This window comes from Triticum urartu, chromosome 3A (genome assembly GCF_056163025.1).
Source record: "Triticum urartu cultivar PI428250 chromosome 3A, HENAU_Tu73, whole genome shotgun sequence".
NCBI lineage: Eukaryota > Viridiplantae > Streptophyta > Magnoliopsida > Poales > Poaceae > Triticum > Triticum urartu.
The window spans coordinates 522,587,007-522,657,866 of NC_141875.1; the positions used below are offsets into that span (position 1 = coordinate 522,587,007).

At 47.2% G+C, this 70,860-nt stretch overlaps 3 protein-coding genes across 3 annotated transcripts; 1 reads left to right on the forward strand and 2 right to left on the reverse strand.

Annotated features, from left to right (window-relative positions):
- Window positions 1-31,168: 31,168 nt before the first annotated feature.
- LOC125544780 (uncharacterized) lies at window positions 31,169-38,140 on the forward strand. The gene is made up of 12 exons (XM_048708532.2): window positions 31,169-31,437; window positions 31,555-31,686; window positions 31,799-31,854; window positions 32,688-32,753; window positions 32,829-32,936; window positions 33,596-33,662; window positions 35,918-36,002; window positions 36,216-36,376; window positions 36,516-36,617; window positions 37,179-37,401; window positions 37,537-37,695; window positions 37,804-38,140. The coding sequence occupies exons 1-11, from the start codon at window positions 31,435-31,437 to the stop codon at window positions 37,668-37,670; spliced, it is 1,137 nt and encodes a 378-aa protein (XP_048564489.1). The 5' UTR covers window positions 31,169-31,434; the 3' UTR covers window positions 37,671-37,695; window positions 37,804-38,140.
- Window positions 38,141-39,459: 1,319 nt separating this feature from the next.
- On the reverse strand, window positions 39,460-42,754 carry LOC125544781 (uncharacterized). Its single transcript, XM_048708533.2, has 5 exons — window positions 42,506-42,754; window positions 42,255-42,392; window positions 41,219-41,458; window positions 39,909-39,968; window positions 39,460-39,818 (listed from the first exon to the last, which is right to left on the reverse strand). Exons 1-5 carry the CDS (start codon window positions 42,620-42,622, stop codon window positions 39,714-39,716), a joined length of 660 nt encoding a protein of 219 aa, XP_048564490.1. The 5' UTR covers window positions 42,623-42,754; the 3' UTR covers window positions 39,460-39,713.
- A 9,950-nt stretch (window positions 42,755-52,704) lies between these two features.
- On the reverse strand, window positions 52,705-54,792 carry LOC125544782 (interactor of constitutive active ROPs 4). Its single transcript, XM_048708535.2, has 3 exons — window positions 54,407-54,792; window positions 54,154-54,310; window positions 52,705-54,071 (listed from the first exon to the last, which is right to left on the reverse strand). Exons 1-3 carry the CDS (start codon window positions 54,418-54,420, stop codon window positions 53,070-53,072), a joined length of 1,173 nt encoding a protein of 390 aa, XP_048564492.1. The 5' UTR covers window positions 54,421-54,792; the 3' UTR covers window positions 52,705-53,069.
- Window positions 54,793-70,860: the final 16,068 nt, after the last annotated feature.

Genomic DNA, 70,860 nt, shown 5'->3' on the forward strand with positions numbered 1-70,860 from the left:
AAGTTTCTACCGGAGAATCACGACGAAAACGTGTGCCAACCCCTATGCACAGGTTCATGGGCGGAACCCGCAAGTTGATCACCAAAACATACATCAAGTGAATCACGTGATATCCCATTGTCACCACAGATACACACGGCAAGACATACATCAAGTGTTCTCAAATATTTAAAGACTCAATCCGATAAGATAACTTCAAAGGGGAAACTCAATCCATTACAAGAGAGTAGAGGGGGGAGAAAACATCATAAGATCCAACTATAATAGCAAAGTTCGCGATACATCAAGATCGTATCACCTCAAGAACACGAGAGAGAGAGAGAGATCAAACACATAGCTACTGGTACATACCCTCAGCCCCGAGGGAGAACTACTCCCTCCTCGTCATGGAGAGCACCGGGATGATGAAGATGGCCACCGGAGAGGGATTGCCCCCTCCGGCAGGGTGCGGGAACGGGTCTAGATTGGTTTTCGGTGGCTACGGAGGCTTTTGGCGTGGAACTCCGGATCTATTGTGCTCCCGGATGTTTTTAGGGTATATGGAGATATATAGGCGAAAGAAGTACGTCAGGGGGGCCACGAGGGGGCCACGAGGGTGGAGGGCGCGCCCCCCTACTGCTTGGCCTCCTCAAAGCTTCCTTGACGTAGACTCCAAGTCTCTCGGGTTGCTTTCCTTCCAAAAATGAGTTCCGTGAAGTTTCAGGTCAATTGGACTCCGTTTGATTTTCCTTTTCTTCGAAACCCTAAAACAGGCAAAAACAGCAATTCTAGGCTGGGCCTCCGGTTAATAGGTTAGTAGCAAAAATAATATAAAAGTGGATAATAAAGCCCAATAATGTCCAAAACAGTAGATAATATAGCATGGAGCAATCAAAAATTATAGATACGTTGGAGACGTGTCAAGCATCCCCAAGCTTAATTCCTGCTCGTCCTCGAGTAGGTAAATGATAAAAACAGAATTTTTTATGCGGAGTGCTACTTGGCATAATTTTAATGTAATTCTTCTTAATTGTGGTATGAATATTCAGATCCGAAAGATTCAAGACAAAAGTTCATATTCACATAAAAATAATAATACTTCAAGCATACTAACAAAGCAATTATGTCTTCTCAAAATAACATGGCTAAAGAAAGTTATCCCTACAAAATCATATAGTCTGGCTATGCTCCATCTTCACCACACAAAGTATTTAAATCATGCACAACCCCGATGACAAGCCAAACAATTGTTTCATACTTTTGATGTTCTCAAACTTTTTCAATCTTCACGCAATATATGAGCGTGAGCCATGGACATAGCACTATAGGTGGAATAGAATGGTGGTTGTGGAGAAGACAAAAAGGAGAAGATAGTCTCACATCAACTAGGCGTATCAACGGGCTATGGAGATGCCCATCAATAGATATCAATGTGAGTGAGTAGGGATTGCCATGCAACAGATGCACTAGAGCTATAAATGTATGAAAGCTCAACAAAAGAAACTAGTGGGTGTGCATCCAACTCACTTGCTCACGAAGACCTAGGGCATTTTGGGGAAGCCCATCATTGGAATATACAATCCGAGTTCTATAATGAAAGATTCCCACTAGTATATGAAAGTGACAACATAGGAGACTCTCTATCATGAAGATCATGGTGCTACTTTGAAGCACAAGTGTGGTAAAAGGATAGTAGCATTGCCCCTTCTCTCTTTTTCTCTCATTTTTTATTTTTTTTTATTTGGGCCTTTTCCCCTTTTTTATGGCCTCTTTTTTTCCTTTTTTTATTTGGGCTTCTTTGGCCTCTTTTATTTATTTATTTATTTTCGTCCGGAGTCTCACCCCGACTTGTGGGGGAATCATAGTCTCCATCATCCTTTCCTCACTAGGACAATGCTCTAATAATGATGATCATCACACTTTTATTTACTTACAACTCAAGAATTACAACTCGATACTTAGAACAAGATATGACTCTATATGAATGCCTCCGACGGTGTACCAGGATGTGCAATGACTCATGAGTGACATGTATGAAAGAATTATGAACGGTGGCTTTGCCACAAATATGATGTCAACTACATGATCATGCAAAGCAATATGACAATGATGAAGCGTATCATAATAACGAAACAGTGGAGAGTTGCATGGCAATATATCTCGGAATGGCTATGGAAATGCCATAATAGGTAGGTATGGTGGCTGTTTTGAGGAAGGTATATGGTGGGTTTATGATACCGGCGAAAGGTGCGCGGTATCAGAGAGGCTAGCAATGGTGGAAGGGTGAGAGTGCGTATAATCCATGGACTCAACATTAGTCATAAAGAACTCACATACTTATTGCAAAAATCTATTAGTTATCGAAACAAAGTACTACGCGCATGCTCCTAGGGGGATAGATTGGTAGGAAAAGACCATCGCTTGTCCCCGACCGCCACTCATAAGGAAGACAATCAATAAATAAATCATGCTCCGACTTCGTCACATAACGGTTCACCATACGTGCATGCTACGGGAATCACCAACTTCAACACAAGCATTTCTCAAATTCACAACTACTCAACTAGCATGACTCTAATATCACCATCTTCATATCTCAAAACAATCATCAAGTATCAAACTTCTCATAGTATTCAATGCACTCTATATGAAAGTTTTTATTATATCCCTCTTGGATGCCCATCATATTAGGACTAGTTTCATAACCAAAGTAAACTACCATGTTGTTCTAAAGACTCTCAAAATGATATAAGTGAAGCATGAGAGTTCATTAATTCTTATAAAATAAAACCACCACCGTGCTCTAAAAAGATATAAGTGAAGCACTAGAGCAGATGACAAACTACTCCAAAAGATATAAGTGAAGATCAATGAGTAGTCGAATAATTATGAAACTATGTGAAGACTCTCTAACATTTAATAATTTCAGATCTTGATACTTTATTCAAACATCAATCAAAACTAAATAAAATAAAATGACGCTCCAAGCAAAACACATATCATGTGGCGAATAAAAATATAGCTCCAAGTAAATTTACCGATGAAGGAAGACGAAAGAGGGGATGCCTTCCGGGGCATCCCCAAGCTTAGGCTTTTGGGTATCCTTGTATATTACCTTGCGGTGCCTTGGGAATCCCCAAGCTTAGGCTCTTGCCACTCCTTATTCCATAGTCCATCGAATCTTTACCCAAAACTTGAAAACTTCACAACACAAAACTTAACAGAAAACTCGTAAGCTTCGTTAGCGAAAGAAAACAAAACACCACTTCAAGGTACTGTAATGAACTCATTATTTATTTATATTGGTGTTAAACCTACTGTATTCCAACTTGTCTATGGTTTATAAAATCTTTTACTAGCCATAGATTCATCAAAATAAGCAAACAACACACGAAAAACAGAATCTGTCAAAAACAGAACAGACTGTAGTAATATGTAACTAACGCAAACTTCTGGACCCACAAAAATTCTAAAATAAATTTCTGGACCTGAGGAATTTATATATTAATCATCTTAAAAAATAATTAACTAAATATCACTTTCCAAATAAAAATGGCTGCAATTATCGTGAGCGCTAAAGTTTCTGTTTTTTACAGCATGATCATAAAGACTTCACCCAAGTCTTCCCAAAGGTTCTACTTGGCACAAACACTAATTAAAACATAAAAACTCAATCATAAAAGAGGATAGATAAATTATTTATTACTAAACAGGAGCAAAAAGCAAGGAAAAAATTAAAATTGGGTTGCCTCCCAACAAGCGCTATCGTTTAACGCCCCTAGCTAGGCATGATGATTTCAATGATGCTCACATAAAAGATAAGAATTGAACATAAAGAGAGCATCATGAAGAATATGAATAGCACATTTAAGTCTAACCCACTTCCTATGCATAGGGATTTTGTGAGCAAACAACTTATGGAAACAAGGATCAACTTCCATAGGAAGGTAAAACAAGCATAACTTCAAAACTTTAAGCACATAGAGAGGAAACTTGATATTATTGCAATTCCTACAAGCATATATTCCTCCCTAATAATAATTTTTAGTAGCATCATGAATGAATTCAACAATATAACCAGCACCTAAAGCATTCTTTTCATGATCTACAAGCATAGAAATTTTATTACTCTCCACATATGCAAAATTCTTCTCATTCGGAATAGTGGGAGTATCATAAGAAACTCGAATACTATAAATTGTTTCCACATTAAAAGAGTAATGTTCATAAAAGGGGTAACCATAATCATGACAAGTTTTATAAATATAATCACTACTTTTTATAGCATAAGTATCATCACAATAATCATCATAAGTAGGAGGCATGCTATCATCATTATAAATTTGCATATCGAAACTTGGGAGACTAAAAATATCATATAGTAATAGGAGCAGCATTATTTGGGAGAGATATCTTTTTACTTCTCTTCCTTTTTTTCTTCTTCTTCACCACATCATGTGTGGGTTCAATCCTCTTTTTGGAGCTCCTTATTAATGAGATTGGTTGAATAGGAGGGTCCTCCTCGTTACCTAATTCATCATAAGAAATAATAGGAGGGTATTGGGAGGTCTCTTCCCTTTCATTAGTATTCTCTTCATCCTCTATTATTTTTCTTTTCTTTATGTAGTTGGCAATATAAGGATTTTCAATGCAATTCACCGCACAATACATATAAATTTCCTCTAGATCAAAATGAAGAACTCTATCAAGGGCAAATTTTGTAATATCCTTAGTTATACGTTTCATTTCTTCATAACCCAAGAGCAAAGTAAGTTCATTATGATGTGCAAGGGAAATCAAGTCATCACAATTTTTGGACACGATACGATCATGAGACAATTTGCATTGGGTACTGAAATGATCATGTTCATTGCAAAGTTCACGAGTATGGCTAAGAAAAATTAAATTTTCAGCACAAACATCTAGCCTTTCTTGCAACCATTTAGTTTCTAAACGCTTATGCCTCTTGCAATATCTATCTTCCCTATTTGGTGTGTACTTGAAAATACAATGTACTCCACAAAAATTGACATGCTTATAGGAGACATTTTCATCATAACTAGTGCAATCATCATTAGTACTATGGATATTCAAGGAGTTCATACTAACAACATTGCAATCATGTTCATCATTCAAAGATTTAGTGCCAAACATTTTAATGCATTCTTCTTCTAACACTTTGGCACAATTTTCTTTTCCATCATACTCATGAAAGATATTAAAAAGATGAAGCGTATGAGGCAAATTCAATTCCATTTTTTGTAGTTTTCTTTTATAAACTAAACTAGTGATAAAACAAGAAACTAAAACACTCGATTGCAAGATCTAAAGATATACCTTCAAGCACTCACCTCCCCGGCAACGGCGCCAGAAAAGAGCTTGATGTCTACTACACAACCTTCTTCTTGTAGACGTTGTTGGGCCTCCAAGTGCAGAGGTTTGTAGGACAGTAGCAAATTTCCCTCAAGTGGATGACCTAAGGTTTATCAAGCCGTAGGAGGCGTAGGATGAAGATGGTCTCTCTCAAGCAACCCTGCAACCAAATAACAAAGAGTCTCTTGTGTCCCCAACACACCCAATACAATGGTAAATTCTATAGGTGCACTAGTTCGGCGAAGAGATGGTGATACAAGTGGTATATGGATGGTAGATAATAGTTTTTGTAATCTGAAAATATAAAAACAGCAAGGTAACTAATGATAAAAGAGAGCGTAAACGGTATTGCTATGATAGTAAACAAGGCCTAGGGTTCATACTTTCGCTAGTGTAAGTTCCCTCAACAAAAATAACATAATTGGATCACATAACTATCGCTCAACATGCAACAAAGAGTCACTCCAAAGTCACTAATAGCGGAGAGCAAACGAAGAGATTATGGTAGGGTACGAAACCACCTCAAAGTTATTCTTTCCAATCAATCTGTTGGGCTATTCCTATAAGTGCCACAAACAGACCTAGAGTTCGTACTAGAATAACACCTTAAGACACAAATCAACCAAAACCCTAATGTCATCTAGATACTCCAGTGTCACCTCAAGTATCCGTGGGTATGATTATACGATATGCATCACACAATCTCATATTCATCTATTCAACCAACACATAGAACCTCAAAGAGTGCCCCAAAGTTTCTACCGGAGAATCACGACGAAAACGTGTGCCAACCCCTATGCATAGGTTCATGGGCGGAACCCGCAAGTTGATCACCAAAACATACATCAACTGAATCACGTGATATCCCATTGTCACCACAGATATGCACGGCAAGACATACATCAAGTGTTCTCAAATCTTTAAAGACTCAATCCGATAAGATAACTTCAAAGGGGAAACTCAATCCATTACAAGAGAGTAGAGGGGGGAGAAAACATCATAAGATCCAACTATAATAGCAAAGCTCGCGATACATCAAGATCGTATCACCTCAAGAACACGAGAGAGAGAGAGAGAGATCAAACACATAGCTACTGGTACATACCCTCGGCCCCAAGGGAGAACTAGTCCCTCCTCGTCATGGAGAGCACCGGGATGATGAAGGTGGCCACCGAAGAGGGATTGCCCCCTCCGGCAGGGTGCCGTAACGGGTCTAGATTGGTTTTCGGTGGCTACGGAGGCTTCTGGCGGCGGAACTCCTGATCTATTGTGCTCCCGGATGTTTTTAGGGTATATGGAGATATATTGGCGGAAGAAGTACGTCAGGGGGGCCACAAGGGTGGAGGGCGCGCCCTAGGGGGGTGGGCGCGCCCCCCTACCTCATGGCCTCATCGAAGCTTCCTTGACGTAGACTCCAAGTCTCCCGGGTTGCTTTCCTTCCAAAAATGAGTTCCGTGAAGTTTCAGGTCAATTGGACTCTGTTTGATTTTCCTTTTCTTCGAAACCCTAAAACAAGCAAAAACAACAATTCTGGGTTGGGCCTCCGGTTAATAGGTTAGTCCCAAAAATAATATGAAAGTGGATAATAAAGCCCAATAATGTCCAAAACAGTAGATAATATAGCATGGAGCAATCAAAAATTATAGATACGTTGGAGACGTATCACTCCCAGTCCGCGGGGCGACGCACTTTCGCGCATGCGTCCGTGGTGTCCTTCTCCGGCAACCGTCGACCCAGTATCGGTCGGCTCCTATGGTGTCCTCATCCCCCACTGTTCGCCGGCGCAAGCGTTCCGGTCGGTCGCGGCCTCAGCGGTGGGTGAGACACACGGTGACCCTCCAGTCGGCCACCTCACAAGTCGCGGCAATCGAGCCCGAAGAAACTCTCTACGGCCTGTTCGACTTGTCGACTAGCTCCATCGAGACCGCATTCGAGTGCGACAGCAGCAATCCCGCGGTGGAAGTCTTGATGGTCAATGGACCACCCAGTCCTCCTGGCTTCCCCCGCGACGATGGTGGTGATGGCGGCGGTGATCCGTCACGCGTTCATGAGGAGTACCGCCCCGAGCCCCTTTCTTCACAACGGAGGGAAGAGCTTCGCCGCCGCAATATGGATGCACTTCACACTCCTATCATTGGAGAAACCCCCGAGGCCCGGGCCTTGGAGGAAGCATGCCTGGACAACTTGGCTGAGCGCACTCAACTGGAGAACCTACAGCATGCACTCGACGAGCGTGCTCGGGAGAGGATCCCTGAATCCAGTTGACGACAGCTTTTTCCACCTCAAACTCAGGTATATCGCACTCCGACTCAAAATCTCACAGCTGCAGCCCGAATAGCAGAGTCAATCCAGCCTTCCCAGTCAGAGGCTGGCAGAGGTTTGATGCAGATCCGGGCCTTGCTTCGAGCAGCTGGAGAGCAGAACACAACAATGTCTCAATCGCGGAATAGGATTCATAGCAGGTCTATGGTGGTGGATACAGTACAATCGGCCCACAACCCAAGATCGCCCCCGCGGCGTGAAGGGCGTGGGCACAGGCAAGATAAGTACAGAAACCACAAGCAATATGATCACCGCCTCGGCCACAATGACCGTCGTCGAGTGCCCACGCCTCCTCCAAGGAGTGGATCATATGTGCCTTGGCGGCATGATGACAGACGCCCTCACAGCGGCGAGCGAAGAATACCAGTCGACCCAAGGGAGCCAGGCTTTGATGCGAGATCTATTCTCGTTCAAGGTCTGGTTGACAGGAACAGAGCACACAAAGAAGGCATGACAGAGATTATTCGACTGGCGGCAGAGTGCACGTTTCAGGTCCCGAGTGTTTCAGCAGAGCCATCAGAGCCGCAGTGATTCCTCCCAATTTCAGGTTGGCGACTGGAGTCAGCAAGTTTATGGGTGAGTCTAAGCCTGACACTTGGCTTGAAGACTACCGAGTGGCTGTACAAATTGGTGGTGGCAATGATGAAGTCGCCATGAAGCACCTTCCTCTGATGTTGGAAGGCTCGGCCAGGGCATGGTTGAACCAGTTAGCACCCGGCAGTATATTCAGTTGGGAGGAACTCGCCCGAGTGTTTGTTAGGACTTTTGAAGGTACTTGCAAGCGACTAGCGGGGTTGACTGAATTGCAGCATTTTGTGCAAAAACCGAATGAAACCCTAAGAGACTATATCCATAGATGGATCACGTTACACCATACAGTGGAGAATGTGTCAGATCACCAAGCAGTTTGTGCCTTCAAGGAAGGAGTTAAGTATCGGGAGTTGAATCTGAAATTCGGTCCGATAGGAGATATGTCCCTGACTCGGATGATGGAGATTGCCACCAAACACGCTAACGGCGAAGAAGAAGAAGACCGACTCCGGAGCGGCAAGCACAAAACAGTCGCCCAGGACACCGGTGGAGGTACTTCCAATTGGAAACAGAAGCGTAAGGCCGAGCCAGCTGCTCCTGGTGAGGCTTTAGTTGTGGCTCAAGGAAAGTTCAAGGGGAAGCCCATAGGGCCCTGGAACCCCAAGAAAGTGAAAGATCAAGGCGGAAATGATGTGTTGAATTTACCATGCCACATTCACACCAAGAAAGACGAAGAGGGTAATCTGATTTATCCTAAGCACACCACTCGGTTGTGTCGACTCTTAATCCAGCAGTTCCGAGAGAAACAGCCCAAGGAGAAGGAAAAAGAGTCGGACAAGGGTGAGGGTAAGGAAGAGGGTGATGATGGTTTTCCCAACGTCAACTCCACTTTGATGATTTTTGCTCATGTTGAGAGCAAAAGTCGATTGAAAGTTATCAATAGAGAAATGAACATGGTTGCTCCGGCAACACCAAGTTATTTGAAGTGGTCTCAGACCGCCATCACGTTCGACCAATCTGACCATCCAGCATGTGTAGCCACCCCTGGGAGGCAAGCGTTGGTGGCCGGCCCAGTTGTTGGAGGCACTCGACTGACTAAAATGCTGATGGATTGTGGTAGCGGCCTAAATATCCTTTATGCTGAAACCTTGAAGGGAATGGGGATTCTGATGTCCAAGCTCAGCGAAAGTAATATGAGTTTCCATGGCGTTATACCTGGCAAGAAGGCTGAATCACTCGGCCAGATCGCCCTTGATGTGGTTTTCGGTGATTCCAATAATTACCGCATGGAAAAGTTGACATTTGAAGTAGTGGATTTCCAGAGTGCTTATCATGATATTCTGGGAAGGCCTGCCTATGCACGTTTCATGGCTCGACCATGTTACGTGTACCTCAAATTGAAAATGCCTGGTCCTAGAGGAGTGATCACTATCACTGGCAATCGGCAAAAGGCAGAAGAGTGCTTCCAGAAGGGCTCAAAAATCGCCAATGCACAAATGGCAGCAGTCAAAATGCAAGAATACCAGAAAAATGCAGATCCAAGTGATTTGTTGCGCTCCAAGAAGCCTGCCACAGATTCTGCATTTTAGCCGTCCGGTGAAACCAATCCAATTCATATTCACCCGACCGATCCTAATGCTGCACCTACTCATATCTCAACATCACTCGACAGCAAATAGGAAGAAGCGCCCATCCAGTTCCTCTGTGAGAACTGGGACATCTTTGCATGGAAACCTTCTGACATGCCGGGTGTACCCAGGGGACTGGCGGAGCATCGTTTGTGAGTTGACCCGAAAGTAAAACCAGTCAAGGAACATCTTCAACGGTCCGCCGTACAGAAGAGAAAAGCAATTGGTGAGGAAGTGGCTCGGCTCCTGGCAGCTGAGTTCATCCGAGAGATTTACCACTCCGAGTGGCTCGCCAATGTTGTCATGGTCCCAAAGAAGGACGACTCACTTCGCATGTGCATTGACTTCAATCATATCAATCATGCTTGCCCAAAAGATCATTTTCCTCTCCCCCACATCGACCAGATTGTCGACTCGACTGCGGGGTGTGAGCGTTTGTCTTTTCTAGACGCCTATTCCGGGTACCATCTTATCCGACCGTATGGACCCGATGAGATAAAAACAGCTTTCATCACACCATTCGGGTGTTTTTGTTATGTCACCATGCCATTCAGTCTCAAGAACACTGGAGCTACATTCATGAGGATGATTCAGAAGTGTATGCTCACTCAAATCAGTCGGAATGTAGAAGCATACATGGATGACATTGTAGTCAAGTCGCGTAAAGGTTCTGACCTGCTGGCTGACCTTGCTGAAACCTTTGCCAACCTGATAAGATATGATATCAAGCTTAACCCATCAAAGTGCACATTCGGAGTTCCTGGCGGAAAGTTACTCGGCTTCCTCGTTTTCGAACGAGGGATCGACGTGAACCCAGAGAAAGTTGGTGTCATACTCCGGATGAAGCGCCCTGTGCGTGTGCATGATGTCCAGAAGCTTACTGGTTGTTTGGCTGCCTTGAGTCGATTTATTTCTCGCCTCGGTGAAAAGGCATTGCCTCTTTACCAACTAATGAAGAAATCTGACAAGTTCAAGTGGACTCCTGAAGCTGATGCAGCGTTTGCAGAACTCAAAGCCCTGCTTTCCACCTAGCCGATGCTCGCTGCCCCAATCAACAAAGAGCCTTTACTGCTTTATATTGCAGCCACTGGACAAGTTGTCAGTACAGTACTCACGGTCGAGCGGGAAGAAGAAGGAAAAGCCTATAAAGTTCAGTGCCCAGTATACTATGTTTCTGAAGTTCTGACTCCATCCAAGCAAAGATATCCACATTATCAGAAGCTTGTTTATGGGATTTACATGACCACAAAGAAGGTTGCACATTATTTCTCTGATCACTCCATTACAGTCGTCAGCGACGCACCATTGTCAGAAATTCTGAACAACAGAGATGCAACTGGTCGAGTGGCAAAGTGGGTGATTAAACTCCTTCCCTTGGATATCAAGTTTGAGGCAAAGAAGGCTATCAAATCCCAGGAAATAGCAGATTTCCTCGCCGAGTGGATCGAACAACAACTGCCGACTCAGATTCACTCGGACCATTGGACCGTGTTCTTTGATGGATCTAAGATGTTGAATGGTTCTGGTGCTGGGGTAGTATTGGTATCCCCCCGAGGTGACAAGCTCCGCTATGTTCTCCAGATTCATTTTGATTCCTCCAATAATGAAGTTGAATATGAGGCACTTTTGTACGGGTTGCGTATGGCCATTTCACTCGGCGTCCGTCGCCTCATGGTCTACGGCGACTCAGATTTGGTGGTGAATCAAGTAATGAAGGAGTGGGATGTCAGAAGCCCGGCTATGACTGGCTATTGTAATGCAGTGAGAAAGTTAGAGAAGAAGTTTGAGGGTTTAGAGCTCCATCACATACCCCGACTGAAAAATCAAGCAGCGGGTGATTTGGCGAAGATAGGTTCCAAGAGAGAAGCCATTCCCAGTAATGTGTTTTTGGAACATACTCATACACCTTCAGTCCAGGAAGATCCTTTGAATGAAGAGCCCCCACAACCAAAGAGCGCCAGTGATCCGACTGAAGTCGAAGTCCCAGTCGTGGTCGACTTGATCATGGAGGTTTTGGTCATCACTCCAGACTGGACAGTGCCGTACATCGCGTACATCCCTAGGAAGGAAATCCCAGAGGACGAAGAAGAGGCCCGACAGATCGTCCCCCAATCCAAAGCTTCTACTGTGATAAGAGGGCAGCTGTTTAGAGAAAGTGTAACTGGAGTCAGCCAGAAATGCATAACACCAGAAGAAGGTCGAGTGATCCTTAACGATATCCACTCGAGGACCTGTGGTCACCATGCGTCCTCTCGAACCATTGTGGCCAAAGCATACCGAGCGGGATTTTATTGGCCACGGGCAAACGAGATGGCACAAGAAATAGTCGATAGATGTGAAGGTTGCCAGTTTTACTCCAACATGTATCACAAGCCTGCGTCAGCCCTGAAGACCATTCCACTCGTCTGGCCCTTCGCTGTTTGGGGTTTGGACATGGTTGGACCTCTGAGAACGGGTAGGAGCGGCTTCACTCATGTACTCGTGGCAGTCGACAAGTTCACCAAATGGATTGAAGCCAACCCTATCAAAAGTCTTGAAGCCAGTACTGCGGTCAGTTTCATTAGAGAGTTAACATTCAGATATGGTGTTCCGCACAGCATCATCACTGAAAATGGGTCGAACTTTGATTCTGATGAGTTCAGATCCTTCTACGCTTCCCAAGGCACTCGAGTCGACTATGCTTCAGTCGCCCATCCCCAGTCGAATGGACAAACTGAAAGAGCAAACAGATTGATTCTCAAAGGACTGAAATCCCGACTGATGCATGATCTCAAGCACGCGGCAGGCGCTGGGTCGATGAACTTCCATTAGTGCTTTGGGGTTTGAGGACAACTCCTAATCGGTCGACTGGCCGAACTCCATTCTTCTTGGTCTATGGAGCTGAAGCTGTTCTTCTGAGTGACTTGCTTCACAATGAACCTAGAGTTGAGCTTTTCTCAGAAGATGAAGCAGAACAGGCTCGGCAAGACACAGTTGATCTCCTGGAAGAGGAAAGAGAGATGGCCCTGATCCGGTCGACCATTTATCAGCAAGATCTGCGTCCATTCCACGCCAAAAATGTGAGGGGTCAAGCATTTCAAGAAGGAGAGTTGGTTCTTCGAGTGGATCAGCAGAAACCACACAAGCTCGCCCCTACTTGGGAAGGTCCCTTCATTATCACCAGAGTGCTCCACAACGGAGCATACCACTTATACAATGTCGAGCACAAGAAAGATGAGCCATGCGCTTGGAATGCGGAGCTGCTCCACCCCTTTTACACTTAAGCATTCAGACTGTTGAGATGTAATAAGAAATACCATTTAGTTTGATTATCAAAGACACAGTTTTACAGTCTCTTAAATGATTGTTGTTCTTTTTTGTATGTTCTAAATCCCTGAGTGGGTGCCTTAGATGAGAATCCATTTCGCCTAAGTTTTTAAAACAAAATCATACCGAGTGATGAGCAAGCCTCTCACTCAGAGGCTTAGCTGCGAATCTGTTTCGCCTAAGTTTGAGAAATCCTACCGAGTGATGAGCAAGCCTCTCACTCGGGGGGCTTAGCTGCAGTCCAGTACTCGCCTAAGTTAAAAAAATCCTACCGAGTGGTGAGCAACCCTCACACTCAAGGGCTTAGCTGCAGTCCAGTACTCACCTAAGTTTTAAAAAAATCCTACCGAGTGGTGAGCAACCCTCACACTCCGGGGCTTAGCTGCAGTCCAGCTCTCGCCTAAGTTTGAAACACATCCCTATCCGCAAGGACGACGAGGTGTAGGTCGACTGCAACCTTCTATTCGGAGCTACGCCACAAATACAACGTACGCTCCACCCTCATCCGCGAGGACGATGAGGTGCAGGTCGATTGCAACCTTCTCTTCTGAGCTGCGCCACAAATACAACATGCGCTACATCCTCATCTGCGAGGACGATGAGGTGCAGGTCGACTGCAACCTTCTCTTCGGAGCTGCGCCACAAATACAACATGCACTCCATCCTAATCTGCAAGGACGACGAGGTGCAGGTCGACTGGGACATCCTCCTCGGAACTGCATCTCAAGTACAAAGACTATTCTGAGTAAAGAACAAGTTCCACTCGAAGGCAAACACAAGCACATTCAGAAAATAAACCAAGTTCAGATAAATCCTAAAGTTCTAGAACGAAGGTAAAAGTACTCGGGCATCAGGCCTGAAGGAGTTTAACGGTTACAAAATCACTCGGCATTCCGAGGCAAATTTAAGGCGAGATATAAAGTTTGTTCACTCCGCAGGAGGAGGGCTTGCAGGCTCGACGAACTCGTCCATATCGATTCCGTCAGCGATCCGAGTGGCAGCAGCAATGAAGGTTTCCATGAAGGATTGGAAATCATGCCTTTTTGTGTTGGCTACTTTGATCGCCACCAGCTTCTCTTCTCGGGCTTCTTTGTAGTGGACCCGAACCAGCGACAGAGCCATGTCAGCACCGCATTGGGCAGAAGACATCTTCCATTCTTGCACTCAACCAGGGACCTCATTGAGTCGAGTCATCAGAGACTCGAGGTCATTTTGAAGCATTGCCCTTGGCCAAAGTGCCGTATCGATGCGCGACACCGCCACCTTCAGGCGAGCAAGATAGCTTGTAACGCTGGCAACACAGGATTCCAGTCGGAGCACGTCCATGGCGGCCTCATCACCGATAGGAGAAAGGATGGGGTCCAAGCCCGTCTCGGTCCATCCAGTTTCTTCTTCAAAGTTTTGGCAGAATTCTGCAGATTCAAAGAGACCAGTTCATGTTAACTTGCAAACGGTAAATCAGTCGGATAAAGAAAAGTACCTTCGAGCATAAGGAAGAGCTTCTTGGCGAGTGCTTTCAGATAAGCTTCCAGGTCGTTTCTCCTACGAGACATGCTTTCCAGCTGCTTGTTCAGAGTCACCTTATCTTTCTTCAGACGAGTCGCCTCTCGGTTGGACTCGGTAAGAGACGCCTTCAGCTTGGTGATTTCCTCCTCTAGCGCACCGACCGAAGCCGGCTTTTTGTCAGCAAGTGCAGTCTTCTCCTGAGCCTCCTTTTGCGCAGCTGCAAGATCGAGGTCCTTCTTCACCAGAGCCTGCCTCATTTTCTCTGCAAGATATACACTCGGGTTAGACAGAAGAACGAAGAGATAACTTGAGGGATGATTAAGATAAACAGTCGACAGGTCGTTACCTTCCATACCAGCTACTTCGTCTTTAGCCTTTTTCAAGTTCTGATGGGCCAGCTCCAAGTCAAGGTTGAGTTGTCTCTGCTTTTCCTCGAATTCAGCAAACTTGGAGATAAGCGCACAGGATTTATAAAATTAGTAAAAGACATGTCAATGGACAAGATCAAAGGTCATTTGCTTCCAAGTGAATAAAGCTTTAAGACTACTGCAGAATCAAATATTCTACAGTAGTCTCGGGGACTACACCCAGTGGGTGCACTTATCATGCCCCCACTGGTTCAGATTCCACTCGACATGGTCCACCCAGACCGAGTGGAAGAAGAAAAAAAAAGAGAGACATACTTAGACCCCAACCGATTGCCAGCAGTCGACTGCGGTCTCGGGGACTACACCAAGTGGGTGCACTTAGCGTGCCCCCACTGGTTCGGATTCCACTCGAAATGGTCCGCCTAGACCGAGTGGAAGAGAAAAACAACAAAGATGTCAAACACCCACTGGGTGCGCAGATGCGAAGTGCAGAATAACAAGAAGTTGCATGGAGAAAAGTTTTCAGGTAGCATATCCTAACAGAACAAGCACCAAGATAAGAGTTCAGTCAGAAGCCAGCTTACCTGGACATTGGCTCGAAGGGTCGCACTGGCATCATAAGCAGCCTGACTATTTTCGTGCACTACCTTCACTCGCTCCATCATTATGCCAGCTTGGTGAATGGCTTCTGCAGCGGCGTCCGCCTGGCTTTTTGGAACATGATGAGTGGTGAAGAATGGGACTGACAGTGCATATGTAGCAACTTGAAGTTCCGAGGCATGAAGCTGTACGGTTGAAGCAAGCACTGGTACAGTCGACGATGTGGGGCGTTCACTCGATACTGGATCAGCGAAAGTAACAGAAGCCCGAGTCACATCTTTAGGCTGTTGAATCGCTGGCTCTGCCGCCAGCACCGATTGGGATGTCTTGCCAGCTGATGCCTTCTTGTTCCTCCTGGGCCTCAGCGGCACGTCCTCGTCGTCATCTGGAAGCTCAATGACATTGGGAGGAGTTGCAAAAAGATCAGTCAACCCCAGATCAATCGCCAGAATTAAATCGACCGATAAAACGGCCGAGTAACTGAAGACAGGATTACGAGAGTTGTACCCGGGTCGGAAGTGACTGCATCTTGCATTTCTTCATATTCATACTTGTGGGTGGAAGTCCCGGAGGTAGCAGCACTGCAAATTTCAAGATTCAGTCGGTCATGTCTATCACAGTGGGTCGACCAAAACTCGATTCGTACTAAACCAAGAAATCAGGTCCGACTATTACCTGGAAACAGTAGGAATGGCCACTTTGATCTTGGGCAAGGCCTTCTGTGGTTTTGACAATGCAACTTTTGGTTGTTTCGGTGCCTTCTCAGTCAGCACTGGAGACGGCGCGGCTTTCGATTGCTTCGGTGCCTTCTCAGTCGGCACTGGAGAAGACGTCCGAGGGCGCTTTGACGACTGCCCAGTCGGCGCGGTCACTTTGTCATGGATGCTTGCCGGGTCGTGAGTGTGCTTGGATCGCTTTTCCCTATGGGGAGGTGAGTCGGCCTCTTCTTCATCACTCGGGTCGTCACTCTCCTCGTCCTCCTCTTCATCAGAGTGCCACTCGCCGCTCTCGCCCCGCTCACCTCCCCCTCCGGATCTTGCTCCTGCTCCCCGTTGGGCATTGAGTACATCTCAGTAAGGGCCTAAAAGAAAACAAGCGAAGCAAAAATCAGTCGGTTGACAACAAGCAGTTACATGATAAATCAAGAGAACACTCTGCAATTTAGAGTTGGACCTTGTTTGGTTGGCGCGAGTTGTCAAGTGGAGGGACTCTCCTAGACCCCTGGGTTTATCTTTGTTGCCAGTGATACCCCTCAGCCACTTCTCCACCGTATCCTCGTCAACCTCTTCTGGTGGATCCGAGTGGAATCCTCAATGCCCGAATACATCCACATCGGATGGTCACGAGCTTGAAGCGGCTGAATGCGTCACTTAAGGAAGACCTCCAACAGATCCATGCCAGTCACGCCATCACGGACGAGTTGGACCACCCGCTCGACTAGCACCTTCACCTCTGCGTTCTCCTCCGGGTCACTTTCAAGGCGGAGGGCTTCTCGACTCGAGCCATGGAGAAGGGGGGAATTCCGGTCGACTGACCTGGAGTCGGATGGTCTTTGCAATAGAACCAGGTCGACTGCCACCCTCGGACTGACTCAGAAAGGATCATGGTTGGGAAAGTGCTTTTACCTCTCATTTGAATCCCATGACCCCCACACATCTGGATCACGTGCGTCCTCTCATCACTCGGGTTGGCCTTCTTGACCGACTCAGAACGACACGTGAAAATGTGCTTGAAGAGGCCCTAGTGTGGTCTACAACCCAAGAAATTCTCGCACATGGACACGAAGGCAGCGAGGTACACGATGGTGTTGGGGGAAAAGTGGTGGCGTTGTGCTCCAAAGAAGTTCAAGAAGCCTTGGAAAAAAAAAGGATGGGGAGGCAAAGAAAACCCGCGGTCAACATGGGTGGCGAGGAGGACGCACTCACCCTCCTGCGGCTGCGGTTCGGTCTCGCCCTCAACCAGATCGTCGATGTCGTCCTGACGAATCATCGACCGAATCCAATCACCCTGGATCCAGCCGCGCGGCAGGCCGGACCTCGACGAAGATCTGCCCCGGCTAGACTTCTTCCCCTTCGCCTTCGCCGTCGCCTTCTTCGCGCGCTCCAAGGCCACCATCTTCTCCTTCCCCATTGCAGCGGGCGAAGCTCGAACAGAGCGGCGGTGCCGGGAGCAGAGGTGGATGTGGCAGAGAAAACGGGGGAGAAAGAGGAAGAATGGGAACGCACTATGTAAAAAAACCTGATTCGGCACCTTATATGAGGTCGTTTCCGAGTGGCTGACCAGTGGGTCCAAGCGATCCTATCGAATCCCGCAACAGTCGCGCGCGTGATACGTGGCGAAAAAGGTGGCGTGGTGATCGAAGCGGCCTTGCCTAATCCAGCCCGATTATTGCGGCCTCCTCCGCCCCGCACGCTTCCCAAAATTCGAATCCCACAAGATCCGTGGGCAGCAGAGCAACCTGTCAGACGGAAGATTTTTCCCATATCAGCACTCGAAGCTTAGCAGTAAAAGTTCACTCGACAAAACCAAGAATGGATCAAGGCGACTGAAAAAGAAGTTGAAGTCACCATGATTGCTCATTTGGTCCCAATAAGGCACTTCCGAATCGCGAAATTGAGTCGGAGGTGTTCTCAACTCCTTCTCCACTCGAACCCTGAACAATTCAGGGGCTCATGATGAAGCTATGTACCTAGGGTAGGGTCATAGGCCTGACCTAGACACCCCCCTAGGACATCACCCTAAAACCAGAAGCATTCGAGGGATAGCATAATCCACTCGACCTCGAAGCATTCCACTCAGAAGACTCAAAGTCACTCAACCGCGACAACTACCACTCGATAGACAAAAGATCTAAAGTCACTCTGCACGGCAACGGTCAGACATTTACTTCATAGACTTAATAGACATTTATGTCACTTTATTGCTAGCGTTACCAGTAACGCCCCCCTCTTGATGTACCTTAAAACCCTTGTAACGTGGGTTGGCTGGGGTCTAGGCGCACTCTATATAAGCCACCCCCTCCACTGGCACAAGGGTTCGCACCCCCTGTAAACACACACATACATAATACAGTCGACCACCTCCGGGCACCGAGACGTAGGGCTGTTACTTCCTCCACGAAGGGCCTGAACTCGTAAAACTCGTGTGTACAACTTCGCCATAGCTAGGATCTTGCCTCCTCATACCTACCCCCCATTCTACTGTCAGTCTTAGATCCACGACACCACCCCCTTGTGGGCTGCCTTGCCTCTCTACTATGGCCCGTGTGGCCCATTACTTCCCCCGGGGAGTTCCGGTAACCTCCCGGTACTCCGATAAAGACCCGGTCTCATGAACATGGTCATGTAAGGTTGGTCCGAGCCGCTTCATCCAACAATACCGCCGAATCAAAACTAAGACGTTGGTGGTAAGCAGTATGACTATGATCACCCACAACTCTTTGTGTTCTACTCGTGCATATCATCTACGCATGTACCTGGCTCTAATACCACTGTTGGGGAACGTAGCATGCAATTTCAAAAAAATTCCTACGATCATGCAAGATCTATCTAGGAGATGCATAGCAACGAGAGGGGGAGAGTGTGTCCACGTACACTCGTAGACCGAAAGCGGAAGTGTTAGCTTAATGCGGTTGATGTAGTCAAACGTATTCTCGATTCAACCGATCAAGCACCGAACGTACGACACCTCCGAGTTCAGCACACGTTCAGCTCGATGACATCCCTCGAACTCTTGATCCAGCACAGTGTTGAGGGAGAGTTTCGTCAGCACGACAGCGTGGTGACGGTGATGGTGAAGTGATCCGTGCTGGGCTTCGCCTAAGCACTACAGCAGTATGACCGAAGGAGTAAATGGTGGAGGGGGGCACCGCACACGGCTAAGATCAATTGGTGTGCCTTTGAGGTGCCCCCTGCCCCCATATATAAAGGAGGGAGATGGGAGGAGGCCGGCCTAGGGGGCGCGCCAAGTGGGGGAAACCCACTTGGACTCCTAGTCCTATTCGGCCCCCTTCCTTCTATCAGAGGGGGGAAGGGGGAAGGAGAGGGAGAAGGAAAGGGGGGTCGCGCCCCCTCCCCTTGTCCAATTTAGATTCCCCATGGGGGGCATGTGCCACCCCCTTGTGGGCTGCCTTGCCTCTCTACTATGGCCCATGTGGCCCATTACTTCCCCCAGGGGGTTCCAGTAACCTCCCGGTACTCCGATAAATACCCAAAACACTCAGGAACCATTCCGGTGTCCGAATACTATCGTCCAATATATCAATATTTACCTCTTGACCATTTCTATACTCCTCATCATGTTTGTGATCTCATCCGAGACTCTGAACAATCTTCGGTCACCAAAACACACAACTCATAATACAAATTGTCATCGAACGTTAAGCGTGCGGACCCTACGGGTTCAAGAACTATGTAGACATGACCGAGACACATCTCTGATCAATAACCAATAGCGGAACCAGGATGCTCATATTGGTTCCTGCATATTCTATGAAGATCTTTATCAATCAAACCGCAATGACAACACACGTCATTCCCTTTGTCATCGGTATGTTACTTGCCCGAGATTCGATCGTCGGTATCTTCATACCTAGTTCAATCTCGTTGCCGGCAAGTCTCTTTACTCGTTACGTAATGCATCATCTCATAACTAACTCATTAGTCACATTGCTTGCAAGGCTTATCATGATGTGCATTACCAAGAGGGCCCAGAGATACCTCTCCGATACTCAGAGTGACAAATCCTAATCTCGATCTATGCCAACCCAACAAACACCTTCGGAGATACCTGTAGAGCATCTTTATAATCACCCAGCTACATTGTGACGTTTGATAGCACACAAGGTATTCCTCCGGTATTCGGGAGTTGCATAATCTCATAGTCAAAGGAATATGTATAAGTCATGAAGAAAGCAATAGCAATAAAACTTAACGGTCATTATGCTAAGCTAACGGATGGTCTTGTCCATCACATCATTCTCCTAATGATGCGATCATGTTCATCAAATGATAACACCTGTCTATGGTCACGAAACTTAACCATATTTGATTAACGAGCTAGTCTAGTAGAGGCATACTAGGGACACTTTGTTTTGTCTATGTATTCACACGTGTATCAAGTTTCCGGTTAATACAATTCTAGCATGAATAATAAACATTTATCATGATATAAGGAAATATAAATAACAACTTTATTATTGCCTCTAGGGCATATTTCCTTCAGTATCACCATCACATCTTTATCTTTATTGCTTTTCTTAGTTCGATCCTTTTGGTTATGTCTTGGTCTAGTAGAAGAAAGTTTTTAGTATGATCTAGCTTTGAGTTTTGCTTTATGTTCCCTTTATGTAATCGAGTCCTTGAGATATATAATAAATAGTAGTTTTGAGTAAAGGGCTTTGCTTTCTTGCTATGATCTTGAGGGAATTAAATAAAAGAATGAATGAAAAGAACAAAAAGATAATATATTGATCTTATGGAGAGTAATGACTTCACATATAAAGAGTATGATGAATAAAAGTTGTTGAGAGTTGACAAACATAGTTTTGGTCATTGTTGCAATTAATAGGAAGTAATAAATAAAGAGAGGCTTCACATATAAATATACTATCTTGGACATCTTTTGTAATTGTGCGCACTCATTAAAATATGACATGCTAAAAGGTTGATGTTCGACATGGAAGACAACATAATGAGTTATGTTTTCTTATATCCGAATGGAAGTTATATTGTTTTGAATCATCCAACATGTTGAGCTTGCCTTTCCCTCTCATGCTAGAAAAATTCTTTGCACCAAGTAGAGATACTACTTGTGCTTCCAAACATCCCTAAACCCAGTTTTGCCATGAGAGTCCATCATACCTACCCATGGATTGAGTAAGATCCTTCAAGTAAGTTGTCATCGGTGCAAGCAATAAAAAGTGCTCTCTAAATATGTATGATCTATTAGTGTGAAGAAAATAAGCTTTATACAAACTTGTGATATGGAAGAAATAAAAGCGACGGACTGCATAATAAAGGTCCTTATCACAAGTGGCAATATAAAGTGACGTTCTTTTGTACTAAGATTTTGTACATCCAACCATAAAAGCGCATGACAACCTCTGCTTCCCTTTGCGAAGGGCCTATCTTTTACTTTTATCTTCTACCCTTATATAAGAGTCATGGTGATCATCACCTTTCCTTTGGCAAGCTCTTTGTGTTGGAAAGCTCGGATATATATATATATATATATATATATATATATATATATATATCCACTCGGATATAGGTTTTCATAAAGTATTATTGTTGACATTACCCTTGAGGTAAGAGGTTGGGAGGCGAAACTATAAGCCCCTATCTTTCTCTGTGTCCGATTGAAACTTTGTACCCATAAATATCGCGTGAGTGTTAGCAATTGTGAAAGATTATATGATAGTTGAGTATGTGGACTTGCTAAAAAGCTCTTATATTGACTCTTTTCGATGTTATGATAAATTGCAATTGTTTCAATGACTGAGATCATAGTTTGTTAGTTTTCAATGAAGTTTCAGATTCATACTTTACCTTGTGAACGAATTGTTACTTGAGCATAAGAAATTATATGGCATAATATGTTGTTGTTCTAAAGATGATCATGATGCCCTCATGTCTGTATTTCATTTTTATCGACACCTCTATCTCTAAACATGTGGTCATATTTATCGATATCGGCTTTCGCTTGAGGACAGGCGAGGTCTAAGCTTGGGGGAGTTGATACATCCATTTTGCATCATGCTTTTATATTGATATTTAATGCATTATGGGCTGTTATTACACATTATATCACAATACTTATGCCTATTCTCTCTTATTTTACAAGGTTTACATGAAGAGGGAGAATGCCGGCAACTGGAATTCTGGGCTAGAAAAGGAGCAAATATTAGAGACCTATTCTACACAACTCCAAAAGTCCTGAAACTTCACGGAGCATGTTTTTGGAATAAATAAAAAATATTAGGCGAAGAAAGTACCAGAGGGGGGCCACCGGCCAGCCACAAGGGTGGAGGGCGCGCCCCCTAATCTTGTGGGCCCCCTAGCAGGTCTCCGGTGCCCATCTTTGGCTATATGGTGTCTTTCACCCTGGAAAAAATCAAGAAGAAGCTTTCAGGACGAAGCGCCGCCATCTCGAGGCGGAACCTGGGCAGAACCAAACTAGGGCTTCGGCGGAGCTATTCTGTCGGGGAAACATCCCTTCGAGAGGGGGAAATCGTCGCCATCGTCATCACCATCGATCCTCTCATCGAGAGGGGGTCAATCTCCATCAACATCTTCACCAGCACCATCTCCTCTCAAACCCTAGTTCATCTCTTGTATTCGATCTTGGTCCCAAAACCTCAGATTGGTACTTGTGGGTTGCTAGTAGTGTTGATTACTCCTTGTAGTTGATGCTAGTTGGTTTATCCGGTGGAAGATCATATGTTCGGTTTCTTAATGATAATTAATACTCCTCTGATTATGATTATGAATATGCTTTGTGAGTAGTTACGTTTGTTCCTGAGGACATGGGAGAAGTCTTATTATAAGTAATCATGTGAATTTGGTATTCATTCGATATTTTGATGAGATGTATGTTGTCTCTCCTCTAGTGGTGTTATGTGAACGTTGACTACATAACACTTCACCATTATTTGGGCCTAGGGGAAGGAATTGGGAAGTAATAAGTAGATGATGCGTTGCTAGAGTGACAGAAGCTTGAACCCTAGTTTATGCGTTGCTTCGTAAGGGGCTGATTTGGATCCATATGTTTCATGATATGGTTAGGTTTACCTTAATACTTCTTTCGTAGTTGCGGATGCTTGCGAGGGGGGTTAATCATAAGTGGGAGGCTTGCCCAAGGAAGGGCAGCACCCAAGCACCGGTCCACCCACATATCAAACTATCAAAGTAACGAACACGAATCATATGAGCATGATGAAAACTAGCTTGACAACAATTCCCATGTGTCCTCGGGAGCGCTTTGCTTTATATAAGAGTTCGTCCAGGCTTGTCCTTTGCTACAAAAAGGATTGGGCCACCTTGCTGCACCTTGTTTACTTTATTTACTTGCTACCCGTTATAATTTACCCTATCACAAAACTATCTGTTACCGATAATTTCAGTGCCTGTAGAGAATACCTTGCTGAAAACCGCTTGTCGTTTCCTTCTGCTTCTCATTGGGTTCGACACTCTTACTTATCGAAAGGACTACAATAGATACCCTATACTTGTGTGTCAGCAACGAGCAGCTCGGCGTGAGCGGCAACAGGCGAGGGAGAGGGCAGCGGCGTCCGAGTCGATGTTCGCACGTCGTCCGCGCGTGAGCGCGCCGGTCGATCCTGAGGCAGCAGTCTCGCGTCTGTCCTCCGCCACTCGCTCACGACAGCGGAGACGGATGCACGGCGCCTCCGCTACAAGAATGCCAAGGCACTCCGACTCGCCATCAAGTTGTCGGAGCATGAGGCAACAAAGGAGGCAGCGGCGAAGGCGGCCCGCCATGCCAAGGAGCAGGACCACCTGCTCCCCAGGTTATTAGGCATGAGGTGCAGCTCCAACTCCGACCTGACGGATGGCTCCACCTCCAGCTCCGATGATGACACACCTCCTCACGCTGACGCCTACACGAAGGACGGCCACAGCCGCGCCGATGGCCGGAAGGAGAAGGGGCCGGCAAGGAAATGGTGATTTCCTCCGCCCTTTCTTGTTATGTTTATATTTTATCTATGTTTCATAAATTTGTAGTATGGATTTGCACTGACCGTGGTTGAACTCCGATGAATGATGTTCCTTTTGTCTGGCTAATCCGATGAACTGCGCTTTGATCATGTGTTTTGTGTAGCGTTGCATGAATTGCATGGTTTTGAGGTTTCTGATATGAGGGACGCGAGTGTTGAGGCGTGTCTGCAGGCGTTTGAGGGGTTGGATTAGCCAAATCCGGTTGTAGATGCTCTAACAACGCTCACACATGAGCTATCATTTTAGTGGCAGGCAACCACATAGGAGCCAAATGAAACTAGAGAACCACACAAAAGGACCTCACAGGAGTTTAACTCCAACTTGAGCAGCTCACAAACTTGAATCATCACTCGGTTCGTTACAGCAACATCATGTTGCAAACTCCCCAAGTTTCTTAGCCATGATATTTTTGGTTTTTTGACAACTTCAAAAAAAGAAACTAAAGAGAAAAAGGAAACTAAGACTACTGAACAAAAAATAAAACAATGCATCTAGTCACCTGGCTAGGGTAACAAAGATGCTTCCATGGCAATGGCACTAGAAAAATGGTTGATTACCTATGATCCGGTTTCAGATGCAAATAGTCCCTACATTTTTCCCAAGGCTGGCCCTGGGTATTGAACCCACAGAAAGTAATGCTAACATACATGGATTCAACCAAGTTATTGTTGTCTTTAGAAGTTCCAGTTTCCTAGACCGGATATCGCAAGTTGTATAGAAATATTTCGGTGGTGTGGAAATAGGCTAGGGCATGATGACTTTACTTACAACCTTATACTTGCACTTACGATCTTGTCTTGATTTCCAACATAGTCCTGGTAGACATCGTTATGGCGTGTTCTCAACATGTAAATGTGGGGAATGCATCCAAATAATGTCACAACTGACCGGCATCATGAGTCTATTGTCCAGCATAGACCCTTATCTTCCGCGGGGTTACCTTAGTTAGGGCATCTCCAACATTGACCCACAAACCTCCTGCAATCGTCCAGACCGCGGAACCCATCCAACGCGGCCCTATATCGGTCCGTGGCGCGGTCCGAACGCGTTTTCTCCCGCAAATCAGAGACAAACATGGGGGGTTTGCGGGAGTCCGGACCGCTGACACGCCTGCTTTTGACCGCCCTGGCCCACACAAACCCCTCCTCCCTCGCCTGCGCACGTTCCCACCCGGCGCCAACTGCCCACACTCATGCTGCTGTGGAGCGCGCCGCTCAACATTGAAGACGGCTTAGGGCGGACACGACCTCTAATTGCCTCTGCCATTGAAGCGGCGTGCCAGCCGAGGGCGCCACCCGTTGCATACCCGACTGAACACGCCTCCTCGTTGCATTCAAATGCCTCCATTAAACCCACATGGAAGCCGAGGAACCTACTCCGGACACACATCCGTTCATGAGCGGGCCGACATTAGATGCAACGTCGGGCAAGCTCCTTGATGACCCACAAGTATAGGGGATCTATCATAGTCCTTTCGATAAGTAAGAGTGTTGAACCCAACGAGGAGCAGAAGGAAATGACAAGTGGTTTTCACCAAGGTATTCTCTGCCAGCACTGAAATTATCAGTAACAGATAGTTTTGTGATAAGATAATTCGTAATAGGTAACAAGTAACAAAAGTAACTAAGGTGCAGCAAGGTGTACCAATCCTTTTTATAGCAAAGGACAAGCCTAGGCGAACTCTTATATAAAGCAAAGCGCTCCCGAGGACACATGGGAATTGTTGTCAAGCTAGTTTTCATCATGCTTATATGATTCACGTTCGTTACTTTGATAATTTGATATGTGGGTAGACCGGTGCTTGGGTGTTGTCCTTACTTGGACAAACCTCCCACTAATGATTAACCCCTCTCGCAAGCATCCGCAACTACGAAAGAAGAATTAAGATAAATCTAACCATAGCATGAAACATGTGGATCCAAATCAGCGCCTTACGAAGCAATGCATAAACTAGGGTTTAAGCTTCTGCCACTCTAGCAACCCATCATCTACTTATTACTTCCCAATGCCTTTCCCTAGGCCCAAATCATGGTGAAGTGTCATGTAGTCGACGTTCACATAACACCACTAGAGGAAAGACAACATACATCTCATCAAAATATCGAATGAATACCAAATTCAAATGATTACTTATAACAAGACTTCTCCCATGTCCTCAGGAACAAACGTAACTACCCACAAAGCATATTCATGTTCATAATCAAAGGAGTATTAATTATCATCAAGGATCTGAACATATGATATTACACCGAATAAACCAACTAGCATCAACTACAAGGAGTAATCAACACTACTAGCAACTCACAAGTACCAATCTGAGGTTTTGAGACAAAGATCGAATACAAGAGATGGACTAGGGTTTGAGAGGAGATGGTGCTGGTGAAGATGTTGATGGAGATTGACCCCCTCTCGATGAGAGGATCGTTGGTGATGACGATGACGATGGTTTCCCCCTCCGGGAGGGAAGTTTCCTCGACAGAACAGCTCTGCCGGAGGCCTAGATTGCTTATGCCCAGGTTCCGCCTCGAGACGGCGGCGCTTCATACGGAAAGCTTTCTCTTGATTTTTTCCAGGTCAAAACCCTTCATATAGCAAAAGATGGACACCGGAGGCCTACTAGGGGCCCACAAGCCAGGGGGCGCGCCCCCACCCTTGTGGCAAACTGGTGGGTCCCCACTGGTACTTTCTTTGCCCAATATTTTTTTGTATATTCCAAAATAATTATCTGTAAATTTTTAGGACTTTTGGAGTTGTGTAGAATAGGTCTCTTAGATTTACTCCTTTTCCAGTCCAGAATTCCAGCTGCCGTGATTCTCCCTCTTCATGTAAACCTTGTAAAATAAGAGAGAAAGGGCATAAGTATTGTACCAAGATAGGTAATAACAGCCCATAATGCAATAAATATCAATATAAAAGCATGATGCAAAATGGACGTACCACTCCTCCCATCTGCCCTCTATTTAAACAAGGCCAGACGCCGGGCAAGAATTACACCACTCCGCCGCTCCCCATCTCCTCCTTCCATCATTTTCTCCACCCTTTCGATGGCATCCGATGAGCAGCAAGAGCAGTTCTCCGGCATAAAAGTGAGGATTGGCCCGCCAAGCCCGACGAATATGAGCTAGGCAGCTCGTTGCTCCACCTCCCTCGCCTAGCCCGACGGAGCAAGTTGCTCCAGGCTGGCACGCGCGGGGAACATGGTTGCACGGGCACTATCGCCTCAAGTGCCTACAACCGTGCCATCCACCATCGACGCGCGTGCAGCTATGCCATGCAGGCAGAGAAAGAAGCCGGTTGCATGGATTTCGACGAGGTAGCAGCCCGCACGTCTGCGCCCGCTGCCATCATCGATGAGAAGTAGAACATGGGAGGGCGCGGCCGCTTGGGTCCCAGTAAGGCCATTGCTGCTGACCTGTCTGGTTCTCCTTTATCTTAGACCATCTTGGGGCACCCATCCGAATTCCATGGAAGCACCCTTCCGCTATGGCTGAAGCACCCTCTTTGCCACTCCGATGAGCGGTGCAGCCGGACATAGGGAAGATACAGGGGAAGAATATGTCTCCGGGACTCCCGACAATCTAGTTAGCGGGTTGTCGGACATGGAAAGACAAAGGGATCTGCCACGGCTGGCCGTAGACTAGTGTATCCGTGTCATGGGAGTGGAGCTATGCGCAACCGTACGTGCATGTAGTTTTACCATTTTTACTTGAAAATGTATCCAAAATGTAACCATTTTTGTTCGGTTTGTATGAAATCTGTCATGTTTATATGAAGTCTGACCTTGTTTGCACGAATTTCATTCGGTTTGTTGAAAAAGAGTTTGAAATGTATGCAGCTACGGGTGGATAGCGGCCTCCTGCATCCATGTCCGTGGACGGATGCGGGAGGAAATTTGCGGGTTGCTGTTGGAGATGCCCTTATTAAGGATTTTCTACATACCAATGCATTAGGTGTTTAATGACTGCATCTCATGGTCGAGTTGCTTTGGGCTACCATACTAATCCTTATTGTCACAAACTTTCGGTATAGCCTTCCATGCGTTCTTGTACTTTACCTCGTCCTTGATAGATCTACGAGATTCCGGGTACCGGAGCCTTAGAATGAGAAAGAGATAAGAGACAAATGTGTTGCAAATAACACATACGGATGACGTTCAATTAAGTAAAGTCAATGCCAATGATCATGTGCACAAATACATGGGGCTACAAGGCTATGCCTCGACCCATTGCCGGAGGGAATTACTCAAACATCGCAATCAGATCACAGATGGAAAACATTGTAGACGACATTGATAGATGAATGATTGTATAGTCTTACAATGTCGTCTTATGCAATGGATCGATTACAAGAAGGCAAACTATGTGGATAATGGCTATGGAGATGGAGATGGCGATGGCTAGGGTTTCTCCAAGCAATGGTGGTTGGTGGTGATAGTGATCCTGGTGACTCTTCTGCTCTCTGCGGGATTGTTCAATTGCGAATGGGGCCATGAGCTTTTTATAAAGTGCATCATGGCTAACATCACGGAGCTAGTGGAGGGTGGTACGAGCGCCTGTGCTCATACCAGACATCGTCTTCTCCTCTGTTTCTTCTGTGGCACGCTCCCATTTTTTGGCTTGATCTTTACACTTCATATTTCCATGTATAGCTTAACTTCCTTTCGTTTAATGGTCCATTTACTGTAAAAACAAATTGAGAAAAGATATTTGTAATTTGCATTTATTAGTCATTAGTGATAAGATTAGATTGATTTTCTCGGAATATCCAGGATTATCCGGTTTAAACGGTGGAAGGATGAGTACACTCATCAACCTCCCCAAGCTTAAACCTTAATCGTCCTCGAGCAAGAACAGAACCGTAAGGAACTCAGTTGTTTAAATCGAAATAAGACGAAAGTTTTGGTTCGCTTATGATGGGTACACCTAGATATCCCAACACTTTCTTCATCTGAAAACTTAGCATAGTTGTAGCGACGACAATGGTTATTATGCAAGCGGGTTAGCTCAAGATAATTAACATAAAGTTTTCATTAGTTTAGACAAAGTAATGAACTCATAATTATTCTACTTCGTTTAGCTTACACTTGCTTGCCAAGAAGAACTTTGCAACGAAAAGGGATTGAAAGGTATGTAAAAGACAACATGTTGCTAGAGTAACTCGCTAACACCCACGAGTATCGCGTTATCAAGGCTCGCAAGCACTCCTTCCATCGTTGCTTTTGAAACTTCCGTTTTACGGCAACAAGATCTTGCCAAAGAAATGATACATGCAAACGGTTTTTTGTTGTGCCTTAAATTGAATACTATGAACCACGATTTGTCTCTTTCAAGCGCATTGATTAATATTCTTTTTTCCACACACACGGCATCAAGAGAAAGCCGAATAATACTCATCATAGTGTTGTGACTATAGACATGATGAATGATGCCATCGGGATTGATTATATCCAAATCTCAAAGCCATTTAAGGTGGCCAACGAGAATATTTTTGAGGTTCCTACTCCAACCCCAACGAAGAAAAGGCAGCTAGATGGATATAGCTCAAGGCACTGGGGAACGCATGGTTGCCATTGAGCGGGAGAAGTTGATGATCACTAGAGATGAGGTGATGGCCCATAAAATGGATCAAGGGTGAAAAGATTATGTTTATGGACAATAGTGGCCTTATTAGACAACAAAGATCACACACGGAGGCACTCATGGACATGTCTTGGCATCAAAGATGGGTAGGTTTAAGGGCAGCAATGGTCGCATTTGATGATCCATGTGTGATAATTTTGGATAAACTTTTGTTCTATGTTTATGATCATCACTTTGCTTTGCATGTTATGTTTAAATTTAAATTTGAGTATGACTTTTTTAAATATGTATTAAAAATGTTGTTGAACTCTATGTGGTGGGATCATACAAGTTTGGATTGTTGTTTTCATGCCGAATATGAGTTCAAAGTGTTCGTGTATGCACAAGATGGAGAGAAACAACGAAAAATAGAATTGGGAGGGGGAGGGTTGTTTTAAGGTATGTCGGAGAAGGTGCACCAAAGATCCCTTACGTTGGGTCAAAAGGAGTTAGTTTTGTGGTTTGAGAAGACTTTTGTTTTGATATTAAAGAGAGAACTGTTTTAAATATCTGAATCAAAACCCAGTCTTCTCTTTCCCTTCTTCTCTCATGAAAGTGGCGGCTAAGACGAAGAATCCGTCCCTTGAGGCTCTGTCGACGAACCGTGGATTTCCTCGCCCTCTGCCTATCGCTTCACGGCCAATGAAGGGGCATGGAACCCCAATGCCTAGGCCCCAGCTAGTACTTTAGGTTAGGAATTTTTAGTCCTCGTAGGGGTGGCGCTTGGGCGGATGGCGGTACCTCGCCTTCTATCTGGTATTTCGGGCTCTAATCCTCCTTGACTTTATCCGCCAAGACGGAGTCGAAGTAGCTTTGACATAAATTTCTCTTGTCTCCTTGGGGAGGCAAGGATAGAGTTCCTTGTCATATGTGCGTGACGGTGAGATCTAAGACATTTCAGATAGATTCAAGGGTTCAACATCGGCTCCAAGGCGTTGGCTCTTAGTGACATGTGCACGAAGACTTCCCGGCCGTTCTCGACAAGATTAGGCCGACAAAGGTAGGGAAGCAACCCGTTCTGACGATGGTAGTGGTTGTTCGATGGTTTAGAAATTTTGATGTAATTTTTATTATATTTAGGGTGCTTAGTATTTCTGATGAACTTCTTTATAACAGATCTTGTCTTTTCTGAAAAAGAAAAAAACTCAGTTACAGGAGAGATTCTTCCTGGTGTGGTTGGTGAGTCCACGAGACGAACCCATGCGCACATGCCACATGTGCCGAAGGCCGATGGGAAATAGTATCCGCGTGGATCCAGATCCTCCCCTGGCATGGGCGGCATCTCGACAAATCGAAGCGGGACCCACCCGCCGATCTCCGGCAGCCAACCGCTGGTACTAGTCCCTGTCCCGCCCCCCTCCCGATTCTCCGGGGAGTCCGAGCGAGCTCACGAACATCAACACTAGTCGGCTCGCTCGCTCTCACTCTCCCCTCCGGCGCCCGTAGACGCGGCCGGCAGATCCAAGCAATGGTGCGCGTCACTGAGACACACTTCTCTGGCCCCGCTCGCTTGCTCTTCCTTTGCATCTCGTGATCCCGCGCCTTGGCTCTCCCGATCATCACCTCGTTTTCTCCGCCTTCTTTTCAGGATTTGAGGGCGTTCTTCGGGGGCAAGAAGCAGGAGCCGGAGCAGAACGGGCACGCCAACGGGGCGGCGCCCAACGGGGGCGTCAAGAAGAGGACCGCCGATTTGGCCATCTACGAGCAGTACGAGCAGCAGGTCCGTGCCCTGTGCTTGTGCGCTGGCCTCTTTGGCGAGCGATTACGTGCACGCGGGTGTTCTTGGCTGGTCCTGTTTCCCTTGACCCACAATCGTATTTTTGCTGTTACAGGCCAGGCAGCCGGAGATGCGCGCCGCGGCAATTCGCGATGGGAATGCTGATGTGATGTGAGTTATTTCTTCGTTTTTGTCTTAACTAAGATCCATTCTTTAGCTGCTCGATGCAGCATGCGATGGGGGTTTGCTTATCAGATCTTGAGCTGTAGGTTTGGGCATTAGTTTTGGTGCGGAATGAAAGGGGTTTGACTGAGTGAAAGCTATTGATTTGTTGGAATGTGTTTGTTGTGGAATGGGTAGAGAGGCCTAGTTGGCATGGAATTGGAATTGTATGGCCATTAATATGGGATGCTGATTCATGTTGTTTCGGCTGGTTTATTGAATGCATGAGTGCACAATGCAGTTCCTCTAAAGGGGCTTGGCTGCATCAGGTGCATCCCTAGTTCAACTGGAGATTAAGATTTTTGGGTGCCAAACCTTACTAACTGGCCATGTTGCGCTGGACATCTTACTTATAGAGCTGTGAAAGTACTTTAGAATGTGTGTTGCAAGAGAATATTGAAACCATCTAGGATTGGTGCTACCCGGGATGTCTTTAAGGGGACAATTTTGGGCATAATTTTCGGGTTTTAGCTGGAGCATAACTTGAATTATTAACAGTTTCTCATTTCCTGTATAAAAAGGACCAACACAGGCCAGTTCTTTTCATATCTTTGTGCTATCTTCTGTATGGTAATTGTCATGGAAAGAAAGAAAAGGCGTCATCACCAAAAATTCTTAAATAGCACAGCAAACTAACATATGGAAAGTCTCAAGTTGCCATTATGTTTCACTTCAATTACAACATTTGCTCTCCCTGAAAAATGATTTTGCATGTTCAAATCTTAGTTATTCAGAATATCTACTCTTCTTGAACATTACAATTATGGAGGTTACTTTTGCAGCCAGAAGCCTCTCCTACCTCAATTTGAGTCAGCTGAAATGCGTAACTTAGCAGAGACATTGTTGCGGTAAGGAGTAATCTAAGCTTCACATAGAATTAGGGATGGCATTGTCTAGCTATCGACTTATTCTCCTCCTTTCAGGGATATTATCCGCGGGAGCCCTGATGTGCAATGGGAAAGCATCAAGGGACTAGAGACTGCAAAACGTCTGCTAAAAGAAGCAGTCGTCATGCCCATAAAGTACCCAAAGTAAGATTGCTACTTTATGATTCATAAGGTTAAAGTTAATCTTTGGACATTACCTCCTAGTGTGTTCAACTGCACCATCATTGTGCCCTTCCCTAGTGGTATTTCAGATTGTCAGCTTCTTTGTGTGATGGCCCTCTCTTTTATAAATAAGCAATAGATTCAGAGAAGGAAGGTAGTGAAGGTCTTTTTGTAGCAGAAAAAATTGATGTCTAATATCATATAAATTTTTATATTCTTGTTCACCTTTCTTTTGATTCTTTAGCTTATAGGGAGCAAAGCAACCAACTACCATGAATTATCCTACGTATTTAAATGAATTAACAAAGAATGGCAAAATAACGGCTTTGATACACACACTTGAGAAGAGCACATAATAGTTGAACCTTAATGTATTTTAGAAAAAAAATACTTCTATCAGATTGTACCCATCACTTTTGTCTAAAACATAATTGGAAAGTGATAGTCGCGTTAGTCTACTTATTTTATGCAAAATAGTCACTGATCTTTCTTCGGAATGGTCTGGGGGTTCTGAGGTGTGGGTTTGGAAGTTCTCGGAATGGTCCCGCTCCAGTTGTCTACCTAGATACTAACCTTTTAAAGGCGTACTGCATATGATTAATCTGTCAATTATTCATAATCTTATTTTTTACAATATTCAGATACTTCACTGGTCTACTATCACCGTGGAAAGGCATCTTACTTTTTGGTCCTCCTGGAACAGGGAAGGTTGTAAACTTGTTCCAGATGTTACTTCTGCATTTTAGTGCACTTAGTACACAAAAAATATATGTCCATATTTTCCTTCACATACCTTTTATTTTCCACGTATTCTTATATCTCCACCCTAGGACATTATAAATCACTACTTCACTGTATTTTGTAGCAAGAGATATCATAGTAGAGATAACATTCTGATCATAGTTCATTCTAAGTTTAGCAGTAGTCATGTGGTACAAAAATTAATATTGTAAGGGATACTTGTAGGTGTACCGCACCCAAGCTCACATGGCCACTTAATTTACTTTTCAGAGGATCAGTTTAGAAAATCCAAAAAAAATCTGACATGGAATCACGTACCGTCAAGTATTTTGTGATTTGTTTTGTTGATTTGTAGTCTGCATAAAAAATTGAGGAGCTAAAAACATTTTTAGGTTGTGAATTTTTTCGGGTTTGTTTATTTTTCAGTCCACAATAATAATATCATGATTATAATGAAACTTTATATGTAAACATAATCAAGAATCTACATGTGAGAATATTGGAAGAATGATTTTTTATAGAAGGGAGCAAGTGCTTCCGAGTGCCTAGCTCAACTGGTTGGGTGAGTGGATGTACAAACCCAACACCTCCTCACAGAGGATAATTTAGGCTCCTATTTATTCTTGACGACCAGGCTTTCTTGGTACCCATACATTTATCCTTGAGGACTAGGCTTGGTGCATAACCATGATTAAAAATCCTGGTACTCATGCTTAAAAGGCTGCGTGCATCCCTAGTTGGTGCAGAGGCCGGGGAAGTGAAATTCTCCCCCAATTTTAGAGCTTGCACGTATGGACCGAAAAAAGTGGTGGGCTACGCCGCCGCCCCACTCTCAGGCCCCCTCCGCCCCTTCTCTCCCCCGCCCTCGCCGGCCGGAATCGCATGGGCAAAGCCCTCGTGGTGGTCAGTGGCGGCGGGCCCTAGCGTGGTCGGGTCGGCTCCGGCGGCGCTCTTCGGCAGGCTGGCGCGGAACATGGAGGCGGATCGGTGCGGCTCTGGCGACGCGGATCGGCGCGGCTTCAGCGGCATGGATCGGTGCAAGGCGGATCAACGCGTCCTGTGGCGTGGGTCGGTCTTCAAGCGCGGTGCAGCGGTGGGATCTTTGTGCTCCTGCTAGCCCTGTCCAAACGGTGGTTCATCCCCCCGTGGTGCTCGTTTTGGTGGTGTTGACCGCCGCGGATGTCATGGCCGTTGGCTTCGTTGATCCAGTTCGGGTCAGCGTGCGTCTGATGGGTCTAGCTCGCTTTGGCCATAGTCGAGATCTTTGAAGGTGGCAATCTAGCGCACACGATGCTGGATGGAGGTTCATCGAGTAGATCCGGGTGAAAACCTTGCTCTCGGCTAGTTGCCAAGGCCGGCGATGGCGGCGTTCTTCTGTGTCGCCCCCTTCTTGAAGGCATCGTCGTGGAGAAGCTCTAGACCTCTATCTGCTACTTCCAGGGAAAACCCTAGATCGGTCGATCAATAAGATGACGGCGACGCTCTTGTGTTGTTCCCCCCTTGGGGGCGTCATTCTTGGAGGTGTGCATTGGCTCGAGGGACCAGTGGACGGTTTCAGCGGTGGAGCGGCGTTTCATGTGACGCATCGACGATGTGGAGTCTCGGCGGCGTGGCGCAGCAGGGTCTCGGCGACGGATGTGTGATGATGGACGCGCGTACGGAGGTGGCGTTGTCTGGTGTCATGGTGGCGTCAACGTCAGGCCTGGCAAGGTCGATGCATCAGTATCTGCTCTGAAGATTGATCGGTGGAAGACGGTTGTGGCGGCCTCTGTGGCGTGCGCATGCGGTGACCACTGAGAGTGCGCCGGACCGGTTTGTGCCCCAGACCCGGCAATGTGGCTTGGTTGGGGCCTCCAGCTTAGATGTTGGGCTTTGGTGTGAGGTTTGGGTATGCGGCTCAGACAATCTGCACCCCTTCATCAAATTGATAGGAGTAGCGACAGATATTACTTTGTAAAGTCTTGGGGATAATTAATAAAATGGCTTCATGCATCGTCCTGATGCAGAGGCCAGGGGTCATCCTCCTTTTCAAAAAAAAGTGCTTGCGAGTGCCATTTGGCATTAGACACGTGTAGTTTTTCTTTTCTTTGTGGGGTGGGTGGGGGGGTCATTTGTATACATGTTATAGTTCTATAGTTTTCCTTTTCTTTTCAACCATTTTTTTGGCTATTAAGAATTCCTTTGTGTTGCCTATTTAAAGTAGTGCTCTTTTCTATTTTCAGACAATGCTGGCAAAAGCAGTTGCTACTGAGTGCAATACTACATTCTTCAACATCTCGGCTTCATCAATTGTCAGCAAATGGCGTGGTGTGTGTTGTTAACTTCCCTCTGTCCTGCATACAGTTATTTGATTAAATTACTTAAATTGCATAACAACCGGTAATTTAGGCATGCTTTGCACAATTAGGTAATTTGTTCAGGTGGTCATTTATCATATCATATTTATGTTGTTATGTGTAACATAGTTAAGGTTTTTTGATGAAGGAATAACTAATGGAATGTTCTTTTGTGCAAGTGCAGGAGATTCTGAGAAGCTAGTCAAAGTTCTTTTTGAGCTTGCAAGACATCATGCACCATCAACAATATTTCTTGATGAGATTGATGCTATTATTAGTCAGCGTGGTGAAGCTCGTAGTGAGCATGAAGCTAGTCGACGCTTGAAGACTGAGCTACTTATTCAGGTGTCTACTCGTTCACAAATATAAATAAGCTAGTATTCTAATGCATTGTTTCCTACTACATGATCTCCTAAGCCCTAGCTTGAAGCGTGCTGAGCTTCTGATTTCAGTTTAGTCATATTTACACCAATTTTTACTGCAGATGGATGGCTTGACAAAAACGAACGACTTAGTATTTGTGCTTGCAGCAACAAATCTACCATGGGAATTAGATGCAGCTATGCTCCGTCGGCTTGAGAAGCGGGTATGGCCAGTGCTGTGTTTTTATTCCAAGTTGTTTTTCCAAACAAAGAAGGACATGCTCCCAATCTCATTGCCAAAATTGTTTAAACCAAGTTGAATTTTTAACTCGACAGATATATGTTTGTTAATACCAATCATTTCAGTCATGCTTTGGTTGAATATTCTTTTGTGGGGCTTATATGTCAGACCTGAAGAAGCTTTTATTTGAATTCCAAATGAAGAGCATATCTTACTCTTATGGAAATGGATGCTTGAGATGTATCCAAAGTATTCGATTAGTAGTAAATATTAGAAGAGAGCATGCTAGCATATAATATTGTTTCTTTACTGGGCGGTAAGACTAAAATCAACATTTTTCTTATTTATAGTTTATCTATACCCAAACCCATTACTACAAAACATTTGATTTGCAACTGCATATCATGGACAGATCAAAGTAGGAAGACATGCTTGTATGAGTGAGGCCTTTATTGTAAAAAGAAAGCAGGTGTGATATGTAGGAAACATTCCATGCCATATATTTGATAAATTAACTGCACAATTTTTTGGCATCGTTCATCAGATTCTTGTACCACTTCCTGAAGCTGAAGCAAGGCAGGCCATGTTTAAGGAACTTTTGCCAGCAATGACCTCAAATCTAGAGGTCCCATATGATATCCTGGTCGAAAAGACTGAAGGGTACTCCGGTTCAGACATCCGTCTCGTGTGCAAAGAAGCTGCCATGCAGCCACTGAGACGTCTCATGTCAGTTCTTGAGGCCAGTGATGAGCTGGTGCCAGAGGAAGGTTAGTTTTGATTTCTTGATTTCCTAAAACCATTTGTACTTTCCTGTGAAATACAATAGTGCCTAAGTTTTTAGACTTGTTCTTGCCGATCTGATCAAACTTATTACATATTCGTTATTACCGTTCGTGGTGTAGAGCTGCCTGAGGTTGGCCCTCTCAAACCTGAAGACGTTGAACTTGCTTTGAGCAACACAAGGCCGTCAGCCCATCTCCAAGCACATCGTTATGAAAAATTTAACCAGGACTATGGGAGCCATATTCTTTCCTAAGAGCAAACCACGATCAGCTTCTCAGGTCAGTTGTGCGCGAAAATATGCCTCGCCAAGCATGTAGTCAATAAAAAGAAACTAAAATTTCCCTCCGTGAAGAATGTAGAATATTTATTTTTGTTGTTGTCTGCAGGTTTGCCAAGTGATGCACGGTGGTGGTTCATTTGAACATGCACTGGTACAAAGCTATCTTGCCCTACAACAAGGCCACACCAATCAAAATGGCCTTGTCGCACCGTTATATTTATCCTTTGACGGTCGTCAAGCAGGATGCAAAAATTGTTGCTAAATACATTAGACTGGTTTAAGTTGGGATGCAATCATTGGGCATCTGATTTTTCTGCGGCAGCTCTGCTTGACTAGACTGGAATATTACCCTGTAATGATCGTACTCCAAAATAATTAACAAATGATTCATTGAGTAGGATTTATGAAGAAAGAAATAAATGTTAGGCATGTTGTATGGAACATTACAGTCCAGTTCTTTGCGCTTCACACATACTCCCTCCGTTCCAAATTACTCGTCGTGGTTTTAGTTCAAAGTTTGAACTAAAACCACGACGAGTAATTTGGAACGGAGGGAGTACTTATTAGGGTTTCTTCGCTTCAAAGGGTTCTCATGGAAATTTTGGAGGATGCTATCTCTTAAGAATGTTTTCCGTAAGGCTTGTCTGATTTGTAGGATTAAAAAATTGAGTAAAATCGATAAATCTACACATTGCTTCTGCATGCAATTCACAGGGAGAATGTTCATTTAGACGATTTTATGAAGAAGAAAATTGCTTTGTTTCTGTGATAGTGATTGAACCATATAATCTTTCAAAGAAATTCCTGACTTGTCTACCTATACCACTATGTAGTACAACAACTTTGATATGCTCCATCGAACGGTTGAGAGATGATCCGTTAGAGAAAGTGTTCATCTCACAAGACTTTGCCACATGGCTCTTAATTGAACCACCACTCTATTGTCTCATAGTGTTCTAGAAGCATCATTTTTCCGTACAAAGAATCCGATTCTCCAATAAAAAAGAAATAAGACAGTCCATGTTCTAGAGAGTTAGGCCTTGTCAAATATGATTCACATGGAAGGAAATAAATGTCGAGAATGCTTTTTTATACATTTCATGATGTTTTCCTAATGCGGAAAAATAGGCAATCCTTGTTCTAGAAAAAAGGTGCAGTTTACTAGTTCATGTAGTGTAAACAAACAAGAGGGCGTAAATTGGAGCATTTTTAATGTAAAAAATTAGATTTAAAATTTCAAAAGAAAATCCCAATTTTCCTCATAGGCATATACATAGATGTGTTTTATATACATTAGGCTACACAAAAAGTAACTATTTTGATCCACCTGTCTTTTTTCTGTGTGTACGCCTCAACAGAAAAGATGTACTCCCTCCATCCGAAAATACTCGTTATCAAAATGTATAAAAGGGGATATATTTAGATGTATTTTAGTTTTAGATACATCTTTTTTTATCTATTTTAATGACAAGTATTTTCGGACGAAGGGAGTATTGAGGGAAAATGTATATACACACTACACATCGATATGTACGTGCCTATATTTTTCAGAACTTTTTAGGTTTCAAAATACTGTTTTTGCTTCTTCTTCTTTTCTTAAAAAGAAGGGCTCAATCTAGTCAGGGCTCTGTTTCGAGCCTGGTACAAAGCTTTGTGCTTTTTAGTGGGACTATACCCCCTTTTGGAGATCGTATGAACCACAGATATAATCATCTTTAGCCAACAGAAGTTATGCCACAAACGACTACAACAAAATAACGAGTGAATCCCACAAATACACATTCTCTTTCTCATAGCACAAGCATATGCATTCATCTTTTCTCAGTTCAAATGCAAGAATGTGCAAATTAGGCCAATCAAACACCCGAGGAAAACGAGCATTCCCATCATCATCAGACAGGTATCGATCTCACACATGCGATGCGGATACTCATGACACTACTCTAGTAAACCACACTGAATGTACGGACTAGCTCAGCACATATAGCAGCTCTCGGAACCAAAACTACCACCAGCTCAAGGCAATCCCTTCATTGGATCAGCCGTCTTCCCAGACCTGGCGTCAGACCACGCTTTGGCTATTGTGCGCTTCATATCTTCATCACCTTCCTCATACATGCCCTACATGTCAAAAAAAGAAATAGCTCATGTAAGCCAGATCGCGAATGCCAGCACAAATCGCTCGAGTCATGAGGCCGAACGAGTGTTTACCTTCATTAAATCCATAATTCCTGACATGGGATCCTTCTCTTTGTCCATGCTTGGCTTAAACTGTCACCAAAATAAAATTAGTTAGTCTATCTATGAGCAGTAGCAGTAACATCAAAAGCATGTTTTACGATTTTCACTGAGATGAGCAAATCCTGCTTTCACAAGACTCTTTGAGCAATTTTACTTTCAATGGCTAGCAAAGTTGCCAAACAGACATATGGATCACTCTTCAACTCTATAACCTCCTCAGCAGCCCTTCTTCCTGGTTTTCAGCATAGTTCAAAAACGCGCTAGGCGTTAATTGTGTGTTTTGCCACCGCCTTGCGCTTTTCTGATCAAAGCGCATACTTATGCGCAGATTAAGCACAGTTATGCGCTAGGCGTTTTGCTATCGCCTAGAGCCTAGGCGCACTTAAGCGCTCGCTTAGGCGCGCCTTTTTTAACTATAGTTTTCAGACCGACTTGCTTCCTAGTATTCGCTTGCCCTGTTTCCCCAACCTTGGGGCAACAACTATTTTCTTTTCCAGACAGTTTTCCTTAACCAGGAAAGCAGGCCTGTGACTTCCTTGCTTCCGACTCGAAAGCCTTCTAAACAGATTCCTTTCTGCACAATTATGAAAGCTGAGAGGAAATGGGGAATGGGCGCAGGAACAGCACGAAACAAACAATAGTACTTCATAACCTGGAAGGCCAGGAATAGTAGTGGCGTAGTTGAACACATTAGCTGTATTTTGAATCAACTAACCATATCATTGCTCTCATGGCAGCAAAAGCATGCCAGCAGATTGGTGCTTCTGATGAATCAGTAGAGCACAGTGATGCCCAAAGGTCTGGCCAGGTGGCCATGTAATCTTTTGATCAAGCAACAACTAAACAACGCTCTCAGTTCCTAAATTCCAGCTCTGATCACTCTGAAATCCTACTACACTAGATATATTTCTCTCCCAGCTGGTTTGTCCCCTCCATCTAGCGCTGTTGTAATTCACAAGTCTTTGTTGCCCGACCTCTCTTCAGGGATGCTAACACTCACAACAGCAGTATAATGTATTAACATGCAGGAGACAACAAATCTTGGATTACCATTGCATCAGGTTCCTACATAACTGAATGCTTCCAATATATTTTCTGGTGATCACTTGAGAGATTATCACTACCACAAATTATTCATCCCAAAAAATTATTCACCCAGGAGAATCCAGCGCCCATGGGAACTATGGTTAATATTATTTGTTTGTGGGAAATTAAGTCCTAATTTTTTTTTCAGGGAAGTCGAGAGGCCAAAGCAAGGAATAGCTGGGCACAGAAATTACCTTGTCTTCCTTGTAGTGTAGATCCAACCAATTGCCGGAAGAAGCTTTCCACAGGGTGATGACAATCTTCGTAGGCTTGACCACAACCTTGCATTTCTCAGGAACTATTTCTTTGTTCAGTTTTGGGATGGCACACCTATAGTTCTTGCCTTTAACATCATGAAACTTGATGTCCGCTGACATTGGCTTGAAAGTAGTCTCCAGCTTCTCTTGGTCGACATTCTCAAGGAATACGTAGACCTGAAAAGGCAGAACACAGAGTAAAACTGTTATCTAAATGCCATCATGGGAAATCCTCAAATCCAAATGTCATGGGAATTCAGTTCACTAATACAAAGCAGAAGACAATAAACTTGGGTTCTAGCATAATGACAAGCAGACTTTTCGCCAGTCAAGTAGTCAGCCCTACTATGAATAACAGAAGTACAGAACTAATTCTAACCTATTATGCAAAATTACCAAGATACAATAAATTTGGGTTCTAGCTACCAAGCAAAATGCCATAAGCTGTTCTTGTGTTTGCAATTACTGTCAAGAACCCGTGTGGTAGTAAGAAGGAAAGGGGCATTATAACAGGATAAATTTGTTCAGTGGCTATACAAGAAATGGCTTAATAAATGTACTAGTACCTCCGTAACTTAATATAAGACGTTTTTGCAGTTTAAATTAAACTGCAATATTTAGTTACAGAGATAGCCCTATCGAAGTGTTCTTGAGGAAAAATAGGTGTGCAATAATATTCTGTATTCTGGGACCTCCATCGAGTCAACAACTCATGATGAAGATATATTGCATCCTTAATCATTACTGTTTCATTAGTTTACCAGTCAATCGATCGTGCAACAATTGATTAAGTTGGCAGCAGCCAAACATTTTGTTCTGACAGTGCGATTGTTTTACGAACCAGCATTTGCCACTGAGCCCAGATGGTGTGCAAGTCTAAAGCACAACGAGATAAGATCAACTAATCAGCACATCAGTATCGCCAACGAGCTAGAATCGTTAAAAAAATGACCCCTTTCTCGCAGCAACGTACCCTGATCTTCTCATTGTCCTGGTCCCAGCTGAACGACCCCAGCGTGACATAGCTCAGACCAGCAGGGGCCGCCGCCGCGACCGCGACCGCCTGCGGCGCGGGCGTCGGCACAGGCACAGGCGCAGCCCGCGAGGCCAGCTGCCAGCAAACAGAGGAACATCAGCTCAATGCGAAAATCCGAGCCCGCCCAGCCCGCCGGAATGAATCGATCGGCGGAGAGCGCAGGGACGGTGGGAGAAGGAAAGGCAAACCTTGGCGTCGACGCTGCGGATCTCGTTGGAGAGGAGGGAGACGACGCGGGGGCGCTTGGCGAGGCCCTCCAGCCGCAGCAGCTCCTCCAGGTCCAGCCGCAACTCGTCCGCCGACATCTCCGGAGCTCTCTCTGTTTCTCGTGCCTTCGGGTGGGGGGAGGCTGAGTTTGGCTCGTGCGAGGAGGTTTGTAGGGTGGTTTCGGTTGGGGCGGAAGGAAGGGGAAGGTTCCAGAGGAGACCAGTAGGGTGGAGGAGGAATGGACGGCTTACTTACGCGCAGAACGATGGACCGGGCCCAAAGCTTTCGTGACTGCATTTTGGCCCACTATGTGCTACTGGCTTATGAAAGGAAGGGCTGGGCTGGCTCCTGTTAGGCCGAAATGAGTCTTGTTTACTCTCTTGTTCATATCTGTGGACTCGTGGGCTGGAGCGGCAGAGGTGTAAAGCATTTGGTCCACTAAAAGAAAAGAAAACGGTGTAGAACATTTGATACACTTGTCTAAAAAAAAATGATACACACTATGTTTTCTCAACAATTCTTTTTTTGATACACTATGCCCTGAAAACTCCCACACCAGGTGGGGTGCTAGAGAAATGAAATTCTAGATCGTTTATTTTTTTATAATAATATAATTCTGCAAAGAACGTATCTTGATGTCAAAATAAAAATCTACAAGGAGTCTCGTTCGAGCGCAGGACCTTAGGCCACATGTGAAGAAACTACCACTTCGCCATGTAGGTGGACTATAGTGATACACTACTGGATCGAAAATCTTAAGTCACACAAACTTTCATCTCACTACAAAAAAAAAAAACATCAACCAACATTGTCCATTGTCCACATGCCAGTTGTGATAGTTGGAATTTTGCTAGTAGGCCTTTGGCCCAAAGCCCAACTAAAATTCTGAAATTCTTTTGGCCCATTCATGCACACATGTGAGTGGAGTGAGTGAGACTAAAGTTTAGTCTCACCCTGAAAGTTGAGAGAGAGTTGCACCTTTTTATAAAGTGAGCTCTTCTACCACTTGTATGAGCATGAGAAGAGGAGACCTACACGCGCGCTCCTCCTTGCTTGCCTCGCCATGCCTCGTCACGACGCGCCGCGGGTTGCGGGATTGAGCCGAGCCGAGGACAGAGCTATGCACGTTGTCTATATTTTTGTTGCTCGGGAAAAATTAATGAGTCATTAATTAATAATTAATGAACGCGTTAATTACTGAACCATTTCTGATTCTTTTGGATCGTGACGACTCGGACGTGGGGTTTACTCCCACGACCTACCCGGCCCGCACTATATAGTCAGGCAGACGTCTACCTTAGCCACGACCGCTTCGTATGGTTTCTCGCCACCGTTCCAAATCATTGCGCCGCCAAGCAACTCTTCTCCATCCCTCCTTTCGGCGTGCACCGGGAGAAGGGACAGCAGGCCTCCGGAACCCCGCCTCTCGTGATCCTGTACGGGGGAGGGGCGATCAGGTTTTTGGGAGCACACTCGAGCGACGACTTCGCGAACGACGACTTCTTCCCCGACCTCGGCAACCTCATCCTCGACGACATGGGCGACAACGTCAACGCCGGCGGTGCTGCACCCGCTGCACCGTATGTTATTCTATCCTTCTTGTTCGAGATCGTGGTAGAATTCATGTTTCTAGTATGTGCCCTAGATGTGATTTGTTCATCTACTATGCTAGTTCGCATGATTAGTTTAATCTCTGCTATTGCTGTCATGATCTATTTCCTATTTATTCGGATTAAATCTCGTAGTAATTTGCTCATTTTTTCGACAATCCAAAAACCTGATTATAGGCAATTTACTCCGAGTGGTTTTGTTGCGCATCTGAAGCCGCCTGCCTTTAAGGGGGCGCAATATAAGAGGTGGCGCATGAGAGCAGTCTACTGGTTTCAGACCACGGGCTGCTATGACGCCACCAAGGGCAAGCCTGAGGGCGATCTTAATCCAGCATAGCTGGAAGCTTTCGAGAAGATCGATACCCTCTTTAAAGGCGCTCTTCTGAATGTTCTTGATGACTCCATTGTGAATTCGTATATGTCGTTTGACAACGGCAAGGACATGTGGGCTGCGCTCAAGGCCAAGTTTGGTGTCTCGGACGCCGGCAGCGAGTTGTACGTCATGGAGCAATTCTATGACTACAAGATGACTAATGAGCGCCCTGTTGTACAGCAGGCTCATGAGATACAGTTGCTCGCAAAAGAACTTGAGTACTTCAAGTGTGTGTTGCCGGAGGCATCATTGCCAAGCTTCCACCTTCGTGGAACAATTTTGCTACTACCCTGAAACATAAGAGACAGGAGTTTTCCTTTGCGGATCTCATTGGTACTCTTGATGTTGAAAAGAAGGCGAGAGCAAAGGACACACGTGCTCGAGTAGCTGAGGGAGGTTCTAGTGCCCACATGGTACAGAAGAAGAACTTCCAGCCCAACAAGTTCAAAAACAACAAGAACAAAACTCAGGGCAAAGGCAAGTTTGATACAAAGAACAAGCCATCACATTCTACCAACTTCAAGAAGAATTCTCATAAGAAGGGGAAGGGACTTTGCCATGTCTGCGGTGATCCTAATCACTGGGCTCCGAAGTGTCCTAACCGCTTTGAGGAGCGTGAACATGAGAAGAGCGGCAAGTCCGCTAATGTTGTCATCGGTGATACTGATATGAAGGAATCAGGGTACGGTATTTTTCCTACCATCCTTTCAGTACTCCAAACCCCTGATTGGTTAATTGACACCGGTGCCAATGTACATGTTTGTGCTGACGCCTCCATGTTTTCTTCTTACCAGGCCACTGGGACTTCTCCCGTGCTGATGGGGAACGGGTCACATGCCATCGTTCGAGGTGTTGGTACGGTCGATCTGAAGTTTACTTCAGGGAAGACCATGCGTCTGAAGAACGTTCATCATGTGTCGTCCATCAATAAAAATCTCGTTAGTGGTTCCCATTTATGTCGAGATGGTTTTAAGTTGGTTTTCGAATCCAATAAAGTTGTAATTTCTAATTATGGACAATTTGTTGAAAAAGGCTATGAGAACGGAGGCTTGTTCCGCATGTCTTTGTCAGATATTTGCACTAAAGTTATTAATAATGTTTGCCACAACAATAAGTCTGACATTTGACATTCACGACTTTGTCACATTAACTTTGGTTGCATGACACGGCTAGCCAATATGAATTTAATTCCGGAAATCTCTACTGTCAAAGGCTCTAAGTGCCAAGTATGTGTGTAAGCTAAGCAACCTCGCAAGTCCCATAAGACTGCAGAGGTAAGAGACTTGGCGCCACTAGAGCTTATACATTCTGATCTTTGTGAGATGAATGGCGTGTTGACAAAAGGTGGAAAGAGATACTTCATGACGTTGATTGATGACTCCATTAGATATTGTTATGTGTATCTTCTGAAATCAAAAGATGAGGCTTTGACTTTCTTCAAGAACTATAAAGTTGAGGCAGAGAACCAACTTGATCAAAAAATTAAACGGCTTAGGTCCGATCGTGGTGGAGAGTATTTTTCCAATGAATTTGATCTGTTTTGTGCGGAACATGGTATAATCCATGAGAGGACGCCTCCCTACTCACCCCAGTCAAATGGGGTAGCCGAAAGAAAGAACCGAACTCTAACTGATATGGTTAACACCATGTTAGACACTTCGGGTCTATCCAAGGAATGGTGGGGGGAGGCGCTAATGACTGCGTGTCATGTCCTAAACCGAGTTCCCACAAAGCATAAGACCATGACTCCATTTGAGGAATGGGAAAGGAAAAGGTTGAAACTCTCTTACCTATGTACTTGGGGTTGTTTGGCGAAAGTCAATATACCAATTCCCAAGAAGCGCAAGCTTGGACCAAAAACCGTGGATTGTGTTCTTCTGGGCCATGCTTTTCATAGCATCGGCTATAGATTTTTGATAATAAAATCTGAGGTATTCGATATGCATGTTGGTACGATTATAGAGTCGAATGATGCAACTTTCTTTGAGAACATATTTCCTATGAAGGATATGTCGAGTTCATCAAATCAGGAGATACCTACTCCATCTAGTGACGAATTCACTGTAATTCCTGAACCCACCATTGCGATGGAACACGTTGAGAATCCTGTTGAGGGTGACAATGGAATTCCTGTGAGGAGTAAGAGACAGAGGACTGCAAAGTCCTTTGGTGATGATTTTATTGTGTACCTCGTGGATAACACACCCAGGACTATTTCAGAAGCCTATGCATCTCCTGATGCTGACTACTGGAAGGAAGTTGTACGTAGCGAGATGGATTCCATGTTCGCTAACGGTACCTGGGAGATCACCGACCGTCCTTATGAGTGCAAACCTGTAGGATGTAAGTGGGTGTTCAAGAAGAAGCTTAGACCTGATGGTACGATTGAAAAGTACAAGGCACGGCTTGTGGCCAAGGGTTATACCCAGAAAGAAGGTGAAGACTTCTTTGATACTTACTCACCCGTGGCTAGACTGACCACAATTCGGGTGCTACTATCACTGGCTGCCTCACATGGTCTTCTCGTTCATGAAATGGACATTAAGACAGCTTTCCTCAATGGAGAGTTGAAGGAGGGAATTTACATGGATCAGCCAGATGGTTTTGTAGTACCTGGTCAGGAAGGAAAGGTGTGCAAGTTATTAAAGTCTTTATATGGCCTTAAACAAGCTCCTAAAGAGTGGCATGAAAAGTTTGAAAGAACATTAACTACTGCCGGCTTTGTAGTAAATGATGGTGACAAGTGCGTGTACTATCGCTATGGTGGGGGCAAAGGAGTTATTCTTTGTCTGTATGTCCAGCCTCCCTCGTGAGGCTGGTCCTGCCAGCGATCCTTGCGAGGTCGGTCACGCCACCCTTGGCGAGGGCCACGGTCTTCCCATCGCCCTCCACCTCTTCCTCCTCCTCGGCCATAGCCCCTGTCGTTGCGCTCGGGGCGTCGGCCGATACGCCCATCTCGCACGGCCCTGAGCTCTTGGCATTCGTTGGTGTTGTGGGTGTGGAGGTCGTGGTACACGCAGTATCGGCTGCCTTTGGATGACTCAGGCTGGTCCCTACCTCGCTTGGTGTCTGGTTCCGCTGTGAGCACGGCAGCTCCCTTACGCTTCACGTCCTTGGCCTTGGGCTTTTTCTCTTCTGGGTCGGCAGCCGGGAGCTCGAGGAGGGAGAGGCGTCCTTCCTCAGCCCTGGCGCACTTGGTCGCCAAGTTGAACAGATCCAGGGATGTGCACAGGTCTTCATGGATTGCCAACTCCTCCTTCATCTTGATGTCGCGCACGCCGTCGAAGAAGGCTGAGATAATGGCTTCCTCAGTCACCCTGGGGATCTCGAGGCGAGCGTTGTTGAAGCGCTGGATGTATTTCCGCAGGGTTTCCCCTGGTTGTTGCTTGATGCGGCGCATGTCGCTTATGGCCCGGGGCCGGTCGCGAGTGCCCTGGAAGTTGGCGATGAAGCGAGTGCGCATCTCGTCCCAGGAGGAGATCGTGCTGGGAGCCAGGCTTAGGAGCCAGGTGCGAGCATCGTCCTTGAGCGACATGGGAAACCAGTTCGCCATGACCTTTTCGTCTCCGTTGGCGGCTTCGATGCCCAGCTCGTAGAGCTGCAGGAATTCCGCGGGGTCCGCCGTGCCATCGTAGCGAGGGAGCAGATCAGGCTTGAACTTGCCTGGCCATGTGACGCCGCGTAGCTCGGGGGTGAAGGCGTGACGGCCTGCTGTGGCCGCCGGCGCCCTTTGCTGGTGCTGGGCCTGCTCCTGGTGATTACCACGCGCCGCCGCTTGGAGCAGCGCGGGGTCTCGGCGTGGAGGCGCAGGGACGCGATCTTGGCGCGCCGGTGCTGGGAGCGCGCGAGCACCTTCTTGGGGATGAGAGATCTCTTGGCAGCTCCCTTCTTGCCGCGCAGGCGCCGGACGTGCAGGGTCTCGCCCTGGGGCTGCGCGCCTTGGAGCCAGGGCGCCTTCTTGGGGAGGAGGTGGCTAAGGCGCCTCCTGATCCTCGCCCCCTGCGCGGAATGGAGGGCGAGGCAGCGAGAGGGACGGCAAAGGAGAGCCCCCTGCGGCGCTGACGAGCTCGATGATGCGGGCGAGCCAGTCCTCGTAGAGGTCGTCGACGGGGCGGTAGTGCAGGAGCTCTCTTGCCAGGAGTAGCGCAGCGTGCACGTCCGTGGGGGCGCGACGGGCGTGGGACGACGAGCCGGCTGGAGTCAGTGACGGGGTTGTGGTGCGGCCCTCCTGCCGCACCGAAGGATGCTGGGACGATGCCTGCTGCTCGTTCCCCGTCGGGCCGGTGGCGGCGTTGGCGGCAGGCGACGGGGAACGACGAGGGCGTCCGCCAACGGGTGCCGTCTGGGCGACGCGGGTGGCGAGAGCAGCCCGGCGCTCGGCGCGAGCCCGACAAGCGTCAGGCATGGACACGACGGAAGATTACACGCGAACAGCGGAAGAAAGATTCTGGCGCACCCCTACCTGGCGCGCCAAATGTCGGATTTTGGGTTCCGGCAGACCCTTAAGGTTCGAACTTTGGGGTGCGCACGGAGATCTTTCCCCTACCGACTCGCGTTTCTACGGCTCGCAAGAAATCTAGGCTGGAAAAAAGAACACACAAAGGACACGAGGTTTATACTGGTTCGGGCCATCGATGTGGTGTAATACCCTACTCCAGTGTGTGGCGTGGTGGATTGCCTCAGAGGCTGATGATGAACAATACAAGGGGCAGAACGGCCTCGCGAGAGGTGTTCTTGAGCTGATGCAGTGTGTGCTACTTGGTCCGGATCTCTCTCTCTCTTTCTCTTCTTTCTCTCTTTCTCTTTCTTTTTCCTCCTCTTCTCTTTTCCCCTCTTTTCTTCTTCCTCCCTTTCTCTATGGTGGTTAGTCCTATTTATAGAGACCCTGGACCTCTTTCTAAAAAATGAGCGGGAAGGGTGCCAACAATTGATCATTTTGAAGGGGAACATCTAGTACAAGTTATCCTGACAAAAGGTGGTCTTCGGCTGCCGAAAGCACTGGTGATGACGCCGTCTTGGGCTCCACGGTGACCTCCGTCCTGCCGCTCTACTGGTCTTGGTCTCGTTGCACCGAAATGGTAACCTTTGCCCGATGCCTTGGCATGTGCTTGCTCTCTTTACACCGAAGGGGAAATAAGGACACTGCGCAGGCCGGCGCCCGCCTAATCTCGATCGTCATGGCTTGCGTCACGGGCTCCTCGCGAGGCACCCCTGCCTTGATCTCTCCGCCTCCTCGCGAGCCTGCGTGATGAGGCTGCTCCTGAGAAAGCCTCCTGTCGTCCGTCCCGTAAGGCTTGGCCCCTTACGAGGGTCTTGAGCTTGAGCTGATGAAGCTGGGCCGTACTGGGCCCCCACTTGAGTCACGTCGCAAGCCACAGACAGACAAGTCTGGAGACCCCGTTCTCAGAACGCCGACAGAAAAAAATGGTGTCTTGGACCACTTCCCTCCATGGAGATTTGATTTCTATGCCTCGTCCCAATTCCTTTATCATGTTTCTCCGCCATAGTGATCTCCCCTTTTTAGACTGCTGCATCGAGGCATCAATTGCTAACCAACCATTGCGTCGTTGTCTGATGTTGCTCCTACATATGCATGGAACAATTGCTCCCTTCCTGTGTTGCTGATGTGCTGCGTGCCACGGCCGAAGCCCACGGCGATGACAATCTATGAAAGTGAACTCCTGCCAAACAACTGAAGGTGCAAAGTACATGTGAATCATGATTGCCATGGAAACTTGACTCACATGTTCTGTTTGCTACCCATGAGGGTTAACCTGTTGCATAAACTAAAGAAACATGATTCGGACCATTGAATGTTAAATCAGTCAACCGTTATATCAATTAAAGAAACTTGAGCCTAAGAAGCAACAATGAATATCGAATTATCGTTTCAGGTAACAATTTTTATGTTGCGAGACACGCCTATGTTCCGACTTCTCCTGCATATTTCTCTTTTAGTTTCAAAAAATCACCCCCCACCCCCTCCCCCGCCCCCTTTAGTTGCTCATCACGGCTCCGCCACTATATACGCACATGCAATTATTCCCTATGAACCCAGACGCACATGCCCTATCCTTGTGAGCACCTCAAAAAACTAAGCCGGAATATTATTGTAAAATTAAAGAAGTCACCACAACCGCCCCTGGTCCATCACAAAGAAGCTAACTAGGCTCAGTTGGCAATCAATCACCTGTCATTTGAGAAATGCAGAGAGAAGAGAAAGGTGCCCTCCGATCCACACCCGCGATCCACACTTGAACGTGGGAACCTTGCGTGGTCTGTACCGAGACTAGCTGCGCGTGTTGGCTGTGGCCTACACCACGCAGAGCAAAGGCCACAACATTAATACGGAGCCACACTGCTCCACGAACCAGAAAATGGGCCATGGCCGGTGCAGTCGCGATCGTCGACACTGTGCGTGCTACATACGTTTACAGCGCGCGCATTACCACAAGGCCCCTCTACCAGGAACCAACCAACACCTTGGCATGTCTCCCGATCCCCAGCATCGCAAAACTTCTGAAACCGTCCACCCCCAAGTAAAACCTAGCGACAATGTACGTACACTGCGATAGATTTTCTCCGCCTTTATCTGGACGAGCCATGCTATTGCAGAATGCTTGTCATGCATGTTTCCACGGTCAGATGCCGAGAAACGGCGCGGCACACGGTCACCAACCAGCACGTGCATGGTTACAGCAAAGAGCCGAGCTTTCAAGTTTCAAGTGGTACCGTGCATGCATGTATCTCTCGTCCTAGCTCGTTTTGGGCACATCACATGGAGCAAGTGCACATTTCCTCGCGTCGTACAGAGAGAGACAGGCGCGGTGGACGCCAATAAACCGGCGCAACCACTCCGGCGACCGGGCCAGCGGCCACCGGCACCAACACGCATGACAATAAAGCCGGTCGGCCGAGCCGCTGGACCGGACCATGCATGCATGCGATGCAAGCCGAGGAGTTGGGCCAGGGGCCAGGTCTGAACTCCCGACGCCGTGCATGCATGCGACCGGCCGGCCGGCTGGCTGGCTGGCTGGCTACCTGCCACCGGGCTGTCCTCATCAATGGCAGCGGGCGACGACGGAGGGTCGGGCCACGCCGGACAGACAGACACGTATGTGTGTGCGTGTGTGGACTGTCTGGAACAGCCTGCGCGGGGGAGCCCATGGGCCATTCCTATGACTGTGAGCACGCAGTGTCTGCCTCTGCCTCTGCCGCTGCCGCATCGCAGCAGCGGGCTTCCACAGTTTTGAAATCGATCCGCTGTGTGCGCACTGCACCGCTGAAGCCTATCGTCCCAAACCCAAAGGCAGCCCGGCCCGGCCCACCATCCTTGACTCCTAATCTTCTCCCAGCTTTTCTTCACCGGATCATAGATCTTTATTATTCGATAATTGCTGATTGATTTGCTTGCCAGCCAAGCAAGCGTCTGAGCGACCCTAGCCTATCGATTTCGTGTATTTTTTTTGGATTTGCTAGGATAATGGTTTTTTTTTGAGACAATGCTAGGATAATGGTGGTGTAGCGAGTCCTAATCGACGACGCTTGCTCTGAGCAGCTCGATCATTCACGTACCCCACGGCCCACGCGTACGCCTTTCGCAGATTTCGTGCGTGGCCCAGCGCCTCGCACCTTTTGCAGTGTGGCGCTGCAAAGTGCAAAGGGTTATTTTTGGTTTCAGCCTCAGCCTGTGGTCCAGGAGGGGAGACCTTTGACGCCGGGCCATTTCAAAAATTATTACCTGGGACTGACTGGGCATGCTGCTCAAATCTTTGGCCGCATCTCCCAAAAATCCTCTCATCATCAACTCAATCCAAAACTCCAAAACGATCATCAATAACTGGATCCAAAATCCAAAACCATCATCAGCAATCGTTAAGTAAGCAGACGCTACAATCATCAGCAATCGTGAAGTAGGCAGACCCTATAATCATCAAAAAATCGTGAAGCATTCAGCGTCTTATCATGTTCGAGCTGCTGCGGACTGAGAATTTGTACGGCCACTTCGAGCATCATAGCCCATTCTGCCTAACAGATTCTTCAGAATATTTGCAAGAATCTTTTGCCATCGTTTCAAAATAATTCTTTGCAAACAGGCGTGTTAGTACGGCGCGTTAGTACTAGAAAAGCTCAGCAGGAAATTTCAGTTCGTGTTCCACGCATCAAATCATGACCAAAAGATTACCAGAATACTCCCTAGAACAGCGAACAGTCTGGTTATAGCTTCAACAGAATCCAAGATAACGCCGAACTGCATCTTACAATGGGCAGCAGCAGCCAACAGCAATACAGCATCAAGCCATCGATCATCATCATACAGCTCACGACGGGAGCACCAAACAGAGTTTAATCTCACGAACATCATCTCATCATCGTACAAACATAAGCGAAATCCGAACCAAAATGCAGTAAACATCAGCGCATCGATCCAAGCATGCATGGAGCTAGAGCGCGAGCTGAGCTGAGCTAGCTCGCCGTCGCGAGCGAACTGTGGATCTGTGACCCGAGAGAGACGAGCGTTGGGCATTACACAGATATGCCACTCTGCTTGTCGCCTTCACTTCACTTGCTGCCCTTCTTCTTCCACAGGTCGCCGAGCATCCGGATGCCGGCGCCCTTCCGCTTGCTGCCGAACCCCTCGTCGTCGCCGTCGTCCGGCATCGTCGCCGGGGACCCCCACCCGTTGCTTCCATTGCCGGCGAGGCCATGGTGACCGACGAGGTGCGCGTCCCCGCCGATCACCGCGGCGGCCGCCTCGGCCGCCTTGCGCCACTGCTCGGTCTGCACGCGCAGGCGCCGCATCTCGGCGTCCAGCGCCTCGCGCGCGGCCTCGGACGCCCTCAGCTGCTCGCCCATCCGGGCCTCCCGCGCCGCGTTCTCCTTGAGCTCCTGCTCGATGAGGAAAGCCTTGGCCACAGCCTCCTCGTCAGCCCTCTTGACCGCCGCCGCGGCCTCGTCGGCCTGCTTCTTGAGCTCCGCATTGTCGGCCGTGAGCACGGCGACTTCCATCTCCTTGGCCATCAGCTGGGCCTTGAGCTCCACGACCTCCGGGTTCTCCTTTTCGCCGCCTTCAATGGCGGCCGCGGAGTCCTTCTTGTCCTCCTCAATCATGGTCTTGGTCTCCTCCACTTCCACATCCTCCTCGGCATCGGCCAGTGCCGCCTTGTCTCCACAGCTCACCTCCTCGCTGTCCTCGGCGACGAGCGCGCTCTGGTTCTCCTTGTCGCCCGACTCGGTCGGGACGACCTCGAACACATCGGTCGCCGGGGAGTTTATGCTGCTCTCCTCCTCCTCCGCTTCCTCGGCCGCCGGTTCTTCAACGATCTTCACCTCCTCGGTTTTCTTCTCGTCTTGGACCGGTAGAGGGGCGGGGGAGGGAGGAGACGCCGGCGGCTTGGGGCTCCCCTTGGCGCCGACGTGCTTCTTGGCCTCCTCGAGCGCGACCTGCGCGTCCTTCTTGGCGGCCTCCGCGGAGACGAGCTGCTCCCGCAGCTTCTTGAGCTCGTCCTGCACCTTCCCCAGTTTGGTCTCCAGCTCCGCCACCCGAGTGCCCGCGCGCTTCTTCTGCAAATGGCGCCGCCGTCGCCAGATCAAATGGCGAGCATAGGCAGAGCAGAGCGTAAACAACTGAGAAACAGCAGCGTACCTCGGGCAGCGGGCTGCGGGGCGAGTGGCGGTCGGCGACCTTGGGGCTGCTGCGGTCGACGAGGAGGCGGTGGTGCGCGCCATTGGCCTCGGAGGAGGCGGTGGTCTTGAGGTGCAGCGGCGCGCGCGGCGACGCCCGCTGCGGCAGCTCGGACCCCCTGGGAGATTAAATGCGCACCAACGGCGTGCATGGCTGAGCAAGGAGCGAAACCGACACCGGACATTGGAGGGAAGGAAGTGGGCACCGCACGCACCTGGATCTCGGCATGGCCGGCGCCCGTTGCCCCGCCCGGCCTCTGGCTGCTAGCCTCGCCGTCTGCAGCGCGTCGTCCTAGGAGAAGAGGAGAGGAGCACGAGGGAGAGGGACGGGGGTGGTGGAAAGGCGGGCGGGCGAGAAGCAGGCGGCACAGCGGCGCGGGGAAGAAAAGGAGTCTCCACGAGTCAGTCCACCGCTCCACTCTCTCTCGTGGAAAACGGGATTAATAAATGGAGGAGAGAGGCGCCGGGTTCCGTAAAGGCGACCGGGCCGGTGCGGTGCAGTGGCGATTCAAATTCGAACGGGAGAAATCAGAATCGCTGGAGCAAGCAACGGGACGCAGCCGGCCCGAGCGCCGGTGCCACGCGAGGCACGCAGCGCAGGCCCCGACCTCGACTGGTTGGTGGCGCACCCTCGGCCCGGCGTTAATGCGGATGGATTGGAACGTTACTGGTAGCACCGGGTAGAAACAAAACAAATCAGAACAAGAGGAGGCCTGTGGTGCTGGGTTTGGATTCCTGTGGCAGGATGCTCGTAGGGATGAATGTGTATGTGTGTACGTGAACATCTGCGGTGTACTGTGTTCGAAGCGCCATGGCGCCGAGCCGAGGGCGAAAGGACCAGCTTGGCGAGGGTGGAGCCGCGGCCGTGCCACTGCCCCCACACCGTGTGGCAACTTGCACGAAAAGGAGGCCTGCGAGCGTGTCCCGGGTGGGACTGATGAGCCACCGCTCGTCCGGCGATCTGACCGTCGGTGATCACTCGCTGCTTGCTGCTCCTTGCTTGTGGTACGGTGGCACGGAGATGGCTTCCTCCGTGACTGTTTGGCCGCTTGGGAGAAACTGCCGACGGAGAAACAGCACCGCGCATCACGGACACGCATCTGGTGAGCAATAGAGCTCGTACCAGCGCCAGCGCGTTGGTGGGGGTTTTGACGTGACGAATTCCGGACGGACGGACGAGCGAGTGATTTCAGACACAGACAGGGCGATGCTCACGGCGCTTTTGAGGCAAAAAAAAAAGAGTTTTGAAGCAATCAGGCTTTGACTTAGTTTACACCGTCTGTCTGTGTAACATTAAGCTGCACATGCTTCAGGGTCCAGCCACGCCTACTTTACTCGCTTTTGCAGCGAGCAGTTCGTACTCCTCGCCTTTTGAAGCAGCCAGATTCAGATTAGAGTATGCGGCTCTGAAGAATGTTTCCTACTGTACCAATGTTTATCTGCAAGGTAGTTTTTCGAAACGGAGGCGTCGATTAATTAAGAAGAAAAGAATTGCCCGGTTAATTAACGGAAAATCGGACGAAGTAGTGGTACTACTAGCCTTTTGATCCATTTTATTTACTCTTGAAATGCTTTTGCTAGCTGCTAGGAATAGTACTGGGGTTGCATTGACGTGTACCGCCACCCATTTGAAGCTAGGCAAACCGGCAGGATAAAGAGGAGGCGGCAGTACCAAGTTAGTATAGAGAATCCAAATACGGCAGCAGGACAGGATCGCAGGACAGCAGCTAATGGAGGCAAGCGTTGGATTTTTGGAAGGGAAAGCGCTTAAGCACGGCAGATAGGGTGTGAAATCAGTGTTGGCAGGGAAGGCGCGCAATCGCCCTGACCCCATTACCAATCAAGTGCAGAGCTCGTTATTAAGGGGACAGGAGGCCGCGAGGGAGGTTGGATTTGCGAGTCAAAAAATGTGAATCACACACAAGATCGTCGGAGATCAGGCTGTGCACGGGTGGAGTAGCTCTTTGCAGCGGAGAACCCATGTCAAGATTGTCAGCTCGTGCAACAAAGACGTTGCGCCTGATAATCACCTGTAGCCCAACTATAACTAGTTAGCGTGGGATGTGTGTCGCTCACCTAATAAGCGCCCGCACTGAGAGTGGTACTGCTGCCGAGTTAGCATCACCTTTGCCTCGCAAAGTCACAGGTGTTCTGGTGCAAAGCATGGTTTGAGATAAAAAGATACTATATTTTTGCCCCCACACGACGGGCCGAGAAGTAGCAGCAGGCACGCATGGCAAAGCCAATCGATCGTGACACGTTCACCTGCATGGTCGACCTGTTTTCGGATCTGGCAAGATACTTGTGTGATCACATTTTGGAAATGGCATAATAATCTAGCGGGGTGAAGTCAATATGGACCCATATCTTTGGGTTTCCGAGACACGATCACCTGCTCAGCTACATGCGTCCAAGGGGGTGATCGTGACACACACACCTGCTCCATCCAACATGGTGCTGTACTATACATGCGGGCGACACGAGTGATGAGATGGGATCACAGAGGGAAACAGTGGATACGCGCTGCTCACGACGATCGATCGGGAGTCGGGAGTCGGGAGTCGGGAGTCGGGACACGAGCAACGTCCAAGAGCGAGCATAGTGCACACCTGAGCCCTAAGTGTGATGCAACGGGTCACGAAGCGTAGGGCTCCCTCCCTCGCCTTGGAAGTTGCGACTTTGGAAGCTTTCTGGGACGAGCAAGATGCTGCCTGTAGGCCGTGGGGGGTAGGATAGCGGCAGGAGAGGACAAAGGAGAAGAGTAAGGAGGAGATCAACGAACGTGCCCAGCAAAATGCTGGCTTGGGTCCTAGCAGTGCACATGTGCGTGTGGTACTGCGGTTTGGTACCTTTCTTGTCACTAGTGGTCTAGACTTTTCTCTCTGCTCTGTATGTCCTCTTTCTTTCTTCCCGAGGAAAGTAATCCAGTTTGGTTTACTTTGTAAAACTAATCTAGTCTGTCAGCGAGGAAGTAGTAGCAGTACGCAATGGAATGGACTTTCACCGCGGATGGCCCAATGAGCGGCGAAAACGTCGAAAGCTGCTGGTTGCGGGTTGTGGAAGGCTGCGCGCACCGCTAGCGAGAGTGACGGACGCTAGCGTACGCCCATGAAAAACACCGCGCAACGCACGCACCCACACGTGACATCGTTGCGGGTTAAATTTTTGGACGTTGCGTTGATTGCACTTCACAAAGGGACGAGATTATCATGCCTACCGATGTCTAGTGGTCTTCTTCTTCGGTGCATGCTTTACCTCGCCATACTCTGCTTGGTAACGTCAACAAGGCCTCCTAAAGATTACTAAATCGCCAAAAATCTGACGTCGGTTTTTAGGATGCCCAATGAAAATGCTTCCTGGACCGTCGGATGAGCTGCACTGATCATGATGCAAGAAACAGTGCCGCATCATGTTTTGTTGAGCGTTCGTTGCAACCGACGCGCCAGCGAACGCGACACTCAACTTATTGGTAATCTTTCTTTATATCAAATGGCAAAATTGACGGCGATTTTTGTTTTTTCATAAGTCTTGGCAAATTGAAAATCGTTTGCAAATTTGCTAGGTGGTTTTTTCGTCTAGGAAAATCTATTTTTGCTACTCCCTCCTTTCATCTATATAGGGTCTAGTGCGTTTTTCGAGACTAACTTTGACCAAATGTTAGAGCAATAATATATGACATGCAACTTACACAAAGCATACTACGTATGCGAAATATATAGTACCTTCAAATTCGTATGCGAAAGAAGCTTTCAATAATATAATTTTCACATTATGCATGTCATGCACTTTTAATCTTATCAATAATCAAAAGCGGTCTTAAAAAATGCATTAGGTCCTACATAGATGGAAGGAGGGAGTACGTGCTTGTGTTCACTTACCTACATTTTTGTTGTCACGGCAAATAACCCACCGTGGTACCTTGGCCCGGATACCATCACTAGTGCCATTTTTTTTGGTCATGTTTCAAATGTTAAAAGTCACTAGTCTTTAAGTCCCGGGTCGTGGCAAATTGTTCACACTCAATTGGCATGAAGCGTTTTTCAACATCCATTGTAAATTGAACTTGTTGCAATTTAACTTTTGTACAACCATGTCATTTTTGTGTGCGTTAGGTATAGCACACTTGAATTTTCAAAAAAAATATGCTAGTTTGTGGCTATTTCCAAGACATGGCAAATTACATGGCTGTTTTAGTTGCCATGGAATATATATGATTTTTCCAATACATATCTACATGATTTTTTTTATTTCAAAAAGGATTGCAATTTTTCTGTTTTCGATTTCTAGTCTGTGTGCAAATTGCTATCTTTTCATAGTTGGGTCTTTGTGCGGGTAAGCTGGGCCTCCTTTTCTGGCCCACTTTCTTTTAACCTGTACATAGGGACAAAGTTGCTCTTGAAGGACCTATGAACATTTTTTTAGATCAACTAGCAAAAACACCCGTGCGTTAACGAGAGAAAAAAATACCACATGCTTTTAATTTAGAAAAATGGTCTATAATCTAAGAATTTGTAGCTATGACCCAAACAAAAATGGTCTTAACCTATAAAAGGATAGATTAAGATTGTACAAGTGTTCTATTTCAACACGGCTTGCATGTAGATTACAAAAAACGGTCAAGTGATCATGCAGTTATTCAAGTCATGTTCGGAATGAGGTGTTGTTACGGGCGAGTAAAAAAAAATGACAAAAACGAACGATCTTGTGGTGCGCATAGTCCAACAGGCCGACCCCAGTTCAGGCGGTGGAGGACGATGCGGCACTGCGGCTCGTCTTGATCTGGCCAGAACTCACTGCCTACGGGGAGGAGCGGCTCAACAAATGTTGTGGTGCGTGTCGTCTAACAGGCCGATGGTGGCGCGCCGATAGGCTACTCGTTCGTTTTGTTGGCACCGCACCTACCGAGAAAAGGTAGGGGGAGGAAAGGGGATCCCGCCGCCGGGGATGGTAAACGACGCGACAGGCTGATGGCCAGAGACGAGGAAGCGTTGGTGTGGCGATTAACATTGCGGTCTAGATAGTATATTTTAAATTATTAACAGATAAAATAACATCATATTCAAATTCTACATAGTTTTCTAATCAAATTCCATATATAACATGTTAAATTTGGACTTACGATTTAGAACATATGGGTATTTTAAAAAACATTTAGTATGTACTGCCATGGGTTTAATGTCAGAAACATTAAGGGTTTTGTATAAAATAGCAAAACGGACTAAAAATACTTATTTTTTTATAAGTAGGTATAGATAACCTGTACATAGCGACAAAAAAATTAACTTGTATGTAGGGGAAAAGGTGGTCTTGAATGCACTGGTTTCTGACAAATCGAACATTAGGATTATGTGAACCAACCTATGATTGAATGGTTAGAAAGGAAGTGAATATCAGCCCATCAGGATTCAAGTCCCGATGCTGGCATTATTCGTAAATTTATTTTAGAATTTCTATTGATGTGTGTTTAGTGACAAAAAAAGTTTTCATCAATTACGAGACGTCTGTTGTGACTTCGTCAATCTTAAGATGATATATCGGCTCAGTCTCTTAAATGTGCTCATAAATATAAAGTCTGGTTGTATGTTTATAAGGATGTGTGTATGCGTGTAGAATATATATATATATGAATGTCTGCATTGCATCTGTACTGTGTAAAAAAAACGTCAGGCTTCTACCGGCGTCAAAGAAACAAAAACAAGAGAAACGAATTTGCTCCCGCTCAAATCATGCAAGAACCGACTGCGGCTGCGGCCCCATCCCCCCGACTGCAGCTGCAATGAAGCGGAAACCCACTACCCCTCGGGACTCGCGCCATCGCTTTACCGTGCGTATCGATCAGTGCACTAGTAATTTTTGCTAGTCATCTTAGTAGTCCTGGTAGGTTGCACCGTAGGAGTAGCCTTTATAGGACCCAGAGCAAAGGCTGTTCCTGTTTTGGTGGCACGCACGCGTCTCTCTTTCTCTCTCTCTCTCTTTTTTTTTTTTTGCGAGTACACGAGCGTCAGCGGTCCATATATCCACGGAGCCACGGAGGGGAGGCCGGAGAAGCGAACCGGACCCGATCACGGCGGAGGAGGGACCGACGATCGGCCGGAGCTCGACCGCGCGTGCACGGGAGGGGAAAGCGATGGCTGGTCACTGGTGCATGCCGTGTCGGGGGGCTTTGCCTTCGCTTTCCGTGGCCGGGGGGTCGATGTGATTCTTGGCTAGGTTTTGTTTTGGGATCTGCGGCTGCGGCGGACGTGTTAAGTAGCGACCGGTACACTGCTACGGCGAGAGGAGAGATACGTACCTACCAGTATGGATTTTCTCCTCTTTGCTGCCATTCATCCTTCTTGTGGAGTACAGTGTGGTAGTACCTCTCAAAGAATTTAATTAACCACTGACCACAAAACATGACATCCTCTTTGTTTGTTTTTCCTCTCTGCTGCAAATCGCAATGCGTGAATTGCACGGTCAAATCCTCACAATTCTAAACCTGGTGAAAAGTATTCACAAGAAGTTATACAAAGGTCTCTATATGCGGTGTTTTTCCATGTCCCGTATTTTTTTTCAAATCCTCACATTCTAAATCTGGTGAAAAGTATTCAGAAGAAGTTATAAAAACGGTCTCCATATGCACTGTTTTTCCATGTCCTGTATTTTTTTCAAAGACAGGACAGTTTTTTTTGAACATAGTACAGACGCAAAGCGCTCATATAAACACGCATACACTCACCCCTATGAATGCACACACGCACACCCTATGAGCACCTTCGAGAGACTAAGCCGGCATATCATTTTGAGATTTTACGAAATCACCGTAGTCGCTTCGTAGTCGACGGGAACGGAAGACAGGACAGATTGATTCTGAAGACTGTTGGCAGGTTCATTTCCTAGTAGCAGGCCTGATCTTGCGTGTACTTGCATGCTTCGAAGGTTTTTCTTTTAAATGTGCAAACTCAAGTAGACAGGCCAATCGGTGAGTAATATCCTGATTATTATTTATTGAAAAAGTGATCCTAGTTCACAAAAAAGTAGACACGAATGCTACACCGTGGAGAATTTTCTTTTCAATTTCTTTTTGCCGAATTTCAAAATTGCAGCGAGGAAAGATTCATCGAAGGCAGCAGAAACAATATTGTTGTGATGCCTACCAAGGTTAAAAGGTCTCTAGTACATCACATGTTTCACAATGAGCGAACAATCCCCCCTTCTCCCTCAGAAAGTCAGAAGGATGTACGTTAAGGCCATACCCATGCTATGAATATGTGTACTTCATTTTAGAGACAACACCTCATGCGATCACAGTGGCGAATCCACCCATCCGTCTAATAAGAGATTGCTAATAGCGCAGATCGATCTATGTAAGGCCTCCTATGTATCCAAAGGAGCTTCTCTCGCTTAAGAACACAATGCAAAAGTGCTGTTGGATATGCGAAGGCAATGACATCAACTGTATCCCGCCTCATGTCAAAGACAGCGAAAATATGTCTGCAAAATATCAGATTTTTACAGCGAAAATAGGGGTGAGGCTGTTAATGAAACTGCTAGATATCAGTTTCTTTTACTTGTGGACTAGGATCTATGTCTATACAATATTCAAGGCTCCTAGCCTCTGATGTTAGATTAAAAACAGTTTTTGGAAGATCATGACTGAGAAAATTGAAAAAAGGTGTTCATGGCAGGGGAGGCTGCTTAACATTGCTGGGAGAGTAACTTTGGTTCAATCTTGTCTTACTAATATACCCGTTGATATGATGTCTTTCTATCCTATGCCTGTGGGGGTTAGGAAGAAAGTGGATTTTTATAGAGCCAGGCTGGTGTGGCAAGCTGATGAGGATAAAAAAATTACCATCTGGTAAATTGGAAGACTTGTAACTTTTCAACAAAGTTCTACTTGCCCAATGGCTGTGAAAACTTGAAAGTGAAAATGGGATGTGGCAGGAAATCCTACTTGCTAAGTATGTGAAAGGGAAGTGTATCTCTGGGATTAAACATAAACGTAGAGAACTAGAGATTCTCACTTCTGGTCCAGTCTTCTGCATTTTAGAGACATGTATTATCAACATGTAAAAAAAGTGGTTGGGGGATGGAAAAAACACTAGGTTCTGGGAAACTAGTGGGTGGGTGATAAACCCTTGAAAGATGCCTATCCTAGTCTTCATTTTATCAACAATAATCATAATATCTGTTTTTGATGCCATTGACAAAGGATGGCAACAATTCACATTTAGAAGAACTTCATTTGGAGATTCTATTGATTTGTGGAATTCTCTACACACCCCCGATGATGTCTCCTGACAAAAATTTACAGTGAAATCCCTTTACTTATATCTGATTAAAAGTGATAGAGGCTTCCCACATATTTTTTTGTGGAAAGTCAAAGTGCCTGCTAAAATTAATTTTTTCTTATGGCTGCTTAATAAAAAAAGCGTTTTTTAGAAATGGAGAAGGACCTCCCGCCTCTGCATCTGGACGATGCATGCACCCACTTTATTAATTATTCACACAAGACCTTACAAAGTCATACAACAGTAAGACTAAAGCCACCGTCTAGGCAACATCTGTCGCTACTCCTATCCAGTTGATGTAGGGATGCTAATAGTCTGGGCCTAATACTAAACAGACCTTATAGCCAAGCCTAACATCTAAGACCTGAGGTCCCAACCAGGACGTGTTGGGGAACATAGTAATTTCAAAAAAATTCCTACGCACACACAAGATCATGGTGATACATACCAACGAGAGGGGAGAGTGTCGTCCACGTATCCCCGTAGACCGTTAAGCGAAAGCGTTATGACAACGCGGTTGATGTAGTCATACGTCTTCACGATCGACCGGTCCTGAGTACCGAACGTACGGCACCTCCGCGTTCAGCACACGTTTAGCTCGGTGACGTCCCGCGAACTCACGATCCAGTAGAGCTCGAGGGAGAGTTTCGTCAGCACGACGGCGTGGTGACGATGTTTATGAAGCTAGTGTTGCAGGGCTTCGCCTAAGCACTGCTACAGTATGACCGAGGTGGATTATGGTGGAGGGGGCACCACACACGGCTGGGAGAGATCAATGATCAACTTGTGTGTTCTAGGGTGCCTGTCGGTGTCAAAACCGGCGGATCTCGGATAGGGGGTCCCGAACTGTGCGTCTAAAGCGGATGGTAACAGGAGGCAGGGGACACGATGTTTTACCCAGGTTCGGGCCCTCTTGATGGAGGTAAAACCCTACGTCCTGCTTGATTAATATTGATGATATGGGTAGTACAAGAGTAGATCTACCGCGAGATCAGAGATGCTAAACCCTAGAAGCTAGCCTATGGTATGATTGTATGTTGTCCTACAGACTAAAACCCTCCGGTTTATATAGACACCAGAGAGGGTTAGGGTTACACAAGGTCGATTACAAAGGAGGAGATATCCATATCCGTATTGCCTAGCTTGCCTTCCACGCCAAGTAGAGTCCCATCCGGACATGAGACGAAGTCTTCAATCTTGTATCTTCATAGTCCAACAGTCCGGCCAAAGGATATAGTCCGGCTGTCCGGAGACCCCCTAATCCAGGACTCCCTTAGTAGCCCCTGAACCAGACTTCAATGACGATGAGTCCGACGCGCAGTACTGTCTTCGGCATTGCAAGGCGGGTTCCTCCTCCGAATACACCACGGAAGAATTTGAATACAAGGATAGTGTCCAACCCTGCAAAAATAAGTTCCACATACCTCCGTAGAGAGAATAATATTTCCACAAATATAATCTGCTGACACGTTTCGGCAACATGACATCATGCCATGGCCCGGTGATTATTCGAACCGTTTCCTTTAACTAGCCCCGCACATAACGCGAGGCAGTTTTTTGACACGTCTTGTCAAAGCAGAGATCGTCCCCTTATTATGGGATTCTCATCAATACGGGCGTGGGTAACCCAACCGCGCCATTGATTACGACGCTTGGGGGATAAGCGAGTTTTACCAGGCTAGTGGGGGCGCATAGTTTCGGCCGCCCATATAAAGGGACAAGGATTCACCTTTTCATCCACGCCTTCTTCCTCCTTTGCTCATCCATTTTCGCACACTCGAGCTCCAGCGCCCAAGTCCGCATTTCCCACCTCAACCTTCTCCAACCATGTCCGGAGCGGGAGGCACATGGATGGTCTCCTCCATCACGGAGGGACACATCAAGAAGCTGAGGAGAGCCGGATACCTACCAGACGACATCGCGCACCGGCTCCCAGATGAGGGGCAGCTCATCCCCACCCCCAGGCCCCACGAGAGGGTAGTGTTCCTTACCCATTTCCTCCGCGGACTGGGATTCCCTCTCCACCCATTCGTCCGGGGGCTCATGTTCTACTACGGCCTGGATTTCCACGATATGGCCCCGAACTTCATCCTCAACATCTCGGCGTTTATCGTTGTGTGCGAGGCCTTCCTCCGCATCAAGCCCCACTTCGGCTTATGGCTGAAGACCTTCAATGTCAAGTCGAAGGTTGTGAGCGGCCGCCAGGCGGAGTGCGGAGGCGCCATGGTGGGCAAGATGCCCGTCACATGGCTCGAGGGCTCCTTCGTGGAGACCATAAGGGGGTGGCAATCGGGGTGGTTCTACATCACCGAGCCGCGTGACCCTGCATGGGCAGCGGCCCCCGAGTTCCGATCTGGCATCCCCACGCGGCTCACCTCCTGGCAAGAGAAGGGCCTGTCCCGTGGTAGGTCGGGGGAGCTGACCGGACTCCAAACATGTATCCAAAACATGGTGAGCAAGAAGCTCAAACTCGTCAACGTAGTCCAGGTCATGCTCATCCGTCGGATCCTCCCGTGTCAACAACGGGCTTTCAACTTGTGGGAGTTCGACCCAGCCCAGCACCAAACTCTGAACAGGCTCTTCGACACAACACACGAGGATGCCTGGAAGGTGCTATTCAAGGGCGCCGAGGTTCCCCCTCCCACTACCGAGGATCGCGGATTCTGCGCAAAGTGCCAAGCCAGTGCTGTAAGCTATTTTACCTCTTACAGGATACTTGTTTTTCGTAGTTTGACTGTATGCGGGATCTAAGCTCCCGTACCTTTGACAGGACTGATAGGAAACGGCCGGACAGATCGACTGTCCGGCTCCCTTGCCCGGAGGCCCAGCAAACGCTCTCCTGACGAAGATGCTGACTCCGGCTCCTTACAAGGTGCCAGAGAAGACCAAGAAGGCCAAGGGAACCCGAAAGAGTTCCCGACGCCAGGTGTTATCGGACTCATCGTTCGATAACTCTGCGGCACACTCCTCCCCCGAAGACGAGGAGGAAGAAGAAGATGCTCCCCCTTCAGTTGGGGGAGACAAGAAAACGAAGGCCGCCCCAACCGGGGGGGGGGGGCGAAGGGTCCAAGAAGGGAAGGACTCTCCTTCCGGACTACTCTACTACCGCCGCCGAAGGCGAAGATGAGTGGCTGCTCAGGGCCAAGCCCCTGGCAAAGTCGTAAGTATTCGGATGCCAGAGTAACTCATATCATTCATTTGTCGCACTGTTTCCTCTAACGCTGAATTATGATTATGCAGACTGCCACGAGCCCGTATCGACGTATCGTCGGACGGCTCCCTGGGCTCGTCGAATATAGATAGCAATCCACTTTCGACCGCCACCTCCCCCTGCCCTACGGACAACGCCGAGGTGTTGTCTCAAGAGGCACCTGGTCGAGGGGAGACAATCCCGGAGGCGCCTCAAGGCGACCTTCCGGACTCCGGGAGCAGAGGGAGCAAGGCTCCCGAGGGCTCCGAGTCCGGCCCTCAGCCGAACACCGCGCCGGAATCCCCGGTGGTTCCGAACTCAGGCAGGCGGCCTCCTTCTAAAAGGGGCAAGACGCCTGTGCCGGTGACCTCTGTCCATCCAGAGGCACCGGACAATCTGCTGGGAGCGCTTCCATCGACGAGGAGCACCACACTATTATGAGTGCGGTGGTCCAGAAGGTTCAGTCCGCCAAGAGCGGATTGACTGAAGTCTGTGCCAGCCTTCTAACAGGCTTTGAGGTAAGTGTTTGAAATATAGGAAAAAATATTACCGCATAGATAGTAGCCCCTGATGCTCTGTTCGGTGTTCAAAAAGAAAAGCCGAATAGAGGATCAGATAATACCGCAGGAGTCTAACATAAGTATGTCTATATGCGTATGCAGGTTTCGCTGCTGGCCTCAGCTGCACTGACTGCGGAGGTCGCCACACTGAAGCATGAACTCGAGGGGTCCAAGAAAGAGCTCGGCCTTGCCAAGAGGCAGCTCGAGGAGAACAAGGGTAAGTAATACCCTGTCTATAGATATGTATATATAAAAGAAGACGCGATTGCAAAATGACAGGATCATCTTATATTTGTCAGGGGCCACGACCGAGGTGGCGACCCTGAAGCAAGCGCTATCCGAGGCCGAAGACAAAGCGACCAAGGAGCGCACCGAGCGGGAAAGGCAAGAGGCACGGGTGGGCGAGGTGCAGAAAGAGCTCCAAGCTCTTGTGTCGAAGCATGAGGCGTTGGAGCGTGACTTGGAGACGCGAGAGTTCGAGCTTGCCGCGGCCCTCGAAAGCGCGAAAAATGCCAAGGCTGAAGCCCAGAGGGCCCTCCAGGAGATTGATGCGATGAAGAAGATAGTGGCGGGTAAGGCATTCTATATGCAAAGCAAGCATGTGAAAGTAAATTACCTGTTACTTACCCGAATCCGGAGCTCTCCAGGAGCATTCGCAGATTTGCCCCGCAGCGTGTCAGATGCCGCAACTTTTTACCAGGCCGAGGAGGGAAGCTCAACGGAGAAGTTGTTCTGGGCCCAATATACTGGGACCGAACACCTGATGCCTATGAGCGACCAGCTAAAGCAGCTGGTCGAGCTACACAAGGCGGCCGAACAGGCCATGAAGGGCTTTATAGTCCGGCTGTGGCCTGGCGACGCCCTTCCGAACAACTACTTCGGCCTGGTGAGACGGCTTGTGGATGCCTGCCCGCAGCTGGAAGTCGTCAAGCGGTCCGTCTGCATTGAAGGTGCACGCCGAGCTTTCGCCCGTGTGAAGGTGCAATGGGCCAAGCTACACGCCGTGAAGATGATCAAGGAAGGGCCGCCGGCGGGCAAGGAGCATCGCCACCCCGAGATGTACTATGAGGGTGTCCTGAAGGGTGCCCGTCTCGTAGCGGACGAGTGTACGGAAGATGTAATATTTGAATGAATTTGCTCGTGTGATCCTGTATGCTGAAAACCTGTTTCATATGCGCTATGCAACACTTGTTTGAATTTAAAATATTACCTTCTGTTCGACTGTTTATCAAATCTGAGAGATGGCTAGTTGTCGGTTTCTGCCCCCATGCCACGAGTGCTGGGGTGTTCGGGATAAACCTGAGCACTCTTGTTCCCATTTTTGGGTCCTTCGAGGCAGGTGCTCGGCACAACGAACAAGACAATCGGACTAATAATGCTTTATCACTCTCACTTAGCCATAGAATTCTATAATTTTAAACTTCGGCGAAGCCCCTGGCACTCGGAAGGCCGAATTCGGGGCGCGATACATGCCTTAAGCCGGATAGGGCCGACTCCTCGCTCTAAGCGGCATAAGTCTTTAGGGACTCGAAAACCTCTCGAACAGCGACCAATCTCTCGCCTTATCATGACAGTCAGTTTTAGCTTTCTCTACTAAGGTGCTTGGCCCAGCTGAACCGGGGCACAATCGCAGTAGTTCTCCCAGTGCTACCTTAGCCGATATAGCGGAACGTAAGGTACCAAAACATGGGAGCCGGGCAAACCTAACTATCGACCAAAGACATGATTCGGAGTTGATGCATATAATGCTATAAGTTCGGGGTGCCGCACTTGTGAAAGTGTTCGGACTTCTCACACCATATTGTGGGGGTACTTAAGCCCCTGGTGTATTGGCCGTACCAAAGTGTACGGTTGCAATGTGTCATTAATAAACACACACACACACACACACATATATATAAAGGAAGAATGCAATAATAGTCTTAATGCTATGTATTGTTTATTCAAAAAGGTGCGTTCAAGCAGAATGATACATGCAGTGCAATAAGCAAAAAGTAGGACTATATCCCCTCCAAGGGCAAGCTGAGGAATAATGTTAAGGCAAGTATTTCACTCATTATCGTAATCCACTTGGGAGTTCCGTTTTGTGATGTAGCTTTCTGCCTCCTTGGTTGCTGCATCATGTGTTCGACAATCATGCTGCCGAACAGGGTTTCCAAAGATTAATGTCCTGAAAGAAAAATAACAAAGCGGGAAGCCCCTAGTGCAGTTTAAGCCGCGTCTTGGGGCGTGCCGTAGTCGTGCCCCCTCCCTACCTGTGCCCACGGTATTTTTAGTGCGTAATTATGTACGCGTGGTACGAGTTTTGCCATTTGGCTTGGGCGGGGTGGGGGCCGCATTGCTATGCGAGCTTGGAACGTGCCAGGCGGTCCTGTTGCCGAATACTCCAGGCGCTCTTGAAGGTGTTCGGGTCCTTAAACGCCGAACTAGTGGATTGCCTTGAGAGGCTGCTTTGCGCTTCCGCTGCGAGGGCCGCAGTGTGCTCCTCCGTTCGGAGAGAGCGCTCTGTGTTTCCATTAACTGTAATGACCCCCTGAGGTCCTGGCATCTTGAGCTTGAGGTATGCATAATGCGGTACCGCATTGAATCTCGCAAATGCGGTTCGCCCGAGCAGTGCATGATAACCACTGCGGAACGGTACTATATCGAAGATTAACTCTTCGCTTCGGAAGTTATCCGGGGATCCAAAGACCACTTCGAGTGTGACTGAGCCTGTGCAATGGGCCTCTACACCTGGTATGACGCCTTTAAAGGTCGTTTTTGTGGGTTTGATCCTTGAGGGGTCTATACCCATTTTGCCCACCGTGTCCTGGTAAAGCAGGTTCAGACTGCTGCTGTCATCCATAAGGACTCGAGTGAGGTGAAATCCGTCAATAATTGGGTCTAAGACCAGTGCGGCGAATCCGCCATGACGGATACTAGTGGGATGGTCCCTGCGATCGAAGGTGATCGAACATGAGGACCATGGGTTGAACTTTGGGGCGACTGGCTCCAACGCATATACGTCCCTGAGCGCACGCTTTCGCTCCCTCTTAGGGATGTGGGTTGCGTATATCATGTTCACCGTCCGCACTTGTGGGAGGAACCTATTCTGTCCTCCGGTATTCGGCTGTCGGGGCTCCTCCTCGTCATCGCTATGTGGCCCCTTATCTTTGTTTTCAGCAATTAACTTGCCGGCCTGCTTGAACACCCAACAATCTATGTTGGTGTGGTTGACTGGCTTGTCGGGGGTGCCGTGTATTTGACACGAGCGATCGAGTATACGGTCCAAACCGGACGGGCCTGGAGTGCTTCTTTTGAATGGCTTTTTCCGCTGACCGGGTTTAGAGCCTTTGAATCCGGCACTGACTGTCGTATCCTCGGTATTATCGCTATTAATGTGGCGCTTATGTTTGTTGCGACGTGACCTGCTATTGCCGTCCTTGGTAACCAAAGTACCATGGTTCTTTGATATGTTATTACTACGAGCCAGCCAGCTGTCTTCTCCCGCACAAAAGCGGGTCATGAGTGTCGTGAGGGCTGCCATAGATTTCGGCTTTTCCTGACCAAGGTGCCGGGCTAGCCACTCGTCGCGGATGTTGTGCTTGAAAGCTGCTAGAGCCTCTGCATCCGGACAGTCAACAATTTGATTTTTCTTTGTTAGGAACCATGTCCAGAATTGCCTGGCCGATTCCTCTGGCTGCTGAATTATGTGGCTCAAGTCATCGGCATCTGGTGGTTGCACATAAGTGCCCTGAAAGTTGTCGAGGAATGCGACTTTCAGATCCTCCCAACAGCCAATGGACTCTGCTGGCAAACTATTGAGCCAATGCCGAGCTGGTCCTTTGAGTTTGAGTGAGAGATATTTAATGGCGTGTAGATCATCACCGCGTGCCATGTGGATATGCAGGAGGAAATCCTCGATCCATACCGCAGGATCTGTTGTGCCGTCGTATGATTCTATATTTACGGGTTTGAAACCCTCTGGGATTTGATGATTCATTACTTCGTCTGTGAAGCATAAGGGGCGTGCGGCGCCTCTGTACTGGGCTATATTGCGACGCAGCTCCAATGAGTCTTGCCCGCTGTGTTCGGCCCGGCCGGATTTACTTTTGCTGTATCCGAGGTGACGATTATCGTCTCACGTAGTGGCGCGCCCTCGTGATCCGTAGATCGATCTTGCATGTTTTGCCTTGTCCTCCAATACGTCTCGGGCGTATTTCCCCATGCCTTTTTATTTGAATGGCGTCGGGGTGCAGGCTAAGCTTTTGGCGGGAATGCCTCTCTGTCGCGACCACGAGGTGGCCGATCAGCCGCATCATACGCTTCTTCCTCCAGTCGGGGTAGCAACCTGCATTTTGGGTAACTCTTGGAGGGGCGTTCGAGTTTAAATTCCTCGGCCGCCAGGACTTCAGTCCATCTGTCAGCTAGCAGATCTTGATCAGCTTGAAGCTGCTGCTACTTTTTCTTAAGGCTATTTGCCGTGGCTATAATCCGGCGCTTGAAGTGCTCTTGTTCGACGGGATCCTCTGGCATGACGAATTCGTCATCGTCGAGGCTTGCCTCATCTTCGGAGGGAGGTATGTAATTATTATCCTCTTCCTCTCTATCTGTCGCTCTCTCATGAGGGCTGGCTTCTCCATCCTCCTGTGTTGGATCTTGCTGGA

What these genes read in the sequence shown, in the direction of transcription:
- LOC125544782 (XM_048708535.2), bottom strand. An exon ending in CCCGCAGCCCGCTGCCCGAG is followed by an intron (nt 54,072 to 54,153) that starts GTACGCTGCTGT and finishes CGCCATTTGCAG; the next exon opens with AAGAAGCGCGCGGGCACTCG.
- LOC125544780 (XM_048708532.2), top strand. An exon ending in TTAGCAGAGACATTGTTGCG is followed by an intron (nt 32,754 to 32,828) that starts GTAAGGAGTAAT and finishes TCCTCCTTTCAG; the next exon opens with GGATATTATCCGCGGGAGCC. An exon ending in GTCCTCCTGGAACAGGGAAG is followed by an intron (nt 33,663 to 35,917) that starts GTTGTAAACTTG and finishes TTCTATTTTCAG; the next exon opens with ACAATGCTGGCAAAAGCAGT.
- LOC125544781 (XM_048708533.2), bottom strand. Translation starts at nt 42,622, where the DNA reads ATGTCGGCGGACGAGTTGCGGCTGGACCTGGAGGAGCTGCTGCGGCTG. An exon ending in TCCGCAGCGTCGACGCCAAG is followed by an intron (nt 42,393 to 42,505) that starts GTTTGCCTTTCC and finishes GTTTGCTGGCAG; the next exon opens with CTGGCCTCGCGGGCTGCGCC. An exon ending in TACACTACAAGGAAGACAAG is followed by an intron (nt 39,969 to 41,218) that starts GTAATTTCTGTG and finishes TTTTGGTGACAG; the next exon opens with TTTAAGCCAAGCATGGACAA.